This window comes from Solanum stenotomum, chromosome 10, assembly GCF_019186545.1.
Source record: "Solanum stenotomum isolate F172 chromosome 10, ASM1918654v1, whole genome shotgun sequence".
In the NCBI taxonomy this organism is placed as follows: domain Eukaryota; kingdom Viridiplantae; phylum Streptophyta; class Magnoliopsida; order Solanales; family Solanaceae; genus Solanum; species Solanum stenotomum.
The window spans coordinates 24,725,431-24,797,519 of NC_064291.1; the positions used below are offsets into that span (position 1 = coordinate 24,725,431).

The 72,089-nt window shown below is 36.3% G+C and overlaps 3 protein-coding genes across 4 annotated transcripts in view; 2 read left to right on the forward strand and 1 right to left on the reverse strand.

The window, feature by feature from the left end:
* Positions 1–15,593: 15,593 nt before the first annotated feature.
* Positions 15,594–18,494, forward strand: LOC125842839 (uncharacterized). Its single transcript, XM_049522135.1, has one exon. It carries the CDS (start codon positions 15,594–15,596, stop codon positions 18,492–18,494), a length of 2,901 nt encoding a protein of 966 aa, XP_049378092.1.
* An 8,720-nt stretch (positions 18,495–27,214) lies between these two features.
* Positions 27,215–31,157, forward strand: LOC125842483 (uncharacterized). Its single transcript, XM_049521782.1, has 6 exons — positions 27,215–27,376; positions 27,557–27,740; positions 28,462–29,088; positions 29,849–30,281; positions 30,380–30,461; positions 30,746–31,157. The coding sequence occupies exons 1-6, from the start codon at positions 27,347–27,349 to the stop codon at positions 30,947–30,949; spliced, it is 1,560 nt and encodes a 519-aa protein (XP_049377739.1). The 5' UTR covers positions 27,215–27,346; the 3' UTR covers positions 30,950–31,157.
* Positions 31,158–54,385: 23,228 nt separating this feature from the next.
* The window catches only part of LOC125842685 (uncharacterized), a 19,888-nt gene continuing 2,184 nt past the window's right edge, over positions 54,386–72,089 (reverse strand). Inside the window, exons 3-4 of one of the 2 annotated variants that reach the window (XM_049522016.1) lie at positions 71,660–71,748; positions 54,386–54,762 (exon numbers count right to left, since the gene is read on the reverse strand). In XM_049522016.1, coding sequence (XP_049377973.1) covers positions 71,668–71,748 — 81 coding nt within the window. In that variant the 3' untranslated portion in view covers positions 54,386–54,762; positions 71,660–71,667. Of the gene's footprint in view, positions 54,763–71,455; positions 71,749–72,089 lie in introns of those variants that run through there. The other variant, XM_049522015.1, reaches the window with a different exon arrangement.

Sequence of the window (72,089 nt, forward strand, 5' to 3'; positions counted from 1 at the left end):
TATGTTAAACAAGGTTGCAAATATCGCAAAATTTCAAGTTCCTAAAATGAGAATAAAACATACTGAATTAAATAAGGAACGGTGTATCGATATGCGAATCTTGGTTTTAGTATTTAGAGGGTGTTACAACTCTCTCCCCCTTAAAGAAATTTCATCTGGAAATTTACCTTACACTAGTCCCAAAATAAGTGCGAATATTGGGTCCTCATATCTTCTTCTCTCTCCCAGGTAGCTTTTTTTCCAGAATGGCTCCTCCAAAGTATCTTTACTAAGAGGATTCTATTGTTTCTAAGTTGTTTTACTTTCTGAGCTTGAATTAGGATAGGTTCTTCATTATACGTCAAGTTAGGATTAACCTTAATATATTTAACAGGGAGAACATGAGATGGATCAGAACGATATCTTCTGAGCATAGAAACATGGAAGACATTGTGGATCTTGTCTAACTCAGGTGGCAAAGCTAATTTATATGCAACTGGTCCAACCATTTCAAGTATCTCATAAGGTCCAATAAATCAGGGACTAAGTTTTCCTTTTTGTCCAAATCTCATAATATTTTTCCATGGAGACACCTTTAAGAATACTTTATCTCCAACTTGATATTCAATATCACATCTTTTAAGATCAGCGTACGACTTTTGTCTATCCAAAGAAATCTTTAGACGATCCTTGATAATTTTTACCTTGTCTTCTGTTTGTTGCACAATTTCAGAACCAATAGGCTTTCTTTCACCAACTTCACTCCAACAAAGAGGGGTCCGAATTTTCTTCCGTATAAGGCTTCATAGGGAGGAATTCCAATACTCGATTGGTAGCTATTATTATAATCAAATTATATCAAAGCCAAGTGTTTGTCCCAACTATCCTCAATCTCCATAATGTAAGCTCAAAGCATATTCTTCAAAATTTGTATCACACTTTCTGACTGACCATCTGTTTGAGGATGGAACGAAGTGCTAAATTTCACCTTAACCCCAAAATCTAGATGTAAACATTGGGTCTCGGTTAGATATAATAGACACAGGGATTCCATGTAGTCTTACAATCTCATTAATGTACAATTCGGCTAAATTCTCAAGTGAGTAATCCATCCTGATTGCTAAGAAGTGAGCACTCTTGGTTAACATGTCCACTATCACTCATATTGCATCATGATTTCTTTGAGTGTGAGGAAGTCCAGAAACAAAGTCCATAGTTATTCTCTCCCATTTCCATTTCGGCATCAACAAGGGTTGTAGTAAACTAACTGGGACCTGATGTTATGCCTTTACTTGTTGACAAACCAAACATTTCGAAATGAACTCTACGATGTATCTCTTCATACCATTCCACCAATAATGTTCTTTGATGGTCTGATACATCTTTGTACCTCTCGGATGCATTGCATATGGTGAAGTATGTGCTTCATTCAATATTTCTCTCCTCAACTTGTCATCCTTAGGGACACATAACCTATCTTGATAAAATAAGCCACCATCCTCTGTTAATGTAAAATCAAGCTTTTCCCCATTTTGAACTTCTCTGGTCAATTTTACAAGTTTCTCATCTAACTTTTGTGCTTATTTCACCTGTTCAAGTAATATTGGCTTTACATGCAAAATACCAATAACTGAACCATTTAACTCAAGTATGAAACAAACATTCATGGATCTTAACTCAAAGAGCAAGGGCAAAGAATTGAAAGAAATGCTTGCAAAGGATTTTCGACTTAAGGCATCTGCAACAACAAGATTGGCTTTACCTGGATGATAATCAATCATGCAATCATAATCCTTGATGAGTTCAAGCCATCTACGTTGTCTTAGGTTTATCTCCTTCTGAGTATCCAAGTACTTTAAGCTCTTGTGATCAGTGAATATATGACATTTCACTCCATACAAATAATGCTGCCTTATTTTAAAAGCAAACACTAGAGTAGCAAGTTCAAGATCATGAGTAGGATAATTCAATTCATGCAGTTTTAATTTCCGAAAGGCATAAGAAATAACCTTCCCTTCTTGCATCAAAACACATCCTAGACCATTGTGAGAAGCGGCATTGTATACTACATACTTTTTTCCTTCAATTGGTAGAGTAAGTATCGACGCTTGAGTCAACAAGGATTTGAGAGTTTCAAAGCTCTCTTGGCATTTGTCATCCCAAATAAACTTTACTTCCTTCTTCAAGAGCTTAGTCAAAGGGGAGGCGATAATGGAAAAGCCTTTCACAAATCTTCTATAGTATCCTGCTAAGCCCAAGAAACTTCTTACCTTAGTTGGACTTTTGGGAGGTCTCCATTCAACAACTGCTTGTATCTTACTAGGATCCACCTTCACACCTTCGGTTGATACAACATGTCCTTGAAAAACCACTTCATCAAGCCAAAATTCACACTTGTCGAGTTTAGCATAAAGTTCTTTCTCCTTCAAAATTTGCAAAACAATCCAGAGGTGTTATCATGGTCTTCACTACTTCTGAAAAATATTAAAATATCATCTATAAAACCACCACAAACTGATCAAGATAAGGCTTGAATATTCAATTCATTAGATCCATGAATACCGCAGGAGCATTTGTCAATCCGAACGGCATCACCAAAAATTCATAATGACCATACCGAGTTCTAAAAGCAGTTTTAGGAATATCTTTCTCTCTAACATGTAGTTGGTGATATCCAGACCTTAAATCAATCTTTGAGAATACTTTAGTACCCTTCAGTTGGTCAAACAGATCAACAATCCTTGGTAGTGGATATTTATTCTTGATTGTTATTCTGTTCAATTGTCTATAGTCAATACAAAGCCTAAGAGTGCCATATTTCTTCTTTACGAATAAAACAGGGGCTCCCCAAGGAGAAACAATAGATTAAATAGAACCTTTCTCAAAAAGTTCTTGCAATTGAGCTTTCAATTCTCTTAACTCTGCTAGAGCCATTATATAAGGAGTGATAGAAATAGATGTAGATCCAGGAATAAGCTCAATTGGAAATTCAACCTCTCTTCCCGGAGGCAATCCAGGAAGATTTTCTAGGAAGACTTCTTGGAAATCACATACAGCAGGTATATCCTTGATACAAGGCCTCTCCTCTCCAACTGTGTATCAACTATGTGAGCAAGGTATGCCCCACAACCTTGATGCATCAACTTTCTTGCCAAGGCCACACAAATAATACTAGATGTCAATAATCTTTCACCTCATACAATGATGTGAAAATCTGGAATCTTTAAAAGTCACATGTTTTGACCTACAATGCACCACTGCATGATATTTATAAAGCCAATCCATTCTGATAATAACATCAAAATGATTGAAGGGCATTTCAATCAAATAAGCAAAGAAGACTAGGTTTTGAATCACGAGGAGACAAGCTCGGTAAATTCAACTACACATAACTTGATAATCTAAAGGACTTTCAACCAGCACATCATAATTAAGTCTCACAGATTTCACGTATTTCGAAAGAACAAGTGATGAACAAATATAGGAATGTGTAGAACCAGGATCAAACAGTGTAAACAAACATAAGCCAAATAAGTGAAATTTACCAACAATCACGTCTTGTCCATCTTGATCATCCTTCTGCCTCAAAGCATAAGCACGTGCAGTAGCTCTTGATGCACTAGCTTTATCAGCTCCACTTGCACCCGTTGCTTGGGTGCTTATAGGTCTTCCACCTTTATTAGTTTGAGGAGGATTAATAGAAGGCTTATGAACCAAGCCTTCAGTTTTCAAGGAAAGAGCATTATTAGGATTAGGACAATCCTTCAATTTATGATCAAAGCTCCCACAATTGAAATATGTATTAGAAGCTCTCCTGCAAGTACCATAATGATTCTTTCCACATTGTGGATAAGTGGGAACGCGAGGCTTGCCTTGGCTTTAATTTGGAGTGTTAGCTGTAAAAAATTCTAATTTGTTTTGCTTTTGTTGAGGTGGACTGTTAACACTACCAATCTTAGAATCATCAAACCTTCCCCTTTTGGATGGACCTCCAAAATCTGATCTAGGCTTTCAGAATTTGCTTTCATTTCTACTAGCTTCTTCTTTATCAAGTCATTCCCAAGTAAAATCAGCAGACACTAACTTACAAAAGTTCTCATGTTGCAGGATCACCACATTCTTCCTAATGGAATCATTCAAACCATCTTCAAATCTCCTGCACTTGTCTTTTTCCTCTTTAATAATACCTCCAGCATAACGAGAGAGTCGTAGAAACCTCTGTTGATACTCATCAATAGATATGCCTTGTTGCCTTAAATTCAAAAACTCTGTTTTCTTTACATCACAATAAGCAGGTGGGACATACTTCATACGAAATTCCTTAAGAAAATCATCCCAAGTAAGAACTGGAGGTTTTACTCTGGCATCTGGAACACTTACCCACCAATCATAAGCATCATTTTGTAATAGTTAAATACTTAAATTTGGCAACATCTGAACACTCCAACTGCTCAAATACCCTCTTAATGCGCTCCAGCCATTGTTCAGCATCAGTGGTATCAACAGTGCCTCAAACTCCACTCCACCCATTTTCCTCATTTTCTCAAAGTTAATGGATTATGCATCGATTTAGCCATATGGTGGAAGAATTCAATAATTTATTGGAAAGGAGAATTCATGGCTTGAGTACCACAACTCATGTGAGGATGTGGACCAACTCTTACACCTTGATAGTTTCCCACACTTCAGACCCACTAGTGTGGGGAACATATTGATCCGAGAACTATTCTCCAACCCCTTCCAGTGCATGAGGTTGGGAAATAAAGTTACTCGAACCTTCACGAGCAGCTTTCATAGGTTTGTTAGAAAAAGAGTCAATAACTTACTTCCTTCAAAAGGGAAGATCACATTGCATTAAGGACATGTACTTGATACATATGCACTCTACATGCGATAAAAATACTATAAACCATGTAAGCGAACAAATAATATAATCAGAACCTTTTCGAAAGTGAAACAAGTATACAAGTGATTCACAACAAAAGTCCTAGAACCACAAATCCAGGCTCTGATACCAACTCTTGTATCGACCCTTTCGGAAGGATACCACCACTTAAGAAGAAATCAAATTTAATACTTGCAGCATTTAAAAGAGATAAACGAAGGGAATATTGATTATAATCTAGTAGAGGAATTAGGTTCATAAAGAAAATAGTTAAGGAAGTTCTCTAGGTTTCTTAGAGTTAAGGAGCATGAATTTCACTAGAGGAGGTGTGAAAATATAGTCACAAAAGTGATGTTTATCACTTATACAGTTGTCCCTAAAAGGTGGCTGTCCAAACAAAAAGTTGGCTGCCCAAATGCAAACATATATACCTATATGTATATCCCTCACCACCCTTTAAAGTTATAGGTAGTTCTAATTAGAATATTACGTAAATACCCCAATACAAACCCTTATATTACAATCACAATTTATGTTAAGCAAGGTTGCAAATATCACAAAATTTCAAGTTCCTAAAATGAGAATAAAACATACTGAAGTAGTTAAGGAATGGTGTACATGTGAATCTTGATTTTAGTATTTAGGGGGTGTTACATAATTGATTCTAAATAAAATGATCTTTGAAAATGGGAGGATCAAAGAATCAAAATGATCATAATAAGGAGGCAACGTGATCTTGAAGAGTTTATGACACAACACTTCATGAAATCTGATGAAAGGGGTACGTACCTGAAAATAATGAAGTGATGAGATCTCAATAAGTTATGTCGTATTGTGAACCGATACAAAATGATAGCTCATTGATGATAGCTTTGATACAATATACCTCAATATTGTACAATCCATTAAAACATGTTGGTGTAGAATTAATGTATCAAGTGAAAAGTGGAATGATACATCTTGGTAAGTGTAATGCTTATTTGACTTGCAGTCTAGACACCTAGAAGATGTCATACATTTAATATTGAAAGATGTCATACATTTAATATTGAATGTTGTCACTTGACAAAATTGATATTAAAATTTCTGAAGGATTCAAGATCTAAATTAAAGCATATGCAAGTTTTTTGGAATTACGAGGTTTTGTCCCACTGAATTTTCCTTGTAAGATTTTTAATGAGGCAACCTAGATGCTTATTATTAGATATGTGCACTCTTTTCCTTCACTAGAGTTTTTCTTTTTTAAAAGTTTTTTTTAATAAGGTTTTTAACGAGACACATCATATACGAATTAGACATTCAAGGGGGAGTGTTATAAATATAGTGAATGTTTATTTGTTAGAGAAAATTTAGAAACCCTAACTTTGGGACCAAGTCAATTTTCCTTATAAACAGAGGGGTTCTTCATTGTAAATTAGATCGGTGAATCCCTAAATATACCTTCAAGAGCAATAATAAATATTCTCTCTTCTCCATACTTTCTTCTCATTGTTTTATATAGTTTCATAACACATACTGTCTATCACTTTTTTATTATTATATTATTATTTCTTTTATTTTGTAATCAACATATTATTTTTCACATAAGGCTATTAATTAAATCTTTAATATTTGCAATTTGTTTTAAATGTAATATTAAATTTTAAAAATATATTATTTAATATAAATTTTAAAAATATATTATTTAATATATACTACTTTCATCCCGATTAATAATATTTCAATCCTTTTTTTTTAATTTTCGTCACTTAAAGTGTTATAATTTGATATTATTATTAATTTTCACTATGAAGAATGCACAAAATTTAAATGATAAGATGGAAATTTCATTTTAAAAATATAATACATAACATAATAATTTAAATACAAGATAACAATACAATATATATCATAATAATTTAAAAATCACAATAATAATTTAGTAACCTGAAAGGTCATTTCCACATTTAACAATATTCGGAAAAAAATAGTGTATGATTCATAGAATTGTTGTGATTGTGCTTATTGATTTTCTTTTTCAATTATTTGTATTTGTAACGAACGATTCCCGTCGTTATAGAAAAGCCAAAGAAGTAAAATTTTGTGCCGGAAAACTTTTTCATAGTAACTTGGGATTTCCCAACCTAGTCCAGACTTGGACGAAATCGGAGTCAGTAAGGTCTAGGGAAATCTGGTAGCAATTGGGTATCTTAATTATGATTTTGATTACATGAGTAGATAACTAAGACGTTAAAGAATCCGTACGACCTACGAAATTGAATTCAGTGAGTAGAACTCCCGAAACTGATCTTGGCGTGAACGAGTAGTTTCTGAGTGTCATTGGTTGAAGGTGTGTTGTGAAATAGGGGTATTGTAATTATTAATTTTGCTAATTGTTTCGTGCAAGCCGTTATAGCGGTAATTTCTGCCGTCGAGGCAGGGCCGCTGTAGAGAGGTGAGGTCTCTGTGGCGGGACAGACGCGACTTAAAGTCGAAAATAAACCCAAAAAATATTTCATTCTGCAATTTTTGAACTTGAGAGCTAAGGAACGAACCCAGGAGATTTCTTGACAGTTTTTCACCGTTCTTGAGGTTAAAGGTAAGGTTTTAACTCCCCGAATCCATTTTTTGATTCGTAGAACGTAATCTAATAGGTAATTATCAATGGGGGAGGGTTTTGATCTAGAATTTATGGTGGAAACAACCCTAATTGGGATTATGGGTTGATAGAATTGTTAGTAATTTGAGTAATTAGTTATTGTTTGTTGATTCCCATGTTATAATTGTTGTTTGTAGACCAAGAACAAGCGGAACGAATCCGAAAAGGGAAGAATCAAGTTTTTTAGGGGATTCAAGCTTGTTTCGAGGTAGCTAATTGTTATTTCATGTTGTGTGATATGTGTTTGTTCTCACTTCATTATCATACATGTATGTATGTGAACGTTGTATTATTGATCACATTATTCATAAATGAGAATGATTGAATAATTGTTGCCATGCAATCATGATTTGATTGTATGATTATGAGAATATACTTGTGATTATGGCTTATTGAATGGATCGGGTGTTGCGTTCTGACACACTAACTTGGATCAGTTGCCACGTTCCGACATAATTATGGGATCGGTTGTCACGTTCCGGCATAATCATTGGATCGGATGCCACGTTCCAGTATGCTAATATTTTAGGTTTGGGTTCCATGAGAGGACCAATAACTTGATATAACTGTGATAGTTGAGAATCGTGAAACTGATCGTTGTTCGTAAATGTTGATGATTGTCATGCCCCGAGCCTACACCCTGGGCGGGACTGGCACTCGGAGACCATTTCTGGCCCCAAGCGAACCCTTGGCCTGACTTACTTAACTCAGCGAAAGACTTAACTCAATAAAACAGCCTCAAATAATAACTTAAAGAATAATAAGTTGGCCAAAATGGCACTTAAGTCTTAAACAACATCTGAAAGATAAAGAAAGACATCTGAACTAATAACTATCTGACTGTCTATGAAGCCTCTAAAATACTGAGATGGATGTTGGGACAAACCCCACAACATCCTAATAAATGAAAGACTGAAAGCGAATAAAAGAGTCCTCTGGAATGCAATGAGGCTCACCACTGACTCTGAGCTGCTCAACTGGATCAACGAGGTGCTGGGTGCTGATCCTGGTTACTTGCGTCTGCATCATAATAAGATGCAGATCAACTGGCATCAGTACATTGAATGTACGAGTATGCGAGTTGGAATGCTAAACCACACATAGGCTAGAAGGAATCTGAAAGAAACTAACTAACTTACCTGGCTCACTCAACTCAACCTGACTCTGACTCATTTCAATATAAAGCAATTTAAAGCAAGTGCAATATAAAGAAAAGTTGTTTAAAGCATGCTATAAACTCTGTGTGTATGCAAAGGTACAATAAATTTGAAATGTATGTAGAAATACAAATGAACTGATGTATATAAAAATACAATATCTGTTGTGGGAGTTTCTCTAACCGACAACCATTACATAAGAGCTATAGTGATGATACAACGATCTACCTCACGCTGCAAGCGCATCCTATACCTAGCCAAAAGTATAGGACCGGAACTGCCTAATGGATCCACTAGTCTATTTCAAAAGGGGTTCATCTAAAAAGTATGACCCATTTCTACCTATGATGGCTACATGGTTTTATGGAAACGTGAGTTATCTGAACTCATGCCCGCCCCTAATTCGGTGCTCAATACTACTCCCAAAATATACTAGCTCTTATGTTTTAAAAACATACTTCTTCTGTGATTTGAGATTATTTCTCAAAAACTTAGCTCAAAGGCTATCTTGGAAATCTCAGTTTCCCTGCTTGCTTCATTTAGAAAGCTATTACTCTTTTCTGAAAACTAGCCCGAAGGTTCTTTGGAAATCTCAGTTTCTGTTCTTATTTAAATGTGAAAACATTTTAAATCTCTTTGGGAATACTTAGTCCCCATATACTTTTGAAGAAATGAACTTCAAACTTTATTCTTTACTCTTTACTCAACTTGAACTCCAAGTCTTAAAACAAAGGTAAAACATTTGGAAAACTCTAAGAACTCATCTTGACTTGACTCTTACTTCTTTTGACTTTGATCTTAACTTTCCTTGAATTGGATTATGCATTCAAGGTTCATGATCTCATGTTTATGGATGATTTCATGATGTTTAGATGTATTTTAGAATGTTAGAATCGACTAGGAAACATATGTACATCACTTAGGAACACGTACGAGGAGGTGGGGAATGAATGGAGAGAACTGGCGTCCCTAGCGCTCTGAGAGGCGTGGGGCGCAGGCCCCAAACCTCAGAGAGCTAGGTGGGGTGCTCTGGCTTGGGCGACGCGCCAGAGACCAAACCTCAGAGAACATTTTGGGGCGCGCTGAGAGGCGCGACGCCCCAACCCCTGTACCCAGGTGTTCTCGACTTTTCTCATTCGTTTTTCATCTCTAAACCCTCCAAACTTCCATGGTACTTTCCCCAAACCTATAGGATCAATTGTACCCTCAATATACAACAATCTAACTCGCAAAACAACCCGAAAACATGAATCAATTCAACACTAGGCATTCAACAATCAACCTACAAGAATTCAACAATGTTCTTCAAGAGCTTCACTTTCTTAACATTCAAACAACTCCAATTTCACTTAATTGAAACAAGTTAGTGTGTGGGTGAACTAACCCAACATGAAAGAAATCTCACATACCTTAATAGGGATCACCCCCGACGAATTTCACTCGCAAATCTTGAATGATCTTGGCTAATTCTTGCCTTCTTCTCCCGTTCTTTCTTTCTTTCTCTCTTCTCCAAGCCCTAAGCGTATTCTAACTTTTCAAAACTGAATTAAGTTCTGTTTTTACCCCTATAAATCGCTAAAAACGAATTAGGAAATTAATTAGAGAAAAGACTACTTTGCCCTTCTGTAAATCCGAATTGAAACTTTCCTCAATCCAACCGCCCAACTTCCGGAAGGCATATCTCACTCATAGGATATCGAAATCGTGCAATCTTAGTGGCGTTGGAAAGATCTCTCCAAGGGCTTTCCAAACATATCAAGAGCTACTCCTAACTCACTTTCTTAACTTAGACAAAATTTCCAAATTTCCTTATTCTTTCCAAAAATCAATATTTTCATATTTTAAACTCTTTATAGTCGTTTCTAGGTTCGAGATGTTACAATGATATTGTATATGTTCGGTGTATGCATGTTATTGTATTGTTGTATTGACTTATGTATGTTACACTTAGTGGGATAGCTGTGTGATCCTACTAGTACACTGTGGTTGTGTACTGATACTGCACTTGCTCTTTCTTTGTTGAGTACAGGGCATCTTCATGCGGCTATTGACAGACTTCGCTTAGAAGATCAGTGATCGTTCGAATTCAAGGGTGAGCCAGTTCTTTCGGGTTGCCATGAGTTCTCTTTCTGTTTAAGTCCACATTTCGGACTTAGACTTTCTAGTTAGTTATTAGTACTTTAGTTTGGGGTTGTAAACCCTTCTTGTTTAGATTTATGGATCTTGTTAGAGATTTGGTACGTTGATTTCAGGTTCTAGGTGTTACTTCCGCATTTGTTTAGTTGTTAGACTTTTGTTGGAGTTTGTGGGAACTTCCTATTTTCTTTTCTTAGCATTTAACTTGTTTCCGTAACTTAAATGCCTTAGTATTTTGATTAAAGTTGGTTAGCTAATTAGTATTAATGGTTCTCCCATCGGAGGGTTAGTGTGGGTGTCAATCACGATGGTCTGGGTCATGACAGTATTTAATTTTTGTTGCATGTATTCACGAATAATTTTTAGCTAGACACAAAAAATTAAGGACAAAAATACTTTATTTGAACTCCGTAATGCATTAATAAAGCATTTATGGGAGCGAAATAATAATCTTAAAATTTGAGTATTTATGTAATGTTGATATAATTTAATTTCATTAATGATTTCATTTTTATTTGAATTGTCCATTAATATGAATATTATATAATATTTTGTTTGCAATTTATGTTATTTAGAAATTTACAATAAAATATAATTTTATATTAAATACAAAATTTGAAAAAAAAATTACATGACAATTATTATATAGGGTGATTATTTGAAAAAAATTATATTTATATTATGAAATAAAAAATAAAAATGGAATAAAAATAATAATATAATATTAAAGAGATAGAATAAAATTCTTTTGTAGAGAGCATATAGAATTGAGCTGGAATTAATTTTCTAAAACTAATAATAATATAGAATTCTATATTTAAAGAGTAACATAGAGAGTATAATTGGAGATGTCCTAATAAATATTCAAAATTTTAAATATTATATAAATAATAATTATTCTGAAAAAAAATACTCCATAAATATTTATCATAGGTAGCTGTTTTAAGTGGTGATTTTATGGAAATTCTACATAAGTGGAATAGCATTATAGGTTATGGTACGGAGTGTATAATAGGATGTCACAATATAGAATTCAGAACCTATCATTTCCCTTATTTTTTACTGACATACTATAGACTATAGACTATATATTCATGTATAATAGTGCATTGATAATTGTGCAGATAAAGTATCTTTGACTGGTCTATATCAATACACAAGCTTTTTCATTTCATTATTATATATATATTTGCTAGATAAAATATCTAATTTGCCATAATGTATACAATAATATTATTCTCAAAGTGCCTCTTGGTGCGAATAAATCTAAATAATCGTGAAAACCTCTGCGAGGAATTCAAATTTAATAATATATACTCCTTGTATTCTGTACGATTAGTCACATAATTTAAAAGTTGATTTCATGATTGACTCTCTTCGTATTTGAGTTTACCTCAAAAAGATTTAATTTAAACAAAAGAAATGGAATGAAAATATTTTTAGTCTTTTGAAATTTCTTCTAGAGTTGACTATTTTTTTATATGTAAGTGGACTAAGTTACTCTTTCACTTCAAAACAGATTTGAACTCTTCAAAATACATGAAATAATTGTAATTTTGAAAAGAAAAAAAAACTAAATCTTGAATATTCTTAAATTTTGGTTAGTAGTGTTACTCAATGTTTATGCTAGTCTGAAGTGACATATAATTGATAAATAATTGAGGTGCATGCAAGGACAATACACTTAAACTATTCTATCTTATTGAGCTTCATGTATGAACTATTGAATGTGGGAGGTTCCTACCTGACCTATCACTGATGGTTAGCAAACACACCTTGACATTGATTAGACCACATATTTGTCTAGAAATACTTCTAGGCGTGTTTGCCCATAAAATCTTCATCCGCATGACATATATAATGACTCCTATTAGCTAACACATTTATTTTTAAAACATATTTTTAATTAATTTCTTTGAAATCCAAAACTCTCCTCTTTCAAATCGGAGATATAGATGCCACAACAAAGACGAGACCACAACTATAAGAAGGTGGAGAAGAAGATGATGAATGTCAGAATTGGAATAAATTAATTTATACACGGATAATTTTGACATTTAACCTTAACTTGTAATCGAATATTTTATTTAGATTTATCACAGTGAAATTATTTTTTCCATGTGACAGAATTTTTTAAATAAAAGAGAGAGTGTAGTACACACATCATCAGAAAATTAGTTGAGATGTATAACACTAATTATTGAATGATCGTTTTAGTAGAAAACTCACACTCTTAATAATTTAGGTATAAAATTCAAAAAATTAAATTAATTTAATTGTGATTTTGACCTTTGACTCAAAAAAAAATTAATTGCCTTTTGCAATAGAGTGTATTAATTAATGGAGAATATAATTTAGGGGAAAAGGGGAAGCGTGAGTTGCGGTACAAGTGTAGTTGTAGCACATTTTGTCAAAATCTGATTCTTTAAGTCCAATTAAAAGTCTAATTGTTTGTTTGCTTGCAAGTTAACGACGCAAAATTGGACTTTGAAGACACACAATTAAATGATGATTGACATTTTATAATTCTTGTTAGCTAATGCACGAAGATTATTATAGGGGTAGACATGATATGATACTTTGAAATTTTGATATCGTAGTTTTGAGATTCGATTTTAAAAGTTATATTTATACTATTATCATATTGATTTAATTCAGTATGATTTGGTATTTTGAAGTTCAATTTTGATAATTTTCAGTATGATAAATTGGTAATCACAGTTTGTTCAACTTCAACTAATATATACTCATAAAATAAAGTATTATGACTTCGATAATTCAAAAAAGGGTCTAAATTGTATCGAACTAACACACTACACATGTAGAAATATATATTCAAACGAAAGTACAAACACCTCCTTTTTGTTAATTAATTACATGTAAATATATTTCAATCAAAATAGAGTAGTAAAATTTTTAACTTCTAAACATTTAGTTGATACTATTATTTGGTATCATATTTGTTAATATTTTAATAATATATATTTCGGTATGGTATTCAATATTTCTATGTGTTGTTTCTAAATATCAAAAACTATACCGAATATCAATTTCTTTTTACATATATACCACATACCATACCAAATATATATATCATAATACCAAAATTACTGTATCAAAAAATTCCATATGATATGATAGATATATACGATACCATTCCTACCCCTAATTATTTATAAACACTTCTTGTAGTGACATATTTTAGATACGTGATTGTTTTCCCCGCATCAGAGTATGACAGAAAGAGTAGTCGGTGAGGTTTCATTTGTTGAAATATTTCAATTAAAAATATTTATTCATATTTTTCTTTTCTATACAAAGTGCCAAACAGCCACTAAAATTCGCATGCACGCAAACAAAATAGTACTCAATCAATCACATCTAAACAAGCATTTATAATCTATAATATGAAGAAAAAAAATTCAGAAAACTTACTTAGCATTCTAAAATTAACGCTAAAATGACTTGCTTGTAAAGATAATTGATGAAACAATGAATGTCTAAATACATGGTGAAATTGAAGAAGCTATCATTTTCAAGAATTTGAATCTTTATTATTAGTTCAAATGTATGAATTAGTTCTACAATTTGAATCTTTATAAGTCCAAACTTTTTGAACTTTGACTTCACCACCGTGTGTTTGAGGTTGTTGAGAAAAAAACATACCTAGGTGGGGTTTATGAGGATAGAGTGGACTAAAACTTTATTACTATGTCATGAAAATAGAAAAGTTATTTTCGAAAAATTCTCGATTTTAGGGCATCTTCAACCCAAACACCAAATTTTACAGCAAATTTGGTGTTAGCATTATTTTTGGTGTAATCAACTCCAATTCACTGTACCAAATTTTACACCAAAAAAGAATATTTTTCTCTCTCTTCATTATTATATTATTATTTCTTATTTCATTTATATTTTCTTATTTCATAAAACAAATTCTTTCTAAAACATTTACCATATATAATTCATATTATTTCCTTTTATAATCGTTTAATATAAAATTATTTTGTACCAAAATTTTTTAAATAATATAAATTGCTAGCAAATATGATACATTATACATAATTATAATGGATAATACAAATAAAAGTGAAATCATTAATGAAATACAATTAAATAAACATTACATAATTGAAAAAATTATTTTAAATTCTACATAAATAATCAACTTTCAAGATCACTACGGTGCTCCCATAAATGCTCTATTAATGCATTATGTAGTTCAAAATGAGCTTCTTTGTCCTTTATTTTTTTATATCGAGCTAGAAATTGTTGAAATTGATAATTTTCATCTATTGTCGTTTCTACGGTCAGAGTTGGACCTTCCGACGCATCTTGAATTGGTGCATAAGATCACACTCATCCTCAATTATCATGTTGTGCATTATAATACATGAAGTTAATATATCATGTAGCACTTCTTTTCTCCAAAAACGTGAAGGTCCTGCGATAATTGCAAAACGCGAGATTGCAAAACTATGTATTTTATATTTGAATTTTGATGTATGTCAATTACTACTTTGTTGAATGTTTATTATTTTCGATTATTTTTAAGTACATTGTATTATTTGTTTAAAAATTTATATGTTTGCATTTTTAATTTTTGTGAAGGTTAATTATAGTTATATCCAATTATAATTTATAGTAGAATTAACATAAATTTAATATTTTTAAAAAGTCATATATAGAAAAATTAATTTATAAAAAGCTAGATTTTATATCTAAAATTAATATTATAAACATAAAAAATAATTANACCCCACATGGGTCTCAAGTATTGTTCTCGTGAGGAAAAAGAATGGGCAAATTCGAGTTTGCGTTGACTTTAGGGATCTCAATAATGCATGTCCCAAAGATGAATTTCCACTTCACTGGGTATGAGGCGATGCCTTTTATGGATGGTTCATCCGGCTACAATCAGATCCGCATGTCGCCAAAGGATGAAGAGTTGTCCGCATTCCGCACTCCTAAGGGCATTTATTGCTACAAAGTAATGCCTTTCGATTTGAAGAACGCAGGAGCAACATACCAAAGAGCTATGCAAAACATCTTTGATAACATTCTTCACAAAAATGTTGAATGTTATGTTGATGATTTAGTAGTGAAATCAAGAAAAAAGTGTGATCACTTGCAAGACTTGAGGATGGTGTTTGATCTACTACGAAGGTATCAACTTAGAATGAATCCTTTGAAATGTGCGTTTGGAGTTATCTATGGAAAATTCCTTAGCTTCATTGTACGACATCGAGGAATAAAAATTGATCAAGTAAAAGTAGATGCAATTCTGAAGATGGTAGAGCCAAGAAACATTCCTGAATTGAAGAGTCTACAAGGGAAGCTAGCATATCTTAGGAGATTCATGTCGAATCTAGCAGGAAAGTGCCAACCATTCAGCCGCCTTATGAAAAAGGGCACTCTTTTCGAATGGGACCAAGCTTGTAGTAATGCCTTTGAGAGCATCAAGTCTTACTTAACAAAACCACCAGTTTTAGCAGCTTCTGTTCCTGGAAAGCCATTGATACTTTACATATCAGCTCAAGAAAGATCAGTGGGAGCATTCTTAGCCCAAGAGAATGGCAAAGGGAAAGAAAATTCCCTTTACTACTTGAGTAGGATGATGACACCAAATGAGTTGAAGTACTCGCCAATCGAAAAGCTATGTTTGGCCTTACTCTTCTCAATTCAGAAGATGAAACACTACTTTCAAGCTCACGTCGTCCGTCTTATTTCTAAAGCCAACCCCATCAAATTTGTGATGTCGAAACCTGTCCTCAATGATCGACTAGCAAGATGGTATCTCCAGTTTCAGCAATTTGAAATTGTGTATGTTTCTCAAAAGGCAGTAAAAGGGCAAGCATTGGCAGACTTCTTAGCAGACCACCCGCTACCTGATGATTGGGAACTCACTAATGAATTACCTGATGAAGATGCAATGGTTGTTGAAGTTCAACCGCCTTGGAAGATGTATTTTGATGGGGCCTCACATCGCGAAGGAGCTGGCGCTGGGGTAATATTTGTCACTTATCGAGAGGAGATCTTGCCGTATTCCTTCACCTTAACGCAATGTTGCTCCAATAATGTTGCAGAATATCAAGCCTTAATACTTGGGCTTGAGATGGAGGTTGATATGAAGCAATTGCAATTACAAGTTTTTGGAGACTTTGAATTAGTGATCAATCAATTGTTGGGTAGCTATGAATTCAAAAAGTTAAAATTGCGTCTCTATCATGACTATGCACAAAAATTGATTAGATGGCTCGGAGATGTAACTCTTCAACATGTTCCAAGAAAGGAGAATAAGAAAGTTGATGCTTTAGCCGCTTTGGCTTCAACTTTAACTTTGCCTGATCAAGCGCAAATCACTATCCGCCAAAAATGGATAGTACCACCGGATGTGGATGAAGAAAGCAAATTTGAACATCTTGTAGCTGTCTCACAGGTTGAGATAGTCGATTGGAGACATGCTCTGATTGATTACTTGTGTTACAATATACTTCCAGAAGATCCAAAGAAAAGGACTGAAATTCGTCGTCGTGCTCCTAGGTTTCTTTACTACAAAGATACTCTATATCGAAGATCATTTGAGGGAGTCCTCTTGCGTTGTTTGGGGGAAAAAGAAGCGATTCAAGCTATGCAAGAAGCACATTCTGGAGTTTGTGGATCACATCAATCTAGGCCCAAGTTACACTTTCATATAAAAATAATGGGGTATTATTGGCCAACAATGGTAAAAGATTGCTTGGATTATGCTCGAAGATGTCAAGCATGCCAATTTCATGCAAACTTTATGCACCAACCTCCTGAAGTATTACATTCGACTGTTGCATCTTGGCCATTTGATGCTTGGGGGCTAGACGTGGTTGGACCACTACCTAAATCTTCTAGTGGTCACTTGTACATCTTGGCTGCAACAGATTACTTCTCAAAATGGGCTGAGGCTGTAGCCCTCAAAGAAGTAAAGAAGGAAAATGTTGCAAACTTCATCAGGGTGAACATCATATATCGTTTTGGCATTCCTAGTTATATACTAACAGATAATGGAAAGCTATTCACCAATAAATTGATGGATAAGATCTGCGACCTTTTTGGCTTCAAGCAACGTAATTCATCAATGTATTATGCTGCTTCAAATGGACTAGCTGAAGCATTTAACAAGACCTTGTGCAACTTGTTAAAAAAGGTCGTCTCCAAATCTAAAAGAGATTGGCATGATAGAATGGAAGAAGCTCTTTGGGCATACAGGACGACTCATCGCACGCCGACTCAAGCAACTCCCTATTCTCTTGTTTTTGGAACTGAAGCAATCCTTCCACTTGAACGACAATTACCGTCATTGAGGCTTGCCATCCAAGAAGGACTTATTGAAGAAGAAAATGCTTGTCTGCGCCTTGAAGAGTTAGACTCTCTCGATGAGAAAAGGTTGGAAGCTCAACAAAGTCTTGAGTGTTATCAAGCTCGTCTTTCTCGGGCTTTCAACAAAAAGGTTCACCTAAGGTCTTTCCAAGTCGGTGATCAAGTCCTTGCGGTAAGAAGACCAATTATCATATCTCATAAATCGAAAAGCAAGTTCACATCAAAATGGGATGGACCATATGTCATTCAAGAAGTCTATTCAAGCGGAGCTTACAAAATTGTGGATGCAAATGGCTTGCGGATCGGTCCCATCAACGGAAAATTCTTGAAGAAGTACTATCCTTGAAGCGGCGTCTTACTCCTGGCCCGCAAGAGTATAAATTGTGTACGGCTCTAAAAAAAAAAACCAAAAAAAAAGAATAAAATGTCCGCTAGGTTGAAAGTCTCGAAAGAGGCGGCCTAGGCAAAAGTTAGGACACAAAAAAAAAAATTCTCTCTGAACTATGTAATGACTTGATCCTCTTCACTGAGGTACGTAGGTAGCTTAGAGTATTATTACTCTAGGTTCAGTCGTAAGAGTAATAATAAAAAAACCATGTGAATATCATGCTAATTCTTTCAAATGAAGATTCAAGCACCCAGATTTTGAGCTGACTTTGAAGACAAATCTGTATTAATCCGTAAATTCTATAGATGTGATTTTTATATGGATTGAAGCTCTCGAAGTCGTATTTCCAACAAAAAAAGAAGCTCATTATTCCAGCGCTTCTACTCCACGTTGTGAATTTTCTTCCTCATGTGCGCAAAGCTGAAGAAAGCTGAAAATTCAAGCACGCGGATTTCGAGCTGACTTTGAAGACAAATCTGTATTAATCCGTAAATCCTATAATAGTGATTTTTATATGGATTGAAGATCTCGAAGTCGTCTATCCAATAAAAAAGGAAGCTCATTATTCCGGCTCTCCTACTCCACGTTATGAATTTTCTTCCACATGTGCGCAAAGCTGAAGAAAGCTGAAAATTCAAGCACGCGGATTTCGAGCTGACTTTGGAGACAAATCTGTATTAATCCGTAAATCCTATGGACGTGATTTTTATATGGATTGAAGCTCTCGAAGTCGTCTTTCCAACGAAAAAAAGAAGCTCATTATTCCAGTGCTTCTACTCCAAGTTATGAATTTTCTTCCTGCTGAAAATTCAAGTACCCAGATTTTGAGCTAACTTTGAAGAAAAATCTGTATTAATCCGTAAATCCTATAGACGTGATTTTTATATGGATTGAAGCTCTCGAAGTTGTCTTTCCAACAAAAAAAAGAAGCTCATTATTCCAGTGCTTCTACTCCAGTTATGAATTTTCTTCCTCATGTGCGCAAAGCTAAAGAAAGCTGAAAATTCAAGCACGTGAATTTCGAGCTGACTTTGAAGATAAATTTGTATTAATCCGTAAATCCTATAGACGTGATTTTTATATGGATTGAAGATCTCGAAGTCGTCTTTCCAACAAAAAAGGAAGCTCATTATTCTGGCTCTCCTACTCCACGTTATGAATTTTCTTCCACATGTGCGCAAAGCTGAAGAAAGCTGAAAATTCAAGCACGCGGATTTCGAGCTGACTTTGGAGACAAATCTGTATTAATCCGTAAATCCTATGGACGTGATTTTTATATAGATTGAGGATCTTGAAGTTATCTATCCAATTAAAAAAAAGCTCATTATTCCGGTGCTCCTACCCCACGTTATGAATTTTCTACCTCATGTGCACAAAGCTGAAGAAAGCTGAAAAGTTAACGTTTTGTTGCTATCCTCATATAAACGCTAGCTTATGGAGTCTTTTTTTAATAAGGAAAAGGGGCTCATGGAAAGAAACAATCAAAATTCAAGAGGAGAAAATTCTTATTAAAATATAAGCCACTATTTTATTGCTTCAAAAAAGAACCACTACACCATAATGAGCAAATTAGAAAATCCTAAGCAAATAAATAAAAAAATCTAATCTCCTCAAGAGTTGAAGCGATACTTGACTCCAATTCTGTAAAGCCATTTGAAGAACCTAAGGAAAATTGTGTAATCCATCCACACAATGCGCCCCACATCTCAGAAACAAAGGTTGATTTGGCGCAGTAAATGGTTTCTTGCGGCTCAAAAGTAGGAGCATCAGGTCGCAATGGCCTACTTGGTGACTTTCTTGGTGGAGCTACTTCCAATGAAGGAATCACGTCATTAGAAGATGACTTTCTTGGTGGAACTACTTCCAATGAAGGCATCACGTCATTAATGGAAGAATGAAAATCTTTTGCAGTCGTATCAAGATCATTAAGATCTACTGTGAAATCTGCAACTGCGCCATTGTTAAGGTCGCCACCATTTAGTTCTTGAAGGTCCAACAAAAAAAAAAAAAGAAAAAAAAAGTAAGAACAAAAAGATGATCAAATTCAAAACTTTGAAAAAAAAGATGAGGGGGACCTTACTTGTTTTGCCAATTCAAACAACGATGCCGAATTCGAATCCTCATCAACAAAGTTGTTATCATCAATGACAATTGTATCTAAAATATCAATACCACAACAAATATCATCTAGTTCTTGTGCCTTTCTTTTTGGACGATTCCAGTGACGATTCGTTGGACTAGGAGATGCATTGGGTCGTCTAACACCATCCAGTGAAGCGTACATATGAGAAATTTCATCACAAAGCGTCTCAAGGTTTGACGTTTGGTCATTACCATTGTCTGATGATACATGAAGTTCATTTGTTCCAGAAGAACTATGGCCAACTTCGGGAGCAAGTGAAGTCGCCTTTGAGGCTAATGTGAGACGCCTCAATTTTGATTTCGCAGGCACATCCCCATCTTTCTAGGTTTTAGACTTGGATGAGGTCTTAGCGACTTGCAGAGTATCATTTGACTTCACTTGAGATTTGGAAGAAGGATGTGACTTTTCGTTTGATTGATCAGAAGCCTCTTTAGATGAAGTGGATGTAGAGTCTTGCTTCGTCTTCTTCAAAATGATTCAGAGGTTTCCTTGGGAAGTATTCATCCTTTGGGATGGCCACCAGTCTACATACTCGCGGGTCATTAAGGAGCACCCTCTAATTGGCACATTGGAATCATGACTTTAGAAAAAGTATTAAGTCGAAAAGAGGAATTCCAAAGTTGCACCAATGTTAATAGTGTACCATCATAAGGACGCTCCACAAGATCTCCGGGAACATATTGACAAAAACCGAATTGTCGACTAAATCTGATAGGGCTGTAGTACTCCACGATGAAATTTGAATCATGCCTAAGGGTTACATAGCCTGAACAAAGGCTTATGATATATTCGTTCCACGAATTTGAAAGCTTGCCACTATCAGTAAGGTGCAAATCCCTCCCTTGCAACATTGCTAAATGATGGAGGCGACGGGCATCATCCTGTTGAAATAAGTTTTGGGCGTCAGTAAAATTAAAACACTTGGCCTTCTTCTCGCCAGAAATTTTGCAAAGAGGTATCGATCGATGTGAACGATTGGCACGATGATGAGTCCCAAAGTATTCCCCAAGCCAACCATATACATAGTGTATGGGGAAAATTATATTTGCCACACTCAAGTTTGAAGAAGTAGATATTTCTTTCAGGCCGCGATATATGCTTGCAAGAACTGGGACCGCTAAGGAGAATTTCTTTCCATGAGCCATCAAGCTCGCAACTTTAAAAATACTAGCGCGCACATGGTTGACTTTCTTATTCGGAAGAACAAATTTGCAAAGCCAACAAGCAAAAAAGGCTGCCAAGTTAGTCTCATCTCTAAGTGATTCTTCCACATCAAACTCAACAAAGGGGGCATTCTCCTCGTCAGTCCGCGGTAGGAAGTTCGAATCAATATGTCCAGAAGGATTGTGATTTAATCTTGGCTTTGTGGCTCGTACCTTTGACACCTTTTGTGGAGGCTCGACATATCTATTAGGTCCTCTAAACCAAAACTTCACCCAATCATGGACGGACACCTCCTGGTGATCATCTTTCGCTAATCTGTAGAAGGCCGAAAACAAATATCGACAACTTTGGGGAAGAAACAATTCTTTTTGAGTATCCGTCTGTGTCAATTCTTTCGCCGAGGGAACGACTTCGTCATAAAAGTGCCCTTGTACGGGGAGACCTCCAATGGATTGTAAGTCCCAAAGTGATATGGACATCTCTCCAATGAAAGTAGAAAGCGTATTGGTAGATGGGCGCCAAAGTTCACAAAAAGCATGGAGTACATTGTCGTCATAGTCGTACGTGAACAAAGAAGTATATACAGCGTCATAGACCTTGATGAGCTCCAAAATCTCCTTGTGGCGGGGCAGCACGTCCTCTACCCATTCCCAGTAGCCAGGTGTGTAGCAAACATTGCCAAAGTTAGAAGAAGGAACACGCCAATTGTTGAAACTTCCATCAGAATGAGAAAATTTAGAAGATGCTGCGTCATGATGAATCACGGATTTCAGTAAAGGAACTTTCATGCTAGTAGCCTTGCTCGAGAAGTTTCTCATAACATCTTTGGTATCCACTAACAAGGGAGAAGACGCCGATAGCAGGAGGTTGAACTTCCAAAAGTAGAACTTTGGCATTCGGATTTTGTTGGTCGTCGCCCACTATTTCAAGATGAGGATGCGGTGAATCTCGGTCGCGGAAGTGCATCATGTTGCAGGATCGGAGTCGTATTTCTCTATCAAATATCTGTGAAAAAAATTAAACAAAAGAAAAAGTTCAGTTTCGTATGAACATGCCCAAAATAAAGGTGGTAGCCTCAAATTTTTGCGGTTGGTGAAAGGCTGATTTCAAATAGAAAACTGAATCAACACAGATGCAATCTAATCGTGGTTTTCGTATATGATGTAGCCTTATGAATTTACTTTCCAACACCACAAACCGCTTGTGATTTCGTTATTTCTACGTCTAGATATGAATTTTTCCGCGAAGTCGCACAAAGCTGATGCATTCAGTTTATCAGAATTTTAGGCTGAGTTCAAAAAATCACCTGAGTAAATCCGAGAGTTGTCTGATCGTGATTTTCGGATATATTGTAGCTCTATGAGTCTAATTTCTGGAAAATCAAACGGATCACGATTTCAATATCCCTACAATGAGATATGAGATATGAATTTCCTACCAAAGTCGCGCTGAGCTGAAAAAGGGTGACGAAAATCAAAGTTGAGAGAGAAGGTCTCAATTGAACTTGACGATGCGGCAATGTGATATACAATCACCGGGTGAATGTGGGTATATATAGATTTCAAAATTTGGAGACATCAATTTGATTCCTACAAATTATGGAAAATTATAATGATGGAAAGTTTAGTTCTTACAAATTATGGAAATTATGGTAAGTTTTCATAGGAATTAAATTATGAAAATTTTCCATGGGAATCAAATTATGGAAATTCCATAGAAACCAAACTATGACAAGTTTTCATAAGAATCAAATTATGAAAATTTTCCAAAGAAGTCGACTTATGGAAATCTCATAGAAACCAAATTATGGTAAGGTTTTCTCAGAAACTACATGGGGAGTAAAAAAAAAAAAAAAAAACCTCGAATGAGAATAGACTTGCGCAATGAGAATTTGAATTCCTTGCGTTTTATTCAAGTGATTTAGAAAAAAAAAAAAACTGGCAAGGCATTCAACCCCAAAGAAAGCAGCACCTAAAATTTTTGTCGAAATCACAAGCTTTGTATCACCAAGTCAAGCTTGTAGACGCATTCCTTGCTCATCGAATTGGCAATCGTTTTGTAGTTGATGACCCAAATAAAATTACCAAACTATGAAGAAATGTCATGCGATAAGTCTTCATGAGCTCAAAACACTTCAAGTCGAAAATGAGTTGATAAACAACCGAAAGTCAAATGATCTCTTACAAATTAGAGAATGTTGTCATGAAGACTCTGGTAAATATTGACATCAACATATCGGCATAGTCATTTCTCATGAAGCTTCAAATGTTTCTTGAAAGATCAACTACGAAAAAAAAAACATTTGCTTCACAAATACTTCAAGGCTTGTCTTTACAAGTTCGATAAATCGAGCTCCCAACAAGCCTCAAAGCAGGGGGCATTTGTAGACAGTGAAGTTTTATTGATAAATCCATACTAAATTTGGATTAAATCTTAAATTCATGATACGTTGACCAAGTCAAATTACTGGTTAATAAAGTCGGATTAATATTTATGTCAGAATTATATGACTTAAATCAAGTCCAAATAACATTTGGGCCAGTCCATTAAATTGACAAGATGAGCCCAACTCATGTTCTTCAGGCCCAGGGGTCAAAATTGCTTGGACCAAAATACCCCTAAAGTCCTAGCTCAAGCTTATATAAAGAGGTCTTCATAAGACCAAAAGAGAGACACACATACATACACACAGAAATACATTGTTGCTCTTCATTGGTGATCTGGAAGTCTTCCGCATACAAAGAAGTCTTCGCTCCAAGTATTGATCCGCAAGTATTCCGCCAAATCAAGAACATCTGTGGAGAGAAGAATCAGGGGATTACATATCTTTTTTTAAGAGATTTTATAAAGATTGTAACCTTCACATTTATTCAAATACAAATATTATTGTTTGCTTGCTATTTTTCTTTTCCTGTTTACTGTATTTCAGGATTGAAACTTTAGACGCTTACACTAACAACCCCAATTCGAGACTCGACCTTAACATAATACCTAACCTTAATTCGAGACTCAATCCCAATTTGGGACCCAACCCTGGCCTTAAACTCAAACCCAACCTTGAACTTAGACCTAACCTTAACTCGTGACACAACCCTGACCCAAACCCTGAACTAGAAATCGAATTTTCGCCCTCGACCTCAACCCTAACTCCGACTCAAGACTCGACCTCAATAACCAACTCAAAACCTGATGCTAGTCTTGAACCCAACTCAGGAACCATTTTGACCTTGATGTAGGACATGTCCCCAACTGGACCCAACCTTAACACGAAATTCGACCTCAAGTCGGGACTTGATCTTGATCCAACGTGGGATCCGGCCATAATTTCAACTTGAGACTCAAACCTTTACTCGAGCTAAGGTTGGCGTCGATTCCCAAATCGAGGGTATATATTGGATCTTAAGTCGGTTTTCAGGTTGTTTATTGATTTGGGTTCGAGATCGAGGTCAGGTCGAGGTTAAAGGTCGGATCTCAGTACTGGACAGATGGGTTCCAATTTAGGCTTTGATTTGGTATCGATTACAAGTCCGGGGCGGGTCTTAGTTTGGGATCGAGTCGCTATTTATGGTTGAGTCTCGACTTGGGTTACAAGAATTGGGTTTTGAGTTAGGATCAGGTACCAAAATGGGGAGATTCTTGAGTTAGGGATTGGATCCCAAGTTAGGGTATACTTCGAAACTCTTAATTTGACTATTATTATTTTATGTAGTTATTTAATATCAAGAATAATATTTTAAAAAAGTAATAAAATGTTCTTGATTTGTTAACAAAGACAAGTAAAATAAAATGTATTCATTTTTAATATATGCGTCAAGTAAAATAAAACAGATGAAAATAATTTGAGGTAAATATTTCTAGCATCGTAGACAACTAGTATAAAATGGAAAGAATAGTATTACTAAGGAGTTGTTGGTGTGATGTATAAGATATAATAATCTTGGGCATAAAATGCAGAACTATTTATCATGTGTTTGATTGGAGGTATTAGGTCATCCATAAATTATTTATCCCATCACTTACTCCCTCCGTCCCATATAAATTGATCATTTTACTAAAAATATTTGTCACATATTAACTGTCCACCTTACTAAATCAAGAAAAATTAATTAAAATTTTCCTATATAACCCTTGCAATTTTTTTTTAAAAAAAGTATTCACATTTGCTTGTAAAATTACCAAGAATTTTTTAAGAGGTGAATTAATAAAATTCTCTTCTTATTTATAATTTTTTAAGCATCATGCAAAATGAAAAGTGATCAACTAATGTGAACGGAGGGAGTATACCTTAGTGATAAAATAAGTTTGAGGAAATGAATGGGCAGACGGAAAACATGACACTAACCTTGAACCTAGCTCGAGACCCACCTTGACCTTGATGTAGGACCTGTCCCCAACCCTAACACGAAATTCGACCCCAAGTCGGGACTTGATCCTGGCCCAACTTGGGACCCGACCATAATTTCAACTTGGGACTCGACCCTTACTCGAGCTTTGGTGGGTATCGATTCCCAAAATGAGGGCATATGTTGGATCTTAAATCGGGTCTCAGGTTGTTTATTGATTTGTGGTTGAGATCAAGTTTCAAGTTGGGATCGAGGTTAGGTCGAGGTTAAAGGTCGGATCTTGGTGCAGGTCGGGTGGGTCCCAATTAGGCTTTGATTCGGTGTCAGTTACAAGGTTGGGGCGAGTCTTAGTTCGGTATCGGGGCCCGATTTATGGTTGAACTCGACTTGGGTTACAAGAATTGGGTTTTGAGTTGAGGTTAGGTACTAAAAAAGGGAGGTTCTTGAGTTAGGGATTGGATCCCGAGTTAGAGTATACTTTGAAATTTTAATTTGACTATTACTATTTTACGTAGATATTTAATATTAAGAATAAATTTTAAAAAGTAATAAAATTTCTTGATTTATTAACACAGACAAGTAAAATAAAATCTATTTATTTTTAATATATGAGTCAAGTAAAATAAAACAGATCAACTAATTTGAGGTAAATATTTCTAGTAACGCAATCGACAAATAGCTAATATAAAACGGAAAGAATAGTATTACTAAGGAGTTGTTTGATGTGAGATATAAGATATAGTAGTAATTTAGGGATAAAATGTAGGATTATTTATTCTGTGTTGATTGAAGGTATTAGATGGTGTTGAATTTATTTATTCTATGAATTATACCTTATTGATAAAATAAGTTATCTCACATATATAATTAAATAACTCATTCGAAATAACTTGTTCCGAACGAAAGGAGCGGAAATGAATGGGCAGACGAAAAACATGAGGGGCAGTCAAAGGTCAAAGAATCGGCAAAAGATCGCCGACCCCAAATATTTTTAATTTTACAACTCCCATCAGTATCACCCCCCTCCCTCCCTTCCTCTACAAAACAAAACAAAAAAAACTCTGCAGTCAGCAATTTCACAGCAGAAAAGAAGAGAGAATTAAAATTATCTCTCTCTCCTTTTCACACACACAGAGTGGTTTAGAAGAAAATAGGATCTAATGGAGTACGAAAGGATTCACAAAGTGCAGGTACAAATTTTGGAACTTTTCTCTGCACTCAAAATATGCATTTCTTCCTATGAAATACTTGCAAACTTGTGGGTTTTGTATGTGTTGTTAAAATTACAGTGTGGGTTTGTCTTTTCAATTGGTTAATTTTGGGAAAATTGCTTGGTTTCTTGAATATTTTTTGTTTATGTCTACTTTCAGAGTGGTATAATATCTCCAAGTAAGCTGAGGATGAAGCTTATAGGGCCTCACCATCAAAAGAAGAAGAAAGAAGGATCAAATAGTCATTCCTCAACAACTTCACCTGCTAGGCTTCACGACGATTCTGAGTTTGTCAACAACAGTTTATTGGCTGCCCAAAGTGGTGGAGATTTTGAGGAAGAGTGTATGTTCATTTCTTCATTCAAATTTAACTTTCATTAGCTTTACAAGATTCAATATTTTTGTGAACTGCTGGATCCACCACAATAATGTGTAGATAGGTGGAAAAAAAGTTAATGTATATACCCCCAATTTAGATAACTTACTTTGCCTAGACACCAAGTTTAGCAAATTAAACGAAAACTTTTTAATCTTGTGGTTTAAATTAAAGGTGTGTATAGTCTATAAAATTGTGTGGTGTTAAACTTGTCACATAGAATGTTGAAATTGAAAATTTTACTAAATATAGTAAGAAAGACAGAACAAAATGGTAAGTAAGACACTTAAATTGGGACGGTGGGAGTACATACTATACATTAAATTATCTCAGTTTTTTTTCCCACTTCTCTTGAGTGAAAATCCTCGACCTTCAAAAACTACCCCCAGCTCCCACTTTTTTTTCCTTGATGCAGCTTGACCAAATTGTAGTTTGGATATGTTCCTCTAGGATAGTATATTCTTTTTGTTGATGTTGGGAGGGCTAATTCTTTTTGAGAGTTCAAATTATTAGGTTACTTGAAACAGTCTTTGATTTATCCTACTTTTCAGTTGCAATCCACATTTACTATATGCTGTTACCTGTAATTAGCTTTAAGTAACATCATAGTGTCAAAATATTTTTCACAGTAACCCATGTTGAGTTGCTAGGAGAGGAAATATGTTTTAACTGCCGTTTTGTTATGCAGATTGCAATTTAGAAGCTACAGAAAATAAATTGCCAGGAAATTCTAGGCAAGGTGACGAGGATTTGAATTCTTGCCTGCCAAAAGTAAATGGAGATTCTGCTCGTGTGAAAAGACAGCAATCTTCCAAGATGGATGGCGGAAATTCTAGTTCAGTCCATCCAGTTAAAGGATGTGAAGATGAGAATTTTGATTATGATAGTACATCCAGCTTTGAGTTTCATAAAGGGGAGAGATCAATGCACCACCATTCAATAACATCAAGGTCATTTTCACGCCCTATGTCTTCCAAGTGGAATGATGCCGAGAAGTGGATAATGAATAGGCAAAATGTGCAACCTAATCATTCCAAGAAGGTTCAATTACAGAACCAACCATACCGGGGCCCTGCCACTAGCATGGTTAGAGTTGCTCCAGAATCGACTAGTTATGAAAGTAAATTGGCCGTTAAAAAGGTAGATTTTTGTCAACCGGCATGTCAGTTAGTCCCCGAGAAGTTTGATTTTGATCATCCTGGTTCTCAAAGTCGAGGAAACGGGCCGAATGCCGTGTCACTTGACCTTTGCCCTGAAAGTAAGGATTTGACTGAGGTGGTCAGTGGGGACTCTTGTTTGACTGAAGATAGAACAGGTACATTCTGGATTCTTTTGTTCTAATGTTGATTTTAACTGCCCTAACTTAATGTAAATATTCTTCAAGATTTTTACACTTTAACCAGGGGAGGGGACGGGGGAAGCATCAAGAGGGAGGGTGAGGTTTTAGGATGAACTATTGTCGGTCCTACTAATGTTAACTGCTTGAATTAAAATACTGATTGTATGCCTCCAGTAGAATCTTATGCCACTCATAGAGGCATGAAGAATCGTCACATTTTATTGTAGGTATCTAGCATATGTATCGACAAAGGTGTATACTGAGGTCAATGCATTGGATTTTCAGATGGAGCACTGTTAATCCTACGGCCTCAGGTGTTACCGAAGATTGACGGTTAATATAGTGCCTCAAGTAGAATACATACATCAGGAAAATTTATGCCCTGGTACTTACCTAAATAATGATGCATGTATTTATTGTTTCATCCACACTCTTGATGGTTTGGCCTGCTCTGTATCTTTAACCAATGCAATGACTAGTCTATTTTTGGGTGGTATGCGAGTGGTATGATTTAAGTTGCTATGCTTCTGCCGGGAAGCATAAGATCTGGTTGAAGTCTTTGCTAAAGTATCCTAAGGTTATTGTACTGAAAACGGTGCTGTTATAGAACTGTAATTGAATTCCAATACACACATTACAGATTAAATAGTTAACTAAGCTTGATGATTTCCCTCTTATATAGAACATTGATTTTATATCGTGCTAATCTGAACTGTTTGATTGAATATCAATGCAGTTGGCCCTGCAATAAGATCAGTCTCCATGAGAGATATGGGAACAGAAATGACACCTATTCCAAGTCAAGAACCTTCAAGAACGGCTACACCTGTTGGTGCAACAACTCCACTCCGCAGTCCCACTTCTTCAATCCCATCTACACCTCGTAGAGGAGAACCAGTTCCGACGCCTACAGAGAATTACATTGACAATGCTTCTCAAACTTCAACAGAAAACAATAAAAGGGAATTGTCGGAGGAAGAATTAAAGATGAAGACAAGAAAAGAGATTGTAGCCCTTGGTGTCCAACTTGGTAAAATGAATATAGCTGCTTGGGCGAGCAAAGATGAGAAGGATAAAAGCAAGGCTGATGCTGCTGAGGCTGAACGAATGGAATATGCTAAAAGGGCAGCTGCTTGGGAGGAAGTGGAAAAGTCAAAAGACACTGCAAGGTTGTTCCAATATTAAACTTTGAATTGTTTCAAACACATTTTAAAATCTATGTTCTACTGTTAATTATGAATTAACAGAAAGACTATTGATCTTCCAGATATAAGCGTGAAGAGATAAAAATCCAAGATTGGGAAAGCCAGCACAAAGCAAAGCTAGAGGCAGAATTGAGGAAAATAGAGGTACATCTGATTGTCTATATAGTAAAGTATGTTCTACCGTGATTTAAAAGCCTCACTCTTGGAGAATGTTGGACATGGTTAATTGATCTGAAGTTGATTATGGATGTTTGTATATCAAAACTCTGCTACTGAGACACCTCTTAGAAATTGAACCAACCTGTGTCACGCACTCATACCGAGGCCTTTTAGCATCATATTAAACTTTTACCATGAGTTAAAGATCCAGGGCTTAATTTAATGGAAAATTTTCATGTTATTTTGCACTCATGATATGTATCGTTCAGGCACAAGTTGAACAAATGAGAGCACAAGCTCAAGCAAAGATGGTGAAGAAGATTGCAATGGCAAGACAAAAATCAGAAGAAAAGCGTGCTGCAGCTGAAGCTAGAAGAAATCAGCAAGCTGAAAAAACTACAGAGCAAGTTCAATACATACGCCAGACAGGTCGACTTCCTTCTTCGTCTTTCACATGTTGTGGCTGGTTATGATAAGAAAGATTAAGCAGCAGCTGGAATGCAGATCGTAATCAAGTTTCACATGCACATTAAACTTTCGAGTTAGCCTCTCTCATAATGTCTGGTTTTGTATTAACAGAAAGTCTAGTATCATGTTGAACATTGTCCATCCTTGTATCTATATTTTTGCAACCTGCAAATATAAGTTTTTACATGGAATGAAGTTTGGGTTGGTCATTGATGTTTTTGGCTTCTAACTTGAATAGTGAAACTTGCCTCTTCTGAAAGTGTCTGAAAAAGTGAAAGAAGATACTGTAGACATATAAATTGTATTGGATCAAATTTATACAAAATTTGAATTAAATCCATGATCATTTGAGATGAATGATTAATTTGGGCTTTACAAATAAATAAGTATCTTATTAAATTCAAATCCAAGGTCCATTTCACGTTGAAGCCCAAACTCATGCCACGTGTCACGGTGACTAGGCATCCAATATCAACAAGGTGACACCATGTGTCCAAATGAGGTGATAGTCTCAGTCAAATGCAAGAACCAATCACAATCCGCCAAGTGTCAAAATGACATTCTTTGGCCAATCACAAGCAACCTTGTCCACCCCTACAACTATAAATAGGGGGTGGACATGACATTCTAAGGGGAATCAAGAAAACACTTCAACAAGCATTCTGCAATTAGAGGAAGCTACACCATCAACTACATAGCTCTTCGAAGGAGTCATCAACGGAGTTCTTCCCGGAGATCGACTTGAAACGACGAAGCGCTTTTTGATGTTCCCGGAGATCGACAACATCTCAAGGAGGTCTACATCATCCAACATTTTGAGAAATACGCTACTGAAGGCCCTCGAATCTTGGAGAATCTTAGGAGAGAGAATCAAGAGAACAACAAAATTGTACTCACAACAATTCATCAATAAAAATAACATTTTTCTTTTATTTATTTTGCTTGCAGTTGATTTTCAGCGCTTAAGGAAATTTGTTGCGAACAAATTTGGCACGCCCAGTGGGACCGATTCTGCTCTTCATCTCTTTCTCTTGCAAATCAGAAACTACAAAGGCAACTACTGCAATGGCATTCAGAAAGAGTAGTGATTTTTCATACAAGGACTCTACTGATGTCGTATCTGCTTATCTCAGTCATGTTGGCCCGATTACTCAACGTAAGTTCAAGAACAGTGGGCTAGATGGATCTGTATACTTCACTTCTTTGGAGGCGATGAAAAACAACAACTCTCATACGATGGTCATAAGCGCAACATCTAGGGGTAATCTTGCGTCTGTGTTCTTTGGAGAATTTTCTCAAATTGGCTCCAACTTTGGTGAATCTGAAGATTCGATGGATTGTCCAACTTCAATGAATGTCAATGCTTTGATGACTGACTAAACTGACATGGACGAGAAGTTTGCGATGATGGAGCAAACCATTGAGGCATTGAAGAAATCCATTGATGACAAATATCTTCATATTGCTCAACTTATGAATAAGTTAAAGGCCTTCACACCTGGAGAGTCAAGTCATGTCCCCACTTGTCCATCTAGTTTTGATCAACGAAACAAGAACGTTGAGAAATCTCTAGCAAAGTCAAAATTTCAAAAGGAGAAACAATCTGCTTCAGTTGCTGCACTATCTGTCCAACAGTTGCAAGACATGATAACGAACGCTATCAGGGCTCAATATGGCGGAACACCACAAAGTTCCTTGTATTACTCCAAGCCATATATCAGACGGATTGATTGTCTATCAATGCCAACAAACTATCAACCATCAAAACTACAACAATTTGATGGCAAGGAAAACCCGAGACAACATATCGCTCACTTTGTTGAAACTTGTAGCAATGCTGGGACGCATGGTGACCTTTTGGTAAAACAGTTTGTTCGTTCGCTGAAAGGGAATGCATTTGACTGGTATATCAACCTGGAACACGAGTCCATTGATAGTTAGGAGCAGCTCAAGAAGGAATTCCTCAATCGTTTCTACATTACTCGCCGAACTGTAAGCATGATAGAGTTGACCGATACTAAGCAAAGAAAGGATAAACCTGTGGTGGATTACATCAATCGTTGGAGATCGTTGAGTCTGGACTGCAAAGATCGTCTTTATGAAATATCCGCTGTGGAAATGTGCATTTAGATGCATTGGGGACTTCTATACATACTACAAGGAATCAAACCGCGAACTTTTGAGAAACTTGCTACACGAGCGCATGACATGGAGTTGAGCATCGCAAGTCATGGGAAGGCATCTCATTTTGCTGATCTGACAAAGGAAAAGAAGGAGTTCAAGAAATGTATGACCTCAAAGATCCAGACTAAGGAATCTATGGCGGTGAAAACAACTTCTGTAAAGGTCACCACCAAGAGTAAACTAAAAAGGGAGGAAGCTCCAAGTCAATATCCAAGGGAGGAGAGGCGACGCCCAACCTTGAAGGAGTTAGAGGCAAAGGTCTACCCATTTCCAGATTCAGATGTACCTATGATTCTTGATGAATTACTAGCTAAGAAAGTTATTGATCTTCCTTAATCAAGAAAGTTATTGATCTTCCTGAATCAAAGAGGCCTAAAGAAATCAATAAGGTTGGTGATCCTAGATACTGCAAGTTCCATCGTGTCCTTGGCCACCCGACGAGTAAATGCTTTATCTTGAAGGAGAAAATCATGATGTTAGTAAGTGAAGGAAAAATCATCATTGACCAGGATGAAACAACGGAGGCACATGCTAGTGTAGCACCAAATCAAAATAAGTGCTCAAGGTCCACTTTCTTGCAATTTGGAAGTTTAACGCATATTGAAGTTGATTTTCCAAGGAAAACTCTTGAGGGTTCACTAGAGATAGACAACCACAAAGAAAATGAAGCTGATGGTTAGACTTTGGTTACTCATAAGAAGCGGAGACATCAAGCAGTCTTTAGGATACGACTTCCTAAGACAAGAGCAACAAGGAGTGATGTGAATCAACTACAACAATCAAAAAACATCAAGCCTTGTACTAGCCAAAATATCAATGGTTCTTCATCGCAGAAGGTTCGAAGGCCCATTACATTGGATGAATTCTTTCCTGAAAAATTCTTTTGTAGTAGTCCAATTGGTGCAACACATGTTATTTCCAGCACAGACGAAACAAAGGGAAGCAAAGGTGAGCATAATCCAACAATAACACAAGAACATCAAACTGATGAAAAAGTTGCCCCATGTTATGCTACAATTGCCTTCACAAATGATGACTTGTTGTTAGGGTCTAAGCTACATAATAGGCCCTTGTTTGTTGTAGGGTCTGTTAGAGAACAACATCTCAATCACATACTAATCGATGGTGGTTCGGCAGTCAATATCATGCCAAAAATTGTTCTGAAAAAACTTGGGATCTCTATTGATGAATTGTCCAAAAGTTACCTAACGATCCAAGGTTTCAATCAAGGAGGACAACGATCCATAGGGAAGATTCGAGTACGATTGTCCATTGGCGACTTGAAATCAAACACTTTGATTCATGTCATAGATAACAAAACATCATACAACTTGTTGCTCGGACGTCCTTGGGTTCATGAAAATGGAGTGGTGCCATCTACTTTGCATCAATGCATGAAGTATATGAAAGATGGTGAAGTAGTCAAAATTGATACATACATCAATCCTTTCATTGAGATGGAGTCATATTTTGCAGATGCAAAATTCTATTTAGATTCTAGAAGATCAAATATGGAGAAACATGCAGAAGCCTATTCGATTGATCTCGAAGATAGTAAAGTTCAATGGGCCGCTATCAAGATGTCTAAGAAGAGAACGGAAGAGGTTTCCATTAAGCTTTCACCATCTAAAGGAGACATGCAGACCAATATTGATGATGAGCAACCAATTTTTTTCTATATTCCACGCGAACGTCGAAAAAAGGGACAATCACTGCTAGAGGAATGTACTCAACAAGTTCACCCACCGAGGAAATAATTGAGTCACACAACATTCCAAGATTTGAAGGAGAAAATGATTGTCCCAGTTGCACAAGTCCCGTCTTTCACTTTGGAGCCTTCCAAAGGAAATACCCAAGTTGGTCAGATAAAATGGAACTTTGATCAAAAGGTCTTTACATTATTTGAAAAATCAGGTTACAACTTCTCAAATCCAGCAAAGTTAGGAGAACTCATGGCTGAAGTCACCGGTGAAAAGATACATGGGCTTACAAAGTCTCAAATGCGGTTGAGAAAACAAGGATATTATGTCGCCACTTCTAAGTTTGGGTTAGGATTCAGCTTGCCGGAGCCTCTTCGGATTTCATCTAAGAAGGGGAAAGAAATAACTTCATCCCACTACACCTCTATAGAGAAGACAAAGGAATCTAAGGAGGGTAAAACACCACAACGGGCTTCGGTGTTTGAACGCATTGGAAGATTGACACCCCGTGTCTCTGTATTTGAAAGATTGGGCCGCAAGGATGAAAGAGGATCCTCTAAACAAGTGGACGAATATGCCACCACCTCAAAGACTTCTGTATTTCATCGCTTGGGAACCAAAAAAAAGTCATTATCTGAAAGAAGGTTGCTGGAGCATGAAAATCAAGATTCTTGTGATGTAACTGATGACAAAGAGATTCATAGTGTTTTCCCATCACGTATAAAGAGAAATGTTGTATTGTCAATCACCACCGATGGTTCTTTGAAGGTGAAAAAAGCACAATTGTTGTCACCAACCAGTTTCATGGAGAAACTAATAAGGAGGAAGATGAAACCATCACAGTGGGAAGTCGGATGGAAGATTCAAACTTGACACAATCATCCTATCACATAACAATGGAAGAAGGTCCAGACATTGATGATACATCTAATGATGTTCAAGAGGCTCCCTCTCAACTGGAGGATGGCGTACAATCAACCATAGACGACATCAAGGAACTAAATCTAGGCACTCTAAAAGATTCGTGTCCAATCTTCATTAGTGCACTTCTTACACCAGAAGAAGAGAGGAAATACTTCAAGTTATTGGTTGAGTTCAAAGACGTTTTTGCTTAGTTGTACGGAGAAATACCGGGCCTTAGTCCCAGGATAGCTATTAATCATTTGGGGATAAAAAAGGGAACACGTCCTATAAAGCAGTCACAACGAGTGTTTCATCTTGAGTTGGTAACACAAATTGAAGCGGAGGTCAACAAGCTCATCGAAGTTGGATTTATTCGAGAAGTGAAGTACCCGTTGTAGATCTCAAATATTGTACCTGTTAAGAAGAAGAATGGTCAAATACGTGTCTGGGTTGATTTTCGAGATTTGAACAAGACACGTCCAAAAGATGACTTCCCTCTACCAATCATTGAGCTCATGGTTGATGCTACAAATGGGCATGAATCAATGTCATTTATGGATGGATCTTCTGGATATAATCAAATCAAAATGTCTCCAAAAGATGAAGAATACACTGCCTTCCGAACTCCAAAAGGAATTTATTGTTACAAAGTGATGCCTTTTGGTCTAAAGAATGCTGGGGCCACCTATCAACGTGCAATGCAAACCATATTTGATGACATGCTTCATAAGAGGGTGGAATGTTACGTCGATGACTTGGTGGTAAAGACAAAGCAAAGGGAACACCATCTTGAAGACTTTCGAATTGTTTTTGAAAGGTTAAGGAAATTTGACTTGAAGATGAATCCACTCAAATGTGCATTTGGGGTTACCTCAAGAAAGTTTCTTAGCTTCATTGTGCGTCACCGTGGAATTGAAGTTGATCCCGCAAAGATTGATGCCATTCAAAAAATGCCTGAGCCAAAGAACTTGAGAGACCTCCGCAGTCTACATGGAAATTTGGCATTCATTCGGAGATTCATTTCTAACCTGGCTGGACAATGTCAACTTTTCAACCATTTAATGAAGAAAAATGCTCCTTTCCACTGGGACCAATCACGTCGAAATTCCTTTGAAAGCATCAATAGATACTTGATGAATTCATCTGTATTAGGGGCACCAACTCTTGGAAAGCCATTGATATTGTACATTGCATCGCAAGAGCGATCACTTGGGGCACTTCTTGCTCAAGAGAATGAAGCTAAGAAGGTACAAACATTGTACTATCTAAGTCGGACCTTGATAGGAGATGAGTTGAATTATACGCCCATTGAGAAGATGTGCATAACATTACTTTATGCGATAAGAAAATTAAGGCATTATTTTGAAGCGTACACTATCAAGCTAATTTCTTGGGCTGATCCCGTGAAGTTCATAATGACTCAACCAATTCTCTCAGGACGTCTGTCAAGATGGTCTATATTGTTTAATCAAATATGAGATCATTTACACACCTCAAAAGGCTGTGAAGGGGAAAACACTTGCTAATTTCCTTGCTGATCACCCTTTTTCGGGAAAATGGGAAACTTCAGATGAGTTCCCTGATGAAAATGCATTTTTTTACTGAAGAGCTGCCAGCATGGACAATGTTCTTTGATGGTCTACACGTCGAGATGGTGCAGGGGCGGGAGTCATGTTGATATCTCCAGAACGACTAATCTTACCATTTTCATTTGTTCTAGGTGAAACATGTTTCAACAACGCCGCAGAGTACCAAGCTTTGATTGTGGGCCTTGAAATGGCATCAGATATGAAGATTCCTCAATTGGATGTCTACGGTGACTCTCAATTGATCATTAATCAACTCTCGGGGAGCTACGAGGTAAAGAAGGAAGATTTTTTGTCATATCACCAATATGCTACTTTCTTACTTGAAAGGTTTGATCAAGTGTTCTTAAATCATGTCCCAAGAGAAGAAAATCGCATGCCAGATGCTTTGGCTAACTTGGCTATAACAATGGCACTCAGAGAAAATGAGACAACAAAGGTGCGTGTATGTCATCGATGGGTTATTCCTGGTTGTCTTGATATTCAAATCGATGAAAGCCATCATATATCTGTTCGAGTGGTTGAAGAAGGAGATTGGAGAAAACCACTGATTGAGTATCTTGAACATGCAAGATTGCTTTAGGATCCACGAGTAAGAGCAGATATTAAGAGAAGAGCACCACGATTCATCTTTCACGATGGGATACTATTTCGTCGTTCTTATGAGGGACTATTATTGCGGTGTCTTGACAAAGAAGAAGCTCAACAAACAATAGACGAGGCACATTCTGGCACATGTGGAGCACACCAATCAGGGCATAAATTTCATTTTCACATCAAAAGGATGGGCTACTATTGGCCAACAATGGTGATGGACTGCTTAGAGCATGCCAAAAAGTGTCAAGCGTGTCAATTCCATGCTAATTACATCCATCAATCTCCAGAGGCTCTGTATCCGACTGTAGCCTCATGGCCCTTCGATGCATGGGGACTTGATGTTGTTGGACCTCTTCCAAAGTCATCAAAAGGACAAATGTATATCTTGGCTGCCACTGACTATTTCTCTAGATAGACTGAAGTTGTACCATTAAAAGAGGTAAAGAAGGAAAATATTGTTGATTTTATCAAATCAAACATAATTTTTAGATATGGCATAACAAGATGTATAGTTACTGATAATGGAACACCCTTGAACAATAAACTCATAAGTAGTTTGTGCGAGAAGTTCAGTTTTAAGCAACATAAGTCTTCAATGTACAATTCACCTGCCAATGGTCTTGCTGAAGCTTTTAACAAGACACTTGGTAACCTGCTGAAGAAAGTAGTTGCAAAGAATAAAAGGGACTGGCATGAGAGAATTGGTGAAACTTTGTGGGCATAGCGTACAACCTTTAGAACAACTATGCAGGCGACTCTGTTTTCATTGGTGTATGGCGTAGAAGTAGTCCTTCCATTGGAGAAGCAAATTCCATCATTGCGAATATCAATCCAAGAGGGACTTACAACTGAAAATAACGCTCAACTTCGTCTAGCAAAGTTGGAGGTATTGGATGAAAAGAGATTAGAAGCACAACAAAGGTTGGAGTGTTATCAAGCTCGACTTGCAAGAGCATTCAACAAAAAGGTGCGACCTCAATCATTTCAAGTGGGAGACTTGGTCTTAGCAGTCCGGAGACCCATAATCCTCAACAAACGCATCGGTGACAAATTTACATCGAAATGGGATGAGCCATATGTTGTGAAGGAAGCATATTCAAGTGGCGCTTATAAAATTGTAGACCAAGATGGTGTAAGAGTTGGTCCAATCAACGCCAAGTTTCTGAAGCAATACTTCCCATGAATGTTGGCTACGCTCCTTAATGTATGAGCATAAAATGCATATAACTTCTGGCTCGCAAGAGTATAAACTATGTACGGCCCAAAAAAAAAACTCATCATCTTGAACTACGATATGACTTGATCCTCTTCACCAAGGTACGTAGGCGCTTGGAGTAATCACTCTAAGCTCAGTCAAATGAGTAAAAAAAAAGAGTTTGGTGGCCTTGCGTGATCATCACACTAGCTCTTTAAATTTTATGTAGCTACCACATGAGTTCAAATGTGTCACAAATGAGCAAAGGAGAAGATTTTTGGAGCCTACTTCCCAACATGAAAATCGGCTCGTGATTCAGACATTTCTTCGCTAACTTGTGAATTTTCTACCACAGCCATTCAAAGCTGAAAAAAAAATAAAAAAAATAATCATCATATTTTGGAGTTGATCTGAGCATTTCAAAGGCCTATTAGTGGGAATTCATAAAGCTCTTGATCATCATTGTTACACACATTGAAGTTCTTGAATCCCTCTCTGCAACAAAAGAATAAGCTCGTAATACTGAGACTCCTACATCGAGTCATGGATCTTCAACTGTGATCGTTCAAAGTTGCATATCAAGCATGCTAAATTTGGAAGTCAACTTCGGGTATTAATCTGATCAATTCAAAGGAATTTTCATTTGAATCATTGATATGCGACAGGCTGAGGAATTCATTGACATTGGATCAAGGGACTTGCGATTCTACTTGAGTTTTTCGCTTATGGTGGAGATAATTTTGTGTAATTCACTAATGCTTCAGTAAGTTACTCAAAATTAGGGGCATCTTTACCTATAACATCAAATCGGGATACCCTTCGAATCAAAGCTCTATGTTGAAATGGTATAGCCACAAAGATCATGATGTGAACACTCCAAGTTCAAGAGACAATCTTTTGTTGTTGTCAAAGAGCACACAAAGTTGAGGAAATGGCATTTTGGGCTTATAGTCAACTTGAAAAATTTATTCTCATCAATTTGGAATAAATTTTGTTGTAACTTCTATAAATAGTGTTTTGCTTGATGCGCTCGTCACAATGAAATAAGAAGCTCATGGTTTCACCACTCTTACAACGAATTTTGGATTTCACACCGAAGATGCGCTCCTCAAAATGAAATAAGAATCACATAGTTTCAGAATTCAAGCTAACTTCGAAAATATATTTGTATAAATCTGGAGATCTTTTGACCATGATTTTTATGAATGTTTTATTTCTATAAGTTATGCTTCCCATGGAACAAGGATCGCATCATTCTGAGGCTCATACGCCGAGTTGTTGACTTTCTCCCAAAGTTGTTCAAAGCTGAAGAGTTTAGCAAGGTAGAATTTGAGCTGACTTTGAAAATATATCTGTGCTAATCTGGAAATCTTTTGGCTGTGATTTTTATATATGTTGTACGTCTATGAGTTATGCTTCCAACGGAATAAGAATCGCATCATTTCAAGGCTCCTACGCCAATTTATTGATTTTCTCCCAAAACTGCTCAAAGCTGAAGAGTTCAGGGAGACAGAATTCGAGCTAACTTTGAAAATATATCTGTACTAATATCGAAAGCTTTAGGCCGTGATTTTTATATATGTTGTATGTCTATGAGTTATGCNAACGGAATAAGAATCGCATCATTTCAAGGCTCCTACGCCAATTTATTGATTTTCTCCCAAAACTGCTCAAAGCTGAAGAGTTCAGGGAGACAGAATTCGAGCTAACTTTGAAAATATATTTGTACTAATATCGAAAGCTTTAGGCCGTGATTTTTATATATGTTGTATGTCTATGAGTTATGCTTCCAACGGAACAAGAATCACATCATTTCGAGGCTCCTACGCCGAGTTATTGATTTTCTCCCAAAGTCGCTCAAAGCTGAAGAGTTGAGCGAGGCAGAATTCAAGCTGACTTTAAAAATACATCTGTACTAATCTGGAGATTTTTTAGCCATGATTTTTACATATGTTGTATTTCTATGAGTTATGCTTCCAAAGAAAGAAGAATCATGTTATTTCGATGCTCCCACATCGAGTTATTGGTTTCCTACTGCAGGTGCTCAAAGCTGAAAAGTCGGTCAAGGCAGCATTCGAGCTAACTTTTGAATAATAGCCATACTAACCTGGAAATCTTTCGGTCATGAGTTTCACATATATTGTATGAGTGTGGGTTATCTTTCCAATGAAATGACACACTCCCTATTTGAATGTACCTACTACGAGTTACTGAATTTCAAACATAAGAGCTCAAAGCTGAAATCTTGGGGAAAGTTGTCCGGTATATAGAGCAAGTTACAAATCACACAACAAGCATTTGAAAAAGAGAAATAAAAGAAGGCATTTGAGAAGAAAAAAGACAACACTTTTATTCATTCAAGAAGGATTGTCACTACATCATAGCAATGTTCCAGAAAACAAACAAGAAAAAAAAAACACAATAGAACAAGAAAATGAAAGAGAATGTCCTTATGCAGGAAGAAGACTAAGGAAAAAGCTCATGACTAAGGATTTGGTGGCGACTTGTCTCAGCCTCCTCCTTTAGCTTAGCTAGTTCTTTTATTTTTGTTTTCGACAAGGGAATGATTTTCTCGATGGCATGAATTTCATCTTCACGGTTAGTGATAGTCTCTTGATTTTTAGACAACCTCTTTTGATGATCTTCAATAAGTGAGATGGTTTTCTTCTTCTTTGAAGTCCACACTTTTAGCTCTTTTTCAGCTCTTGTAAGGACCTTTTGAAGTTCTTCCAACTGTTTGTCCATATTGATTCTCTCCTCATTTGCAGTATCAAGACATTGTTATGCAGCAGAAAGCAACTCTTGATGAGAATCCCTTGTTATCTTTTGCGAAGTGGACAGCCTTGCAACATCGTAATCTCTATGTTTCTTGAAAAAATCATCAAGAAGAACCTCTAAAGGAGAAAGGTTGATGATGTTAACTTCTCGAAGCCCTTTAATAATCAAGGCAACACTTGCCTCCAACTCTTTGAGGTTCTCTGGAGATTCAACAGAGAATTGAGTAATACACTCACATAAGGTACGCCACATTCCATAAAAGTAAGATAATTTGAAGCTGGAAATAGTCTTTTGTGGTTCAAAATTAGAGGCAATTCTCAGCAGAGGACAGACCAAATCCCTGGAAACATCTGAACATTCAATTTGAGAAGTTTCAACAACCTCCACATTAGTAGTTGAGATATTTTGAGAAATTTCAACCTTTTCAGAAAAAGGGACCATCGACTTTGTTAGTTGAATCTCATTTGCAGCTTGACTCTTAACTTCAACAAGAGGGAGATGAGAACTCTTCGCCACGTTGAGAGAGTTAGAGCTTGTGATACAATCTTCAAATACATCTACATCGCTAGGGATGTCCCCAAGACCCAACTGGATAATTAAAAAAATAGAATTAATATCTGATGATTAAAAAAAAGGGGGGGAGGCAAGCTTAGAGAAATATTCAAGAGGTGACTTTTACCTGATGTGCCAATTCTGTCAAGGGCATTGTAGAACCAGCAGCACCATCTTCAAAGATCGCAGTATCAATACTAATGGAATCCAATTCAGCGAACTCGCATTGTTGAATGTTCAAGTCCTTAGGCTTTTTCTTCAAACGCTTCCAATGTAGCTCTTGGCTAACATTGCTCTCATTGGAGCTAGAGGCTACACTAGCACTAATGTCAATCTCATGGAGTGAAATAGATGTTTTTGACGTGTTGCTACAAGATGGTGCAATGCCAAGTGACTTTACAACACCGTTGTCCGATGAGCTGGAAGGTTTCTTCCTCTTGAGAGTTACGTCGATCACCTCTTTATCAGTGATGTTGGCAGCCTTGGGAGTCTGTAAAGGACCCTTAACTCCGTTATCCACATGTGTAGCCTTGCCCTTCAAACTTTTGGACTTGGAAACAACGCTGACAGATTGCAGAAGGATATTTGGTGTCACCTTGGACTTTAAAGAGTGATGAAGCTTTTCTTGAAGTTGTTTTCCTTTGGTTGGTAAAGAAACATCATCTTTTTTCGGACCTCTCAAAATTATGTGGGTACTTCGTCTCAGAAGAATCTCTCGATGGGATGGCCACCAATCTGACGAGTCATTAAAGACCTTTTATTGGATGGACGCATTGGTATGATGATCTTCGAAGAGCTCCCAAGATAAACACATGAATCCCATAGTTGCACCAAAGCTAGCAGTGAACCATCATAATGTTGCTCTATAAGTGCACTAGGAATGTCTTGACAATATCCAAATTGTCGACTGAATCGGTGAGGGCAATAAGGCTCCATAATCGGTTCATCATCCAGCCTCAAAGTGACAAAACTTGAACGAAGGCCTATAAGGAAATCACTCTAGGAAGTGGACAATTTTATACTATCATCAATATGCAGCTCCTTTCCTTGTAGCATGGCCAGATTATGGAGGTCATGAACATTCACTTGTTGAAATAACTTGCGAGTGTCAACGAGGTCAAAATGTTTCGCCATCGTTTCTCCAAAAATTTGCCACATTCGCACACCTCGTTGAGGACGAGTAACACGGAAGTAGGTCTCAAAATACTCACCTATCCATCCATATACATAATGGAAGGGAAGTAATGTATTGCAAGCACCCAAGTTTGAAGAAGTGGATATATCCCTGAGGCCACGATAGATGCTTGCTAGGATCGGAACCGCCAAAGAAAGTATTTCTCCATGAGCCATCAAGCTTGCGACTTTGAAGACACTAGCACGAATACAATCAACTTTCTTGTTAGGAAGAACAAAGTTGCAAAGCCAACATGCGAGAAAAGCCGCCAGATAAGTCTCATCCCTGAATGATTCTTCTAAGCCTAGCTCGACAAAAGGAGCATTCTCTTCTTAGGTTCGAGGAAAAAAGCTCATGTCAGTATTTCCAGAAGGATCATGATTCATCCTTGATTTTGTACGATTCTTAGACGTCCTTGGCGAAGGCTCGACATATTTTCTCGGCCCCCTAAACCAAAACTTTGTCCATTCTCGAAAAGAGACTTCGTCGATGGCACCTTTGGTAAGTCGGTAGAACGCCGAAAACAAGAAGGAGCAGCTTCTTGGGAGAAAAGACTTCCCTTGATCATCTACATGTGTCAACTCCTTAGCCGAGGGTATAACTTCATCATAAAAGCAACCATGAACAGGAAGACTTCCAATGGTTCTCAAATTCCATAAAGAAATAGATAACTCTCTGATGAAGGCAGAGACCGTATTGGTGGATGGACGCCAATTCTTGCAAAAGGCCTGGAGAACGTTTTCGTTGTGGTCGTATGTGAACATTGAAGCAAAGATAGCATCATAAGTCTTGATGTTATCCAAAGTCTCCTTGCAGCGGGCAAGCACATCCTCTACCCACTCCCAATAGCCAAACGTATAGCGAACCTCACCAAACCCAGAAGAAGGAACAAGCCAACTGCTAAGATGTTCATCACGACGAGGAGGGACGGCAACAACAACATTTTGATGAGTGGAAGACTTCAAGAGGAGAGCTTTTTCAGTTGTGACATTGCCGGAGAAATTGTCCGTAACATCCTTCGTTTCTGTTGACGACCACTCCGGGAGATGATGAGAAGTGTCCAACGTCTTTCTAAGAAGTGGGAAGGCGCCGATCACCGGAGGATGAACTTTCAAGGTGAGAACTTTGGCGCGCGAATGTTGCTTGTTCTCCACGATTTCAAGGCAAGGGTATGGCGCATCTCGGTCACTAAAGTCCATTGTCGCTGCTTGAAATCAATATTGCACAACATGGCTCTGAAAAAAAAAGGAGGTTACATTGGCGAAAACACAATCGGAGTAATCAAAAGACAATAAAAAAAACTGACCATCAGAAATGAGTTCAACCTTGAAAATTAAAACTGTAGAAATTGACAAGGAATTTGGCTACAAATATTTTATATGTTGTAGTTCCATGTTTCTAGTTTCGGAAAAATCAAACGGCATGCTATTTTGATATTTCTACAATTAGAAATGAATTTTACACTACGGACGCGCAAATCTGTCAATCAGAAACGGGTTCAAACTTGAAGATCAAAACTGTAGCAATTAAAAAAGAATTTGGCTACAAATATTTTATATGTAGTAGTGCCATGTTTCTAGTTTCGGAAAAACCAAACAGCTTGCGATTTTGATTTTTCTACAATTAGATATGAATTTTACACTACAGGCACGCAAAGCTGAACCATCAAGACGGGTTACTGCCAAACAAGAGTCTAAGGTACCTGAGAAAGTAGCAAGAGTACTTTGCTTGAAGTTTCTTTTGAGATATGATGGAGGTTATGTCTCCCGATTTGATAAAAAACAAGCGACGTCGCAACTGAACAGTTAAATACACTCGGATAACTTTTTTTTGCAGCGTCTAAAATTTTGTATGATGAAACTCTTTATGCATTGGAGAGGATTATATAGGGATTCTTGTGAAAGATTTCTAATCCTTCCACAGGCATAATAAGGTGGATTTGAAAAATAAAAATCTGATTTGGGTTGAGATATTTCATGTCCATTTTGAAGCCACACCAATATGGAAGGATGAAACAAAGAGTTAAGGAAAGAAGAATATCTTCATTGACTTGGATAAAGGAAAGTTGATATTCTTTTTATTTGATCCAAAATCCAATCAATCTTCTTGTTTTTTTTTTTCTCACACCTTGCAAGGAAAATCAGACGAAAAAATAATGTTACTACTCACTAGACCCATCTATTTGAAATCAATATAGAGGGTACACGTGGTTGTCGAGCAAGAATGTTTTAAAATACGACGACAAGAAACAAATACGGAAAATACATTCATGAAGACTCCAACTCTCGTTGTCAAATTCGGCAAGCCTACACGTTGACAAGCCTAAAAAAAACACATTCATGAATACTTCAAGTCTTGTCGCCAAACTTCGGCAAGCATACATGTCGACAAGTCTTGAAGTAAGGGGATAGACATGACATTCTAAGGGTAATCAAGAAAACTCTTCAACAAGCATTCTGCAATTGGAGGAAGCTACACCATCAACTACATAGCTCTTCGAAGGAGTCATCAACGGAGTTCTTTCCGGAGATCGGCTTGAAATGACGAAGCGCTTTCCGACGTTGTTATTAATTTAACTGAAACAGCAAGATGAATTGAAATCTAAAGAATAAATTTTATTAAACTTCAAGTTGATTAAATAAGTAGAGGGGCAGTACAACTAAAACAGAACATGGACTGCTAAAAGACTGCTAACATGCCTATAAAATAGGAACAACTATAACTAGTTAATAGGATAATGACTAAAAGAAAACTAATCTCCTAATAATCAGCTGAAGTCTCTGACCCATTCAAAGCAAATCCTGAGACACGTAACAACACTTCTCCTGAATCAGGAGCTGCAAACTCCCAACTTTTCTCTAAGAAATTCGAATCTGCTAACATGAAATGACTTTGTAAAAATGTCCGCCACTTGATTATCTGATTTGCAATAGAATAAAACCACTTCACCGTTTTTCTGCACTTTCCTCAAGAAATAAAACTTGATGTTGAAATGTTTGGTCCTTCCATGAAACACGGGATCTTTGGATATGGCTATAGCAACTTGATTATCCACAAGGATCTTAGTGCTGTCTACTTGCTCCAGCTGAAAATCGATCAAAATTTTCCTAAGCCATAGTGCTTGATTAACCGTGGCTGCTGCTGCGATGAATTCTGCTTTAGCTGTTGATTGTGCTACTATTTCCTGTTTCTTTGAGCACCATGAGAAACACCCTGATCCAAAAGTGAAACTATAACCAGACGTGCTTTTCATATCACCAGTTGACCCGCCCTAATCACTATCAGAATATCCATGGAGTTTGAAATTCTGACTTTTGCTAAATCTGATGCCATAGGTTAGAGTTCCCTTAAGATACCTAACTACTCTTTTGGCAGCCATTATGTGCAACTCACTTGCACAATTTAAAAACCTGGATAAAACACTCACAGGAAACAAGATGTCAGGCCTTGTTGTTGTGAGATACATCAAGCATCCAATTAAGCTCCGATATACTCCTTCATCAACTAGTTCAACTCCATCATCCTTTTTCAGCCTTTCTTTTTGATTTATTGGAGTACTCACACTCTTGCATTCTTCCATTCTAAATCTTTTTAGAATCTCCTTCATATATTTCTTTTGACAAACAAAAACTTCATTCTGAGTTTGCTTGATCTCCATTCCCAGAAAATAGGTCATCTCGCCAAGATTAGTCATCTCAAAGACTTTCATGATTTCCTCCTTGAATTCTTCAATCAGCCCTGTATTATTTCCTGTCACAAGTAAATCATCGACATACAGAGAAATAATAATGATGTTAGAGGCAACTTTCTTGACATAAAGAGTCGATTCACGTAAGCTTTTTTCAAAGCCTAAGCCTAGCAAATGATTATTTATTCGGTTGTACCAAGATCTAGGAGCTTGCTTTAGTCCGTATAGAGCTTTCTTTAACAGATAAACCATATCTTCATGTCTTGGTACGCTAAACCCTTCTGGCTGCTCAACATATATTTCTTACTGTAGTAGACCATTCAAGAAAGCAGACTTCACGTCCATTTGAAAAATCTTCCAATTTTTCTGTGCCGCAATAGCCAAAAGCATCCGAATTGTATCCAATCTGGCTACTGGGCAAAAGTATCAGAAAAATCTACTCCCCAAACTTGGGCATAGCCTTTCACCACCAATCTAGCTTTGTGCTTGTTTACCGAACCATCTGGATTTAACTTTGTTCGAAAAATCCATTTAACTCCAATCACTTTTCTATCTTGGGGTCTTTCCACGAGCTTCCAAGTTTGGTTCTTTTCTATCATGGTCAGCTCCTCCTTCATTGCATTTGTCCAATTTTGATCCATTTTGCTTCCTCATATCCTGCAGGTTCAAAAACAGCAACATTGCATCTCTCATAAATATTAGAGAGTGACCTTGTTCCCCTAATAGGTTGATCATCCACCAAGTCATCATAATCAAGTTGTGAATTATGGTTTTTAACTCGAGACTCCTCATTCCATTCCCATTGCTAATCTTCAAGGAATTGAACGTCTCTACTTACCATAATCTTGTCTGTTTGAGGTTGAAAGATCCTATAAGCTTTAGAAAATAAGCTATAGCCAATGAAGATTCCCAAATCTGCCTTCTTATCTAGCTTGTCTCTCTTAACCTGTGGAACATAAGAAAAACATAGACATCCAAATATCTTGAGGTTTTTCAAAACAGGTTTGACACCATACCATGCTTCAAATGGAGTCTTTCTTTCCACTGCCCGCGTAGGCAATCTATTCAGCAAGAAAACAACAGTGTTTGCTGCTTCAGCCCAAAACTTCTTTGGTAGATTCTTCTCATGCAACAAGCATCTCGACATCTCCGTGATTGTTCTATTTTTTCTCTCACTCACTCCATTTTGTTGTCGAGAATAAGGGACAGTAAGTTGGTGCTCAATTCCAGCTTCTTCACAAAAAGAATTGTACATATCCAAGGTATATTCAGTTCCATTATCTAACCTAATGACCTGAATCTTGCTGCCACTCTGATTTTCTATCCATCTTTTGAACTTCATGAAAATTCCAGTAGCTTCGGACTTAAACTTCATAAAGTAAATCCAACACATTCTTGTTAGATCATCAATGAAAATAATATAATACCTGCTGCCATTGAGTGATGGAGTTCTTTGTGGACCACAAAGATCGGTGTGAATGAGTTGCAACTTTTCTGTAGTTCTCCAAGTGAAACTTTTAAATGGAAGCCTAGTATGCTTGCCAAGCACGCAAGTCTTACAACTTGAGGGGTTCTCCTCCAAGTTTGGTAAACCATTTACCATTTTTCTCCTTTGCATAAACAATAAAGCTTTATGATGAAAGTGACCTAACCTTTTGTGCCACGTTTCCGCTACAGTGAGCTGGCTTGGAAAAGCAATGTGTTCCTCGTTCAATGGATTCAAGGAAAAAAAATTTCCCTGCATTTTAATTTTGAATATTTCTTGACCACTAGGATCACTGATCAGGCACACTTTATCTTCAAATAATAATTTGAATCCATTTTCTAGGAGTTGCCCAACACATAATAAATTCTGATCAATTTCAGGAACAAATAAAACTTCATAAATAAGTTTTGTACCTTTCCTTTTGCTGGGAGGTGTTCTCCATTTCCGATCTTGACTCTTGATTTAACTAATCTATCAAGTTCTATGAAAAGCTTTTCATCACTGGTCATGTGGTTTGTACGACCACTATCAACAAGCCAACTTTCACTTGAATTTATGCTTGTGAAACAAGTGGCCACAAATAGTTGCTCATCTTCTTGTTGGTCTGCAATCTGTGCATCATTTGGTTGTTGTAATCCTTTCTCTTTGCAGATAATCTCAGCATGACCGAGCTTGTGACACTTTCTGCATTTCATATCAGGTTTTCTCCAACACTTGAAGTGTGGATGATATTTCCTCCCACAATGTTGGCAGGGAGGATATTTGCCTTCTCTGTTGTTGCTAGTTGCAGTAACACCATTTCTCACTGTTGTTGCTTCATAGTTTTCATGATTCCCTTTCTTTCCTTTTCCTTTGTTTCCCCTGGCACTTGAACCGAACTGCAACTTGGCTTGCAAGGCTCCCTCAATGGACCCCTCATGCCTCATCATTCTTCGTTGTTCTTGTGCCTGCAGTGCACTCAATAACTCTGCCAAGCTAAGCTTAAACAGATCTTTAGTATTTTCCAATGAAGCAATAGTTGCCTCATATCTCTCAGGTAAAGTTACAAGTATTTTTTGATCTATTCTATTATCAGTAAGTTCATTTCCAAGTATCCTTACCTTATTGGCAATCCCAAGCAACCTATCAGAATAATCCTTAATGGTTTCTGATTCCTTCATACACTGCATCTCGAATTCTCTAACCAAGTTCAGTACTTTCATTCCTCTAATTCTTTCATCTCCCTCGTACTCTTTCTTGAGGAAATCCCAAATTGCTTTGGCTGAGTTACATGTCATTATTCTACTGAAAATGGTGGCAGAAATTGCAGCAAAGAGACAAGATTTAGCTTTGGATTTTCCTGTCTTCTTTTCCTTGTGGGTTCTAATATGAGCCATAGTTGGATTCCCTGGCAGAGGATGCACTTCGTAGTCTTCCTCAACAGCCTCCCACAAATCACTAGCCTCCGAATAAACTTGCATTTTTACTGCCCAGGCTTGATAGTTTTCTCCAGCGAAAACTGGTGGAGCCATAGCAGAAAAAGAGCCTACATTCTCCATTGTTTTAATGGTGTTTTGCAGAGAATATTTTATGGATAAACACTCAAAAAAGAACCTCGCAAGTCTCACACAAGTCCCTTAAGAAGTAGGGCTCTGATACCAAATGTTATTAATTTACTGAAACAACAAGATGAATTGAAATCTGAAGAATAAATTTTATTGAACTTCAAGCTGATTAAATAAGTAGAGGGGCAGTACAACTAACACAGAACATGGACTGCTAAAAGACTGCTAACATGCCTATAAAATAGGAACAACTATAACTAGTTAATAGGATAATGACTAAAAGAAAACTAGTCTCCTAATAATCAGCCGAAGTCTCTGACCCATTCAAAGCAGATCCTGAGACACGTAACAACAAACGTTCCCGGAGATCGACAACATCTCAAGGAGGTCTACATCATCCAATATTTCGAGAAATACGCTACTGAAGGCCCTCGAATCTTGGAGAATCTTAGGAGAGAGAATCAAGAGAACAACAGAATTGTACTCACAACGATTCATCAATAAAAATAACATTTTTCTTTTATTTATTTTGCTTGTAGTTGATTTTCAGCGCTTAAGGAAATTTGTTGCGAACAGATACCTTTTGTTCCCATGTCTTTTTTCTTACAATTTTTTTTTTGGATAGTGTTTCACAAATGAGTGAAATATGTATATTTTTGTTATTTCTTTAGTGTCGGTGTGGTCTCAACACTTCACATAAAGCGTTGAGGCCTTGTATTTCTTACTAGTTTGCAAATTATTACTAACATAAAGGTACAGAAGCCTATATTATTTGGGATTTTTTTCCAAAAAGGCTTTCTTCTTTTTTGACCAACATTTTCATTCATATATTCAATGAAAAAGGGTCATAAATGTCCTTAAACTTTGTGAAATTGAATAAAAATATCTTCCGTTAATAGTTTGATATAAAAAAAAGTACTCTTATCAATAATTTGATCCAGAAATGCTTCTTGTTATTTACAACAACAATATACTCGGTGAAATCTTACAAGTGGGGTCTGGATAAGGTAAAATGTACGCAAACTTTATCACTACCTCATGGAGATAGAGAGAATATTTTTGAAAGATCCTCGGCTCAAACGCAACAAATCTAGATACAAAGAAGAATGAGACATCGAAGAAAATCTAGCAAGTAACAAGGAAACAATACAAATTTTACTAGAAGGGAGCAAAAACAATAAAATAGTGCGATAATCAAAATACAATGAACAACATACTAGGATAGATTATTAAAAACAATAAACAATGATAAATATCAAAACAAGAACTAGAATAATACAACTAGCACAATGACAAATACCAACCACCCTAAGCTAGACAACATTACTATATCTACTAACCGTCTACCCTAATATGTGTCCTCCATACCCTTTTTCTAAGGTCATGTCCCCGGTAACCTAAAGTTGCATCATATTCTATCTTATCACCTCTCTTCAATATTTTTTCAGCCTACCTCTGCCTCTCCTAGTACCCTCTTCAACCAACCTCTTAACCTCCTTATAATTGGTGCATTCACGCGTCTACCCTTCACATGTCCAATCAATCTAAGTCTCACTTCTCTCATCTTGTTCATCACGGAGGCAACTCCCATCTTATTCCGGATATCCTTATTTCTAATCTTATCGCTCCTAGTATGATCATCCATCTATTTCAACATCCTCATCTCTGCATTATACATTTTCAGAACATGGAAATTTTTTACTAGCCAATCTTCATCTCATACAAAAATGCCGGTCTAACCACTACTCTATAAAAGTTACCTTTGAGTTTCGATGGTACCTTTATATCACAAAAAACTCCAGAGGCAAGCCTCCACTTCATCCACATCGCGCAATACAAAGCGCGATATCCTCGTCGATGTCCCAACTCCCCTGGATTATAGACCCAAGGTACTTGAAGTTGTCTCTCTTGGAGATATTATATATTATTATTATTAGAAAATACTTATCCTGCTTCAATTTAGAAAAGATTAGACATAGAATATTTTCTATTTAATTAGAAATTGCATACATGAAGTTGTTTTATTTTAATTGTTAAAATAAAATTAAGAAGAAACAATCTATTTTCTATTTATTTATCGGAGAAGGTCTAAAATTCCCCTCAAATATTTGAACTGGTACAAAACTACCCTCCATCCACCTATCGGCCCTAAAATACTCCTGACGTCCACCTTTCGGCTCGAAAATACCCTCGATGTTAATCCTTTGACTCATATTTGCCCTTATTTTTAATAGCTCCCTTAAAGTAAAATTATTAAATATTTATTTATTATATTGCTTAATGTGATTGGTCCAAATTTAAATCCTTCTCAAATAAATAACAAAAATGATATTTTTAAAAATTCTACTTTTCTATAAAACCACTTATGATTCATATTTTGACCCGATACACTTGAAAATAATATTGAAAATATAATTTCATGATATCTTCCTATTGGCCTATTTTAAATCAACCCCAATTTATTATAACGTAACGCAACTCATAAATGGGGATCCAACTAAAATCCATACTTACCCCGACTCATTGTCCATCTAAAAATATTGTTATTTTCACTAATATAATTTTTTTTCTCAATTATCCAAATGTCTTGTTCATTTTCTCTTTTATTCCTTTTTTTAATCTCTTATTTTTAATTAGGATATTCGTGACTCAAACTTGAAATGAACTCACATATTTATATTCTTTTAATTAGTATTATTGTCATGATGGGATGAGGGTGGAGATAAAAGAAATGATAATTTTAATTCTTTTATTTTTAATTTTTGGTACACACAAAAAAATGTAATATTTGTACATATTTGCTTTATTAAGTCATCTTTTATTGAACTAATTATTTCTATATGAATGCATCGCTATTTTCCTCCTTTTTTCCTCTCTTGTTTGTCATAAATTAAAAATAAATTAAAATTGTGGACAAGATCCAAATAGAATTTTTTTTGGAAGAGATAGGAAGTGAAGGACCGAGGAAGTAGTAGTTTAGAGAGTAGATGCCTAACCTTTTTATAATTTTAAATTTACTATGAAATTCAAAATCAAGTCAATCATGTGAGTTTATATATTAAGTAATTTCAAATTATTTTAATAGAAAAGGGCCTAAAATGCCCTTAAACTATGAGAATCGGTACAATATTACCCTCCATCCACCTAATGAGTGATCCGTTAGACATAACGGTATTTTTGAGCCAAAAGGTGGATGTTAGGGGTATTTTAGGGCCGATAGGTGGATGGAGGGTAATTTTGTACCAATTCAAATACTTGAGGGGCATTTTAGACCCTTCTCAATTTATTTATTAGTTAAAGTAATTTTAAAAGAAAAGAAACACGAATATAGTTCTTTCAAAGTGATATTTTTTTAGGAATAGAATGTGTTTAAGAAGAAAAGAAATAATATACCTATCAGAAATGACATTGTTGATCCATTAAGTAAACCAAATGAGCATTTCTCAACCAAAATATTAGTTGGAGCATTTTTTAACAAAGGGCATTTTAATTTAGTCTGCATTTAAAGACACTTTTTTTTAACCCTTTTTGTATATCCAACTAAAAAGACCCCAGTAAGACAAGTTCGGCTAAAAAAAAGGCACCCTCAACATATCTTTTTTTTTTTCCACCCAATGTTTGAAGCCCACATTAGAATCCCAACTAAATTCGGATTGCGCACTGCAGGGCCCATTTAAGGGTGGCGCTCCCAGCAAGATTAACACATATCTCTTTATTACTCTTAGTTTAAGTACAATTTAAATATGTTGCACGCAATTGAAATTAAATTGTACAAAGTTACACTTAGCCAAATTTGGTGAGTGAAGTATTATTTCTATTCTATCCTTTTAACAGAAAATTATAATTCCCAAAGAATGTTGATAGATGGAGGCCAAGAAACAGTGAAACATTTAAACTAAAAACCACTGACAACTCAAATTTTGCTCCAATGTTATCCACTGCTCATTAAATTAGAGAAAAACCGTCTCCTTTTTCCAGTAATAAACATGTATTACTCAGGATAAATGAACCAACATGGATAAGATGATGATAATGATATTAAATAAGATAATGTATTACTCTTTTTTAGACGGACTTAAAAAAAGGAAAAAGTCACATAAATTGGGACAGACGGAGTAAATATTCTCTCCCGCACCTTCTCAGTTGTAGTATTTGCTGTAGACGTTTAACATAACCAGTTAATACTATTTTTATAAACTTTCACTCATACTGTAACAAGATTACATTCTGCATATAACTGTACAACCATCAAACTCAACTGCCTACAAAATAGAGTAGCTGTGCGACTTTGAGCTATACGATTACTGCATGGAGGTTCCAACCACAGAGCATGCACATGGTATGCAGCACATGCATAGAGTCCAGTGCGGGATCAGAAACTAAGCTATGGCTCCCAATTGAATCACCAAAAGGTTCATAAATGATGGCATCCTGCATCGAGGATAGATAGCGTGAGCTTTTCAGACAGATCAAGACAGTTGATCCAATTTGAGAAGAAAAGATTTATCATACTTCTTTGTTTAAACAGGTAACAATATATCAAACACCAGCACCAAGATGGTGCTTGAAACCATATATATAATTATGCATTTTATCTATCTATATATATAATTATATTATATAACTTTTAATAAGCATGAGTACTTGGTACGACAAAAGGCAGTTTGGTAAATATGTCTTCCTTTGGGGCTTAATTGGTATCTTCATGTATCATAATACTCTATCTATATATTCAGTCTCTTCACTAACCTTAACTACTTCTTTTTTTCTTCCAAGTTCTCTCATTTTGGTTCCAAGGTTGTCTATTATTTCTGATTTCTGGTGAGTTATATCCCTTTTTAGTTTAGGGGAAACTAAGCAAATACCCCATAAAAAACAAAATAATTGCCCCTTTACATTCATACCCCACTAAATAATTACACTATATACCTCCAACTAATTTCACTTAATTGATACTAAATCAATATATATATATATATATACCCCCAACTAATTTCGCTTCACTAATACTAAATCATATATTGTATAGGTATCATTAAGGTTTCTTGTTCAGAAATTACTCATTAGTCAATAATACTATAAGAGTAATATACTCTTATGTATCATTGACTAATGAGTATAAGAGTACTATACTCCTATGTATCATCGACTAATGAGTAATTTCTGAACAAGAAACCTTAATGATATCATAAAAATATATATATACTCTTAAATATCATTGATTAATGAGTAATTTTTGAACAACAAACCTTAATGATACCACAACAATATACATATACTCTTATAATATCATTGACTAATGAGTAATTTCTAAACAAGAAATTTTAATGATACCACAACAATATACATATACTCTTACAGTATCATTAACTAATGAGTAATTTCTGAACAATAAACCTTAATAATACCATAAAAATATAAATATACTCTTATAGTATCATTGACTAATGAGTAATTTCTCAACAAGAAACCTTAATGATACCAATACAGTATATATATACTGATTTGGTATTAGTTAAGTAAAATTATCAGTCTTAATGATGATACCAATACAGTATATGATACTGATTTAGTATCAATTAAGCGAAAATTATCAGTCTGAATGAAGGGGGGTATGGGTTGAAATTATTTATGAGAGAATGAGTATTTCTTGAATTACTTTAGGTTTGGTATGAACATGTAATTATTTTGACTTTTTATGGACCATTTATGTAGTTCCTTTACTTTATTTGTGCACCCATTCGTTGGTAATGAGAAATTGATAGATTGCATACATTTGTTGGTAATGGAAAGTTTGGTCGAAAATCTACCAATTTCCATATTAATTGGATAGTGTGAAGAAGCTTGGAAAATGCACTAATGTGCCTTAATTCTGTTAGTTAGTTATTAGCTAACTATGTAATGAGGAGGTGTAATCAGTTAGTCGGTTAGTGCAAAGTTAGTTATAAATTGATTCCCCATTCTCTATATAAATGTAACAGTTTTGAGTCCATAATGCAAGCAAGATATTTTTACCCAAATCATGTAGCCTTCATCTTTTCTCTGCAATTTCCTTCTTTCCCTTCATCAGATCTTCTTCTTCAATTAATCAACACTTTATCAGAGCCATTATTGCTGCAAAATCACACGAAATTCATCTACAGATCATGATGATTCTAGGAGAATTATAGTTCGTTGCTTTGGCAAGCCTTTTCCTGATTGATTTTCAATGGTGATTCCCTCCAATGGAGCTGATTCCACTGATACAGTTACACTAATCATGATTGATCATCATCATCCTTTGTACCTACATCCTTCTGATGCACCTGGTTCCTTATCCGTGGGAATCATGCTCACAGGATCGGATAATTACACATTGTGGAGCAGGGCAATGAAGTTAGCTTTACTTGGCAAGAACAAGTTACGCTTCATTGACGGATCTGTCCAGAGTGATCAATTTGTAGGAGATTTGGCACGACTGTGGGATTGGTGTAACGCTATCGTTGTATCATGGATTATGAGCAATGTAGGAAAGGATCACTAGGAGGTATTCTTTTCTGCTCAAATTCTTTTTTGATTTGGGAAGATTTACGTGAGAGATATGAAAATTGAAAAACATTTTTCACAAAATGTTTTCCTTCATACCAAACACACCCTATATTTCCTTTTAAGGATAAGATGTCAGTTCAACAAAGTGGTATGAAAACACATGATTTATTTTGCTATGATGAATTGACTACACAGAATAGTTCAATAGTCCAGACTCAACTACAGACTGAGAGTACTCTGGTTCCTCCTGTACCAGAGGTGGCTGAAGAAACTCATGAGTCAACAGAAACACCACCTATACTTCTCTTAGAAACTGCAGTTTTGCCCATCAGACATTCCACTAGAAATTCCAGACCTCCTATATGGCATAAGGACTATGTGACCAGAGCTGGTTCATCTAAGTGTACTCAATTGTAACAGGTGTAAAGTATGCAGGATTATCAGCAAAGTATCAAAGTTTTCTCTCAAAACTCTCAGCAGAAGTGGAATCCAATAGTTATGCAGAAGCAACTGGTGATCTAAGGTGGGAACATGCTATGCAAACTGAGTTGAAAGCCTTGGAAGATAACAAAACTTCGGAGTTAGTTACACTTCCAAAAGGCAAAAAACCCATAGGTTGTAGGTGGGTGTACAAGATTAAGTAAAAGGCAGATGGAGAAATTGAAAAAGGCAAGGTTAGTGGCCAAGGGATATAATCAGAAGGAAGGACTAGATTATCAAGAAACCTTTTCACTAGTTGTGAAAATGGCTACTATGAGAACAGTGGTGTTAGTTGCTACCTCTAAACAGTGGATTATGTACCAAATGGATGTGTACAATGCTTTTCTTCAAGGTGATCTGTTTGAAGAAGTGTGCATGACCAATGTTCATGACCATTCCAGATAGTCAATTCATGCATTCACCTAAGACTACCCATATGGAGGCAGCAATAAGAGTAGTGAAGTACATCAAACATGCACCCGGTTTGGGGATTTTAATGTCAGGAGATAAAGGAGCACAATTAAAAGTGTTTTGTGATGCAGACTGGGGTCGTGTAAACAGTAGGTCAATTACAGGTTATCTAGTGCAGTATGGTACTTCTCCTATATCTTGGAAATCAAAAAAGCAAGTGACTGTCTCTAGGAGTTCAGCAGAAGTTGAATATAGAGTGATGGCATCCCCAACTGCATGGGTAGTCTGGTTAACTGGATTGCTCCAAGAACTTGGTGTGGAATTGGCTACTCCAGTTCCCTTGTTTACTGATAGCAAGTCAGCTTTGCAAATTGTTGCCAACCCAGTAAAATACTAAAGAACCAACCACCTAGATATTGACTGTCATTTTACCGGAGAAAAGATACAAGATGGATTAATTACTACTGCATACTTGTGCTCAACAGAGCAACCTGCAGATATATTCACTAAGGCTCTTGGAAGAGGTTCACATAGTAATCTTATGTCCAAGCTAGGCATGACGAATATCTTCATAGCTCCTAGCTTGAGGGAGGGTGTGAAGGAGCTTGGAAAATGCACCAATGTGCCTTAATTCTATTAGTTAGATATTAGCTAATTATGTAATGAGGTGTAATTAGTAAGTCGGTTAGTGCAAAGTAAGTTAGAATTGATTCCCCATTTCTCTATATAAATGTAACAATTTTGAGTCCATAATGAAGCAAGATAATTTTTCCCAAATCATGTAGCCTTCATCTTTTCTCTGCAATTTCCTTCTTTCCCTTCATCAGATCTTCTTCTTCAATTAATCAACAGATATACTGATCTTATATGCATGCATGCCAATAATTTCTAATAAAATACCTAGGAGCATATTTCAATTCTTCTACATGTAGTTCTTGCATCCATTGGTTGGATAAAATGAAAATTTGAAGGTGAATTTGGTACGCAGGAGTATAAGCAAAATCCAAATTTGATTTTCTGGCCAACTATTGAATAATATCTCTGACTCGCAAATTGAACTTGGAAGAGGGGATTTGCGAGCATAGGAAGAAAAAGTAAAGCTTGGTTATGGACATTATAGGAAGAGGGGATCGATTTCCTAAAGTGGATAGGAATATATCTGTTAGCCTTGTTAAGTTGATACATATGTAATATGCATGGACTTCACTATCAGCCGATGACCAAAGGAATATAGGCGTTAGGAATAGTCGAGTAGGCTTAGGGTTATCAACATGATGCTCAATAAAGAAATATCAACCAGCAACTATTAACTTAGGAAAATAATTAAGCATATGATTGGATAGCTCAGCTAGATTGTTAAACTGCCATGATCTGGACCTTTCTCTCATCTGATTTTCACCAAACAATCCTCGGCTTGTTACAATTTTAACATTATCCTTAGTTAATTTTAGTGTAATAAAACATACTTCCCTACAATTGTTTGATACTTACCAAATAGTTGAAATAATAATTCAAATTAGATAATCAATTCGACAAGTCTCTATGGGTACAATATCTAGACTTGAACCTCCTATATGACCTGTAGGACTGCGTATACTTGTGTGTGCGTTAGCCGCAATAGTGCTGTTTGATCTCAGTCTGCAGAAGCTGGTTAGTCCTTTTGACAATTTTTGCTTTCTCCATCTGTGATTTTTGATTGATAAGTTTGTGTGAGATTGTAGTGTTTTCCCCTTCTGTACTTCCATTATTCTTTGTTTTGATCTCTTCAGCATATTCTTTTTTTTGTAACTGGTAAATTTATCTCTTCAACATATTCTCATCTGATTTTAATCATTTTAAATTCGATTTCTTTCATTCACATTGCTTGATTTATGTAAGTTATACTGGACATTTAGTTATATTTGTTAATGTGTTAACATTTATTTTCAAATGTTAATCAGTTAGCATGATATGTAAAACAAATATGTTGCATTACCAGGAAAAATTGTATGTAATCAGAGGAGAACTTGAGCACAAGTGAAAATGCTGGCCCTAATAGAGAAAGAAGAAGTAATAAAAGCGGGCAACCAAAGAACATGAAGGTGCCTTCAGATTATCACCATTTTGCACTTGAGATACCATGAAAATTAGATAATAAATTGCTCATTTATTTATTGTTTGAGTCTTTAAGTTTTGAATGACTTTCTAGTCAGATCGTTCCTGCATTTTGGATATGAAGTTTCTTCGAAGCTTTAGACAAAGGTGCTATTGAGATATTGGGTCATTTATTTATGTTTTGAGTCTTTACTTTTATTTCCCTTGATTAAATTGACAAAATTGGATACATTTGAAGAATTTTGGGGAAGAATATTATTGTGCGTTCCAATTGCTCTTTTTTATTTTATAAAGACCGTTTCAATTGCTCTTTGATTCACGCTGTCTCCTAATAATTGACATACTTACATCTTCTTTGCTGATTGAAAGAATGTTCTACTACATGCATTTAAGCTTAACTTGTACGGCTTTGCTTTGAGATTTCAACTACGATGAAAGTGTACATGAACTACATTATCGTTTAATTTGTAGGACCAAAAATATAGACTTGGTAAGTGATGGTCTTGTTTACTACGCTGTCAAAAGTTAATAATAGATTTCATAACTGGCTTGGTTGAGTTATCATTCTATAAAGCTGATATTGCCTACGAAAAAAAAGCATAGCCCATTGTAGATGTGTATATTAATAGCCAGTTGATGCATAGAGCTAAGATGATTCTTTCTGGATAAGTTAGAGATTAAAAGGAGAAGAAAGGGATTACTAGGTGATATAGGATCTCCAATAGTTCAGGATTACCTCCTGATAAAAAAGTGTTTTTTATATGAGTTTGATTTTACATGCTCTTTATGTTTCCAGATTTTTCATGTAATTGTGACCTTTTCACTTCAAATCTGTAGCTATTGTTTCTCTCTTTGTAAGTAAACAATACATCTGTTTCATATTAACTTGAGTATGATTAATAGAATTCATCTTGAGTAATATGTATTAGTGTCTTGCTAATCACTTACGTAATTTGGCTGACAAAACCTCTCTATTTTCTGTGTCTAATGGTTAATGGTGTCCAAATAGAGTAACAAGAATCATTGACGAAAGATGAATTTGTGCTCTGAGAATTTCTTTAGAGTTGGGAAAATGGATATGAGCAACTTCCCAACAAGAGTAGTAAGATGATTCTTTTTCAAAGAATTAATATTGCTAAGGAAATTTCAGTAGTTCTCAGAAGGTACTACTGCAGTTATGAAAAAGCAATTGGTGGTCATCTCTATGCCCTGCTTTCTCTATTTCATTTATATATCGGGTGCTTTCTATGTGATAAAATGTCAACCTTCTTAAATTACTTTAAAACATTATTCAGTCCATAGATTCTGGTGTAAAGAAGCACTTTGAAATCCTATTTGCTGGCTGTGTAAGTTCTAAAAGAGAATCACTTGAATAATCAAGTCTAAAGTAATCAAAGAGATTGAAGACCTTTTTCTGCATTTATTAGTTTCATGTTAGGCTTAGAGTTTGTAGGGCCTTTGTATTGAATATCAATCTTGATTCACCTGGTCTTAAGATAGCTTATGTAGAAATTTCTATTATTATCCTGTGAATACAACAGTTGTGGTGAGAGCCTTAGCTCCTCTCTCCGCCTCTCTTTGGAAGCAAAGCCACATTTTATATGTAGAGTATCAAGGATAACTTTACAAGATATTTAGCTACCTTAATAAATATTTCTGGGGGTTTTGCTCAGGTTATTCCATGATTTTCTGTATTTATTACCAGATAAGAGAAAACATTTGTACAAGTGCCTACATTGTTTAGATACCCTCAGTTATCTCTATTTCACCTTCTTACATCCATTGATTTTATAGTGTTCTAATACACGAGGGAATTGAAGAAAGTTTCACGTATCATGTAGTTCCATTTTCTATATATGCAATTTTAAAGAATTGTGTATGTACTGCTCAATTTTGAAAGATCTACTTTACTTGCGTTTAACATTGGATAAAGATTTTAGATATCAACCCTTATTTTCTTCTTGAGTTGTAGTTTGTTTTCTCTTGGACCCTCACCTCTTCAAATAAGTTTCTGATAGGAGAAATCCAGGTAAGTTGGATTCTCCAATCCTAATAGATTTAAATAATTTAGTGAAATCTGTTTCTCCTCAACTTGTGCAACTGTCTCTCTCAACTTAGAATATATTGATGTAGAAAAAGAATTGGAAGGTGGAAAAAATAAGAAGGTTCATTATTCAGTATTGGTGAAAGCAGTAGCTAATTTTCACCAGTTTACATGTTTATCTGAAATTTTACTCTATTTTACGGTCAAAGAATGAATCACATCAAACCATGATCATTCTAAAAAAGGGATGATGATATGTTGGAAATTCAGAACACAGAAGTCCAGGTGTGAGCAGTGTTGACCAGCTTTTGCCATATTCAAGGGTACAAATTGCAAAACAGGGGAAGTGTAATCCACCAGAACTTAGTTTATTCTCCAGATATCGTCCATTTTTATACAGCAAAAATGTTGTGCAAGAAAGATGATTGTACCAGCTTGGAAAAAGACGTTAAGAAAGCATATTCTTGGGAAATTAAGCTATGAAGTGTTTATACTTTTGAAATCAAAGCTTGTTTTAGACATTTTTGCCAGTACAATTTATTCCCTAAGCACAGACATTCAAATGTATACAATTTATCCCCCTAAGCAGACATTCAAATGTATAAATAATATTGTAAATTTATATAATAATAAAGGAAAAAATTAATCTCCATGTCGGGCACGGGCATGGGCTTCTCCCATCTAGTAACTATATATAAGGGAGAATTTCTGTCCTCACATCAAGCTAGGGTGCTATATGTGGCTAGCTGTTGCAATTTCCTAGCCTTTTCCCATTCTTTTTCTTAGGTCCATACCCCATTGGCCTATGTAATTGGTATATTGACATTACAAATAATTTTTTGAGAACTTTTTTTTCTTGGTTCTTCTGGTCTATATGATATGGTACGTTTAGCTTGTACACTTAGTTCAAAATAAATAGCTTTTTAAATAGTAAACAAGGTGTTAATATTAGACAGGACTTGGCTCAGCTTCACATTACCGAGGACATGACTCTAGATAGGAAGGAGTGGAGGTCGCGTATTAAGGTTGAAGGTTAGTAGGGTTAGCGTGTTGTCTTTCCTTGCGAGGGTATGGGTTGGTAGCGTTTGTAGTAGTCCTAGCCTGGCACTTGTAGTTCTTGTCTGTGATCCTATAGCCATATGTTGTTTACTGCGCTTCACCTCTCACAGTATTTTCTTGATGTTATTGTCTCCGTTGTTGATTATGCACTATTTTTCTTATTGGATGTTATGTTTTATATACTGTTTCCTCTTCTTTTACTTGGTTTGGATGTACTTGAGCCGAGGGTCCTCCGGAAACAGCCTCTCTACCTCCACGAGGTAGTGGTAAGGTCTGCGTACACTTTACCCTCCCCAAACCTCACTTTGTGGGATTTCACTGGGTATGTTGTTGTTGTAAACAAGGTGTTAATAGTTTCTTTTTTCAAATTAATCCTATTTAGATAAGTGAAATTTTATATTAACTAAGAAACCATATTGAATTGGTACAGTTTAATAAAGGATAATTTAGTTAAAACGCTTCTTACTTTTTAGTTAAAACACTTCCTACTTGTTCAGTGATGCCTCATATGACCAGTCAAGAATTCCATGTTCAAAAGATGCAAGTTGCGAAAATAAGGATGCTGAGATGGATGTGTGGGCAAAAGAGAAGATATAAGATTCGGAATGAGGATATCTGAGACAAGATGGGAGTGGACTCCATGGTGGACAAGAAAAGGTAAGCAAGGTCGAGCTAGTTTGTTCATGTGAAGAGGAGATGTGCAAACACCCAGTGAAGAGGTGTGAGAGGTTGGATATAATAGGTATGAAGAGAGGTACAAGTAGGCCGAAGAAATATTGGATAGAGGTGAGTAGACAAGACATGACACACTTTCAACTTATCGAGAACATGACCTTAATAAGAGGGTATGGAGGTCACAGATAAGGTAGAAGTTAATAGGTAGTTGAGCTTTGTCTCGCTTTTCAGTGGGATTAGGCTTGGTGGGAGAGTCTGGCAGCGCCGTGTTTGTCATAATATTAGTACTTTTTATGTAGTTTCTTAATTTTGATCTTTGTTTCCAAATGTTGTCTATTGTGTTTCAATTACCTCATTATTTAACTGTTGTTACTGTTCTTTTTTCGAATGTTATGTACTGCTTTTCTTATTTATTGACAAGTTTTCTTCTTTGCGGTACTTCCCTTTTCATAACTACTTTGATTTGCTACACTTGAGTCGAGCGTCTTTCGAAAACAACCTCTCTACCTCCACGAGGTAGAATTAAGGTCTGCATACACTCTACACTATCCCGACCCCATTCACGAGATTATATTGCGTATATTGTTGTTGTTGTTGTAAGCTAAAATCAACATATAATAGAATTACGAGGAGTATTAAATTACCCTTAACATTATTTGTCATTATACATTTTGGTAACTTTGGAGCCATATTTTCATTTACAACGGGAGCATTTAATAGATCTTACGAGTTACTCTTGTTTCAATTTTTTTTAATAACCGAGAAATCCGTCTGTGACCCGCCCTTTGGACAAATCACAGCCTTCTAAACTCGGTGGAGGCCCGCCCCTCTACCCTTCTCCACTTAAATATCGGGCTTCGCTTTGCATGGTGTTGGGCATGAACCTGCGACCTAAGCCACAAATCCTCCACCTTTTGCAACTTGAGCTAGGCCTTGGGGGACCCACCTTTGTTTCAATTTATATGACACTTTTTGGTTGCCGAGAGTCAATTTGACTAAATTTTGAAACTAAGCTGAATTAGATCAACTTAATATTTTAAATTAACAAATTAGATTTTTCAAAACTATAAATTGTCATTTTAAATGATAATTATTTTTTTAAGCATAAACTCTATATGAAGAACTAAATTGATTCTTTTTTTTTGAGAATGGCAACTTTTTCTTCTATTTATCCACAGGTATGCTACATTAAAGTAGCCCCTCTTCCAAAAGTATTACAAACTAGACTGACTCCATCTGTGCTTTTTGTCACAAATAGTCTAAAACATCAAAAAGTTCTTCTGCCTGTACTAAGACTTTCTGTTTACACCAAAAATAATAAAGAGCTATACAATTCATCTTGAAATTCTGGACATTGTTCTTCTTGCCCTCAAAACATCTTTGATTCCTTTCTTTCCACACTGTCCACCATATACAAGCTGGGACAATCCTCCATCTCTCCTCCTTAATTGTAGTATTGCCAATATTGATCCAACAATTTAGGAGTTGTGCTATGTTTCTTAGTTTCACCCAAGTGATCTTTCTAAGGCTGCTGAATATTCTCCATAATTGATCTGTCCATTTGCAATGCAAAAAGAGATGGTTGACTGTCTCTTCCTGTTCCTCACACAAATAGCATTTTGAGCATAGTTGGAACTTCCTCTTCTGTATATTCTATTGTGTCAGCACTGCTTCCTTTGCTAGTAACCATGTGAAACAATTTACCTTATATGGGATTTTAGGTCTCCATATCATCCGCCATGGCCATAGCTCCATCCTATCATTTGAATTTGATTGATTAAGATCTTTGTAAGCTGACTTGACACTGAAGACCCCTTTGCTACCAATCTTCCACACAACCTTGTCTTCTTCCCTAGTCAAATTGCTAAATTGTGCCATTGTATCATGGAAGGCCACTATGTTCCCCATCTCCCAATCATTTAGATTCCTCCTAAGATGTAAGTTTCACCCCTGTCCTGTCCACATTTCAGCCACAGTTGCATTTTGTTGAAGGCTTAGTGTATATAAGTCTGGGAATAATTGTTTCAGGGTTCTTTGGGCTACCATCTGTCCTCCCAAAATGACACCTTCATTCCATTACCCACCTGGAATCTAATTCTAGAAAGGAACAGAGGCCAAAGATTTCTTATTGATCTCCATCTACCACATCCATATGGTGTAGTTACCATCTTTGTCATCCACCTATTCTCCATTTCATATTTTGCCCTGATCACCTCTCTCCATAGCATATTCTCTCCTGTCATAAACTTCCAAAGCCATTTTAGCATTAGGCTTTTGTTTTGTTTCTTCATGTTCCTGATTCCTAGTCCCCCCTCTTTCTTATTTTTTATGACCTCTTCCCATTTGACTAGATGAAACTTCTTTTTATCTTCATTTCCCTGCCAGAAAAAACTTCTTCTCAAAGCATCTATCCTCTGTATGACATTGTCTGGTGCTGGGAACACAGACATCATATAAGCAGGTATTGCATCTAGCACACTATTAACCATGGTTAATCTACCTCCCCTAGACAGATATTGGCTCTTCCAGTTGGTAAGCTTCTTTTCACATTTTTCTATCACTCCATTCCAGATCCCTATTGATTTGCTCTTTCCCCCCAATGGCATACCTAGGTATATGGTTGGTAGTTCCCCTACCCTACCACCCAAAACCCCTGCCAGACTCTCCACCTGAGCCACTTCATTTATGGGATAAATGAAACTCTTCCCCCAATTGATATGTAATCCAGAGACTGCTTCAAAGATGATGAATATTACTCTTAGGATCAACATTTGCTCTGTCATTGCTTCACAAAAAATAAGGGTATCATCTGCATATTGCAGATGTGTAATCTCCAAGCCATTTTGTGCACTGCTGTCCACCCTAAAGCCCCTTACCCAACCCTTCCTCTTTGCTGTGTGAATTAGGTTACTCAAACCTTCCATTGCTAAGATGAATAAAAAGGGTGACAGGGGGTCACCTTGTCTCAGTCCCCTTTGGGATGAAAAGAAACCACTAGGAGTTCTATTAACTAAAATAGAAAACTTGACTGTGCTTATGCAGAATTTCACCCATCTAATCCATTTGGCTCCAAAACCCATCCTTTGCATCATAAGCAGTAAGAAATTCCAGTTTAAATGATCATAGGCCTTCTGTATATCAAGCTTGCATAGAATTCCAGGGCACTTGCTTCTCTGTCTAGACTCAACACATTCATTTGCAATCAACACTGCATCCATTATTTGTCTACCTTTTATGAATGCCATTTGTTGGCTGTCTACAAGCCTGTGTAGCACCTTCTTTAACCTTTCTGCCAGCAGTTTAGCAATGATCTTGTAAACTCCACCTATTAGACTAATAGGTCTAAAATCTGTCAGTTCCTCAGCTCCCACTTTCTTAGGAATTAAAGCCACAAAGTTGGAATTAATACTCTTCTCAAACCTCTCTGCCTTATGAAACTGCTGCACTGTAGCCACCAGATCAGGTTTAATGATGTCCCAACATTGGCTGAAGAAAGCCATGGAGTAACCATCTGGCCCTGGTGCTTTGTCCCCTGCACATGCTTTTATGCTCTCTAGAATTTCCTGCTGCTCAAAAGGTGCCAAGAGTAATTTGTTTTCTTCTTCATGAATCATAGGACAGTTTCTCATCTCCAGGTAGGGTCTCCATTGTTCTGGCTCAGAGTATAGTTCCTCATAATAAGTTACTATCTCTTTCTGTATCTCCTCTGGTTCAGTCAAGTTTTCTCCTCTCACTTTCAGCTTTGAGATTGTATTCATTCTCCTGTGTGCATTTGCAGTTCTGTGGAAGAAATTAGTGTTTCTATCCCCCTGCTCTAGCCACACTGCCCTAGATCTTTGCCTCCAAGCTATTTCCTCCCTTTTAGCTATGTCTTCAAACTCACTGATTAATGCTGTTTTAGAGGTTATCTCTTCTGGCCTCAAGGTTCTGTTCTCCTGTATCTCCTCTAATTCAGCTAGCTGTTTCAAGACATTTTGTTTTTGTGTTCCCAAGTTCCCTTGTGCAGTTTTGCTCCATTCTTTCAGCTTTTCTTTTAGTGCTTTGAGCTTTGCAACCAAGACATAGTCAGGTTTCCCTATAAAACTGAAGGAGTTCCACCATCCTTTAATTTTGTCATTGAAACCCTCGATGTCCAACCACCAGTTCTCAAATTTAAAGTATGACTTTGTGTTTTCCCAAGCACCGCATTGTAACATTATGGGAGAGTGATCTGATGTCACTCTGTGAAGTATGTGCTGCCTGTTATTTCTAAAATTTGCTTCCCACTCTTCCGAGAACAAAATTCTGTCAAGTCTTGCTGCTGTTGTATGCCTGTCTCCTTTCTTCCAGGTGTATTTTCCCCCAGATAATTCAGGATCAGCTAACTCCATGTCTTCTATGAAATCTGAGAAATCTGTCATTCCTTTGCTGATTCTGTTGCAATTTTTCTTCTCCGATGGGTACCTCACAGTGTTGAAATCCCCACATAGGACCCAAGGTCCTGCAATCAACCCCCTGGCAGCACCAATTTCCCACCAAGTCTCTTCCCTTTCTACTCTATCATTTGGAGCATAGACACCTGTGAGGTGCCAGCTGAAATCTTGACATATCCCTGTGAAGCTACAGGTGACAGAGTACATCCCTACACTGCTAATTTCTCCTTCCCACTCCCTTTTGTCCCACATAATAACGATGCCTCCCCTGGTTCCACTGGCTCCTAACTGTGCATAATTCACCCATTTATTCCCCCATACTTCCTTCACAATATTTTCAATCTCCCCTTCCACCTTTGTTTCTTGGAAACAGACTACATCTGCCTTCCAGTTCTTCATAATATTTTTGATCACTTCCCTCTTTCTAGCACAGTTCATCCCCCTTATATTCCATGACACTATGTTTAGCTTCATTATTTTTCTATTGCCAGGTATCCCCCTCTACTTCTAGTGCCAAAGCTCATGAACTTTGTATCCAGTTCCAGGCTTTTCAATTCGTTTGCTCCTTTCTTTTTGTTTGTTGTGACTTCTCCCTTGCCCCCCTTGTTCCCTTGCTTGTTATTATCAATTTTCATAAAGAGCTCCTCTGCTTTCTCCTCACATCCTCTAAAATCTACCCCAAATTCAGTGCTCAATTTGAGTATGTGTTGCTTAATCCAAAGTGGAGAACTTTTTGAATTAAAATTGTCTTCTAATGGCAGCTGAATCATCAGCGGTACAGCATCCTCTGTGATCTCCGTATTACTATCATTCTGCCCAATCAGTTGTGATATAGCCATTATTTGTTTTTCCATGTTTGTAGCTTTCGCCATGGTGACTGTGTTCTCCCCCTCCTCCTGTATTGTCTCCTCTTGTTCGAGAGGCATGAAATTTCTCTCCTCCACCTCCAGGTTGTCCAGATTTTTGAATCTATTCTGCGTCTTTGTTTGAGAAAGATTTGCCATTATTTCAACACTTACTAAGTCTAGTCTTTGGGCTTCTTGACTGCTTTCTTTTTGTTTAAACCTTGTTGGGCCTAAAGCCTTTTTTGGGCCCTGATTTTTTCTCTCGCTTATTTGGCCTGCTACTGCATGAAGTTGCCCTTTCCCTTTCCAGCTGCGGTCACGTGACTCCCAATTCAAAAGTTCTCCAGCTGTCGATGTGCCCACGTGCTGTGGTGTATAAACTGTTGGTTTCTCCATCGTACTAGGTCTTGAAACTTCTTTACCCAGCGGTTTCTATCTTCATTCTCTCTCCTCGTCTCCACTTTTTTGACCGTCACCGGTACCTCGCACCAGATCGGAACTTTGTAGGTGTAGCCGTCGCTGGAAATCTTCACCTCCCTCGGAACCTTTTCCCCATCACCCTTCACTTTTATACGAGCCCAGTTAATGTGATTTTGAGCTTTGTTTCTTCCTCTGTTTCAATAAATCCGCCGCATTGGTCGCCGATTTGTTTGAAGATACTCGATGACCATAAGCTCAAAGGTAATCCCATGACTCTTATCCAGACCCAATCTCTTTTTACTTCATCTGGCCAGCATCCAGTGGTTGCCATTTAATTAACTTAGTTTATTCCTTAAATCATCACATTTAACTAGCATAAACTCTTGCCGCAACAAATATCGTGAGTGAAACAAAAACTTAATCAGTACTCCATCCGTTCATTTTTACTTGTCATACTTAGACTTAACACGCCCATTAAGAAAACAATGATTGACATGACTATTTCATCACACTATCCCTATCAATTGATGTTTAGTATTAGGTTTTGAAAAGAAAAAAATACCTAAATACACAACTCAGTACTACCTAAGTACTAAATGAAATACAAATGTTACCAGTTTCAAAAAAAAAAATTCCCTACCATTTGAAAAAATTACAAAAATCCCTACTCTCCTATTCTCGAATACATCACTTTACGCGATGTATCCGACATCAAAACGTGATGTGTCAGGACGTTGATGGATGTATTTGAAACCGGGACGCGATGTATCGAGATGTATCCGCATTCCACCAAATTTAAGAGATTTTGTAATTTGGAAACGAATAGGGATAAAATGTAATTAGCTCTTAACATGATTTTTTTGTCTTTTCTTGATATGTTAAAAAAGACAAGTAAAAGTACAAATCTATTTTTGAAATTGTGGACAAGTAAAAGTGAACAGAGGGAGTACCAAAAATATCTATTTCTATCTATAAATAAAGATTATATACCCACAAATTAATAAAAAAAGTCAATATTTTCTGTTGAAAATATAATTAACTAATAAAAATGTGTTCTCTCTAATAGCTTAAGCTTTTAGATGAGATGGTCACACACTTCAACTTGGTATCAGAGCAGGCAGAGTTCCAATTGAATCTCACTGCCACCCAAATTAAAAAAAATAAAAATTCTACGTGCTTGGCACATGAAAAAGATCAGGCCCAAACATCTAAAAGTTTAAGCTATTAAGAGAACACACTTTTATTAGTTGATTATATTCTCAACACACCCCCTCATGTGCTGGCCTGATTCTTTTTCATGGACCAAGCACATGGAAATTCTTTTTGATATGGGTGGCGGTGACATTCGATCCCAGGACCTCTACCTGGTCTGATACTAGGTTGAAGTGTGTGACCAACTCATCTAAAAGCTTAAGTTGTTAAGAGAGCACACTTTTATTAGTTAATGATATTTTTATAATTTTCCCCAAGTTGTTATTATTTTACATAATTTAAATCATGTTACTTTATAGAGCGTCAAATTGCTTGTGTCCCCATTGATATTTATAATTCTTCTCAAAGCTTCCTTCTTCATAAATAATTTCACTTATAAATTATCTAATTAGGTGATTAAGAAACTTTGATAATTATGAAGACTTGTCAACAATACTCATATTAAATGTGCCACTAAATTACATTAATTATGCGATAAGAAAATATCATTGTTATCAAAAGCAAAAAATGCAAAAAAACTTTCAGGTCTGTTAGGGCTTTAAGCACAAAGTGCAAACAAAGCATTAGCTTATATATAAGCCTGAATGACAAATATATGAACAAAGAAATTGATTTTTTTACGATAAAGTGAAAAATCAATTGCTTAGTGTTGCCTCTTCAAAAGAGGCTTCATTGGCAAGGGAAAGGATGTCTTAAAACCTTGATGACAACACTGAAGCGCACATTAAGCAACACTCATAGAAGTTTTGAGCCTTGCTTCAGGGCTTGAGCGCGTTTTTAGCACGCCTTTGACAACGTGGGAAAGTATAATATAGATTATACTTTTTAAATTAAATATAACTCATATTATTTTTACATCATGAATTTGGACCCGGGCTTATAGCATGGTCCTCATGAAACTAGCATATGTGCTCAGCGATTCTATGACTTCTATGATTGATCCAGCTTCATCAACATACTTTCCTTTACCTCTAAAGTGAAATAACAAAATACAATTCATCTTAATCTTCTGTAATGAGCTGTATCTACTAGATTTATCAAACTTGTAGCTTTCTGTAATCAGTAAAAGACAATTTCCAGGTTGCCAATGTTAAAAGGCCAAGAGAATCTTTCAAGAAAGCATATAATAGATTGCAAACATATCTTACATTAGGTGCTAACGGGCTTTCTTCATACGTTTTGGGGGCCTCATTGTTTCTCTCCTTGAATCTTCTGCAGCTTTCATTTCAATTAATGACTGGAGCATTTGAAAGGGAAAAAAAGGTTACTATGATAATGGATATAACAACACAGGAAAAATAAACACACAGCAATTAACATATCTTTCTGAAAAAGGGGAAATAAGAGCAGGTGGGCATCATACTAAATGCATATTCATCTTTTTACTTCTAGATTCTGATGAGAACTCCAAAACTTCGGCAAATTATGTTCATCAAGGCAAGCATTGTACTAGAAACTTGAAGTAAGGTGTTAGGAAAGCATTGCAAAGCAGGGTTTCCTCTCCAATTTTAACAGGAAAATAAGGCATTGGGTAGGTCCTAGGACCAACGAGTCCAGAGAATAATTGGGATAAATGAG

What these genes read in the sequence shown, in the direction of transcription:
- LOC125842839 (XM_049522135.1), top strand. Translation starts at nt 15,594, where the DNA reads ATGGGCAAATTCGAGTTTGCGTTGACTTTAGGGATCTCAATAATGCAT.
- LOC125842483 (XM_049521782.1), top strand. Translation starts at nt 27,347, where the DNA reads ATGGAGTACGAAAGGATTCACAAAGTGCAG. An exon ending in TGGAGATTTTGAGGAAGAGT is followed by an intron (nt 27,741 to 28,461) that starts GTATGTTCATTT and finishes TTTGTTATGCAG; the next exon opens with ATTGCAATTTAGAAGCTACA. An exon ending in CAGAATTGAGGAAAATAGAG is followed by an intron (nt 30,462 to 30,745) that starts GTACATCTGATT and finishes TGTATCGTTCAG; the next exon opens with GCACAAGTTGAACAAATGAG.